Here is a 72,089-nt window from a genome sequence, read left to right on the forward strand (position 1 = left end):
GTTCTATCAAAGGTAATAGGTTTTTAGGCCGTAACCAAGCCTTGAATAGGCTTAGGCAAACCTTAACTATACCTCTCTATCTTCTTCCCCTCTTGGGTAATGATCCTGGGACACAAGGTGGCTAGGTCATTGAAGTAATTTGTATAAGTGGAAAATATCAGCTTCCTGCATCATCAAATTCCACAACTCCTGCTCCAGTTTCTACATCTCCTCATGTGGACAATATTCTCTAATCATGAGTTGCTTCAAATCATCCCAATACATGATGTTATCTACGTTTACGCCCATGGTCTTGGTGTAACTGTTCCACCAGCTCAAGGTTGCATCTGCCAGGGTGCAGACAGCGAATTTGACTTTACAGTCCTCTAGGCAGAAACTTATTTCAAAGACCAATTCCATATTCTCTATCAACCTAGTTAGCCCAACAACTCACTCATTTCCATAGAAGGGCTTTGGCTTACAGTTCATAAAATCCTTATATGAACATACTATAGTGGGAACTCGATTGTCCCCTTGCAAACTCTCGCCTCCATTGCCTCTTGATCCTACATTCCTATGGGTTTCTAGACTTGCTATGGCATCAACTACACGTTGGGCGATCAGTGCCTCAATTGCGGCTGAGCTCATTGGCTCTGGATTCCTTTCAGGCATTCCTGGGTTACGTCGAGTGCGAGGCATGATTCTAAATTTAAGGTACGAGTTAGTTGTTATTTTATCTTGCTAAGTTAGAAGGGTTAACTTATTTAAAGCAATCAAAACAAACAAATAATACATAAACATTTAGATTATAAAAATTTTCATAGATTTTCATAAACTTTTTACATTAGTTTATCATAACCAAAAGAGTGTATACTAGTGTGGTTTAAACATGAATAGGATATATTCTACACAAAAGAAGTAGCGGATTCCTATATCGGCTATGCTGTTATTCCTTTCCTCAAACCTAAAAATATCATAGTTCCTAGCTACCCAAGGCAAGAACTATCTACCACAACCTAATGTAAACTAACAACCAAATCATTATCTGGGCTAACTGTTGCTGGAGGCAGCCAATCATTGCCTCCAGAGTGGCTGCTCCTATTTTTGACACCAATAATCTTAACTCCGCCTCTCTCACGCGTTGATCGAGAACTCTCAATCTCGATCTGGTGATGTTGCACTAGAGAATGGGTCTCCTTTAGGTGATCATAAGCATGGAGGATTATTATCTTATCAAAATCCCTCCTCTCCTCTAAACATCTGATGGCGTCGGTCAACATCCTAACCTCCCTCCGCAACGAGTCACGATCCTCCTCTAACTGATGTATGTGATCCTCATGTCATGCTACACGTGGAACTAACATTTAAATCATTCGATCTTTGGGATCCTAAGGAATAGGGTCGCGTCTCAGAGCCTGAGATGACTCTCCAATCTCGCAGTGGACAATGTTGTCCTTCTGGATCCACTCGTCCACTGGGGGCGTCCATTTATGGGTAGGGCAAGTATTCTTGGATGGATTTGGGGATGATGTGGGTGAGGCTACTCTTTTTTGGGATGGAATATGAATGGATTTTATAGGGGTGTAGATCAATCGAGGTCCTGAGGCGTACACACTGGAAGGCTGGTCTGAGGTTGGAGACTTCGATGATGGCTTTGACTAAAGAGTGTCCTCCTCTTAAGTCTCAGGATATCCATCACCGTGGGATGACGAGTCGGGATATGGTAAGCTGTCACCTGGATCTCCTCCTGCCTGCTCTTCGTGCGGATCCTCCTCCAGTGGATCCTCGTCCTCATATAGATCCTTGTCCTCATAGGGCTCCTCATCCTCAATAAACTCCATATCAGTGGGGGTAGGTGGCCTCGATATCCACAAATCGCACTCTGCCTTCACCCCCATTGGGGAGTGTGGTACCACCTGATCTACCTCTGGGGAAGGATGAGAAAACCATTCCCAGATATCCTCTATGAGCTCTTGATGATCACGCCTGCTCCGACCGCCCTGCATAAGACATCCAAAAGGGTTAGATGTTTATGAGAGATAAGAGTAAAATCGTAATACATATAAGTAAATAACTATAGGTATATAGTAGATAGAACCGAATCTACTGCGATTTTCTAAGGGTGGTCGGTTAAGCGCTGCCTAGATCATCATCCTTGAACTATGAACGGAACTCTCCGAGTAGTAATTCAGACTCAATTTTAAAAACACTACGACGTAAATTGTTAACTTCTCTCGGTGTATCACCTTATACGGCCTAGTCTCCGGGGAGTCGATTAGTGCTACTGATCCGATCATCTTCTAGTTGCAGACTTCATTTTAATTTCCTAACTAGGCGTACTAAATATTGATCCATAAATCCTTAAGCGTTTTAGATTGTCAACTACAGCATCCAGGTTTGAGTGTGTGTCGGTCAGACCATAATAAAACTTAGTTGCACATTCTAGGTCTATTTGTGGGTTAGCCGCAGTACTAACTAAACATAGTATTCGTTTTTGACCTAAAATCTTAAGTTGTGATTTGAATGGATAAGAATTTGGATACGAGGGTGTATTTATAAGAGTTTACATAACTTTTTATTTGGTTAATGTTTTATTGGGGTATTTTATTTAACCTATCTTTGTGTACTTTTAAACTACAAGGATCGGTCAGTTAGGAAAAGTCGAAGGGCAGGACCATTTTGGCATATAGTTGTTCTGAAATCCAGCAACCCTATCGACAAGTTTTTCCAGTCTAGATACCTCACCAAGATTAATACTTTTATTAGGTTTTACTAATTCATACTTTTTATGCACTAGGCTATAGTGTATTTCCAAAGGAATTACTAGTTCGCTATAAACTGAGGCTCTGATACCAATTTGTCACACCCTGCCCAGCCGTTGACAGAAACACTGGGCAGTGCGACGTAGGGATAGTTGGATCTCGTCAACTGGTATAATCAAACACAAAAGTATATATTTTTAAATATTTATTTATTATTGATTTTGAAGGATTACATTATTTTAGGGACAGACACAACTTTGAATCATGAAAAGTGAACCTTTAGCAATCACAAGCAATCAAGTTCCAATGTCAGCTGAGTCCGAGATGAATTGAATTTACGAGATGAAGATCATTCCGAGATCAAGCTATTCCAAGATCAAAAGTCTGTTTAAGCATTTAATGCATTTTGTCTTATTATTGATGTAACATTTCATAGGACTTACTTTTGTGTATCTTTTAGATATCAGTTTGTAAAACACTGATTATTATCCAGTCCTAGGAATGTATCTTGGTTTGTACTATGTTCCTCCTTGCACTATAAAAGGAGTGATTGTTTCGTCATTTAATAGACAAGTGAACAACTCAAGTTTTACTCCAAAGATAACAATTATTCTCTTTGTATCAATTTCACTTTTCCTTCAAGTCAAAGTTCTTTCATAACATTATTCTTGTTCTTAAATATCTTTGCATTGATTATACTCTAAGTCATCTTCATTTATTACTTGAACTCTTTGTTGAATATCTTATTCATGTCCTAATTGGTTTACCAGATTCGACTGGAGCTTTCCATTAAGAGAAAACGTTGATCTTAAAGATTAACTAAAGGTTTGAGTTTTCAAACCTTGTCCTTGCACATTTATTGTTGCACTCACAATTGGTATAAGAACTTGAGTGGTTGTCCTTTGAATCCATAAGAACATATTATAGTTGATTTGAAATTACCTTGGTATTTCAATCATTTCTGTGTTCAGAATAAAAGTTCTTCTATATACCACTTCTGCTCTAATATCTTATCTTCAATGGCTGGTCCTAATTCTCAACAAATGTATTCAATGCAAATAGCAAATAGCATGGGTTGCCCTTCTCGTGCCCACTTCTAATTGTTGAATAGTATGATCACTGGAAAGTCATAATGGAAAGGTTCTTACTTGGTAAGGAAAAAGGTGAAGAAATATGGAGATCCGTGAAAGAAGGTCCACATGTTCCGGTCAGACAAACCGTAAGAGATACTGTTGTTACTCTCATGGGTCAAGATGAACAGTGTCCAACACCTCTCACTGCTGATGACATGGAGAAACTGCATGCAGATCAAATTGCATTTTCCGAGATGTTGTTCGGTGTTCCTCCTTCTCTCTTTGAACACATTAAGTTGTGCAAATATGCTAAAGATATTTGGGACACTCTCTAAAACCTGTTCGAGGGATCAGAAAACATGAAGGATAAGCGTCTAACCTTAGTTGTCAACAAGTTCGATACCTTCACCACTACTCCCGGTGAATCAGTTGCCTCGGCCTCAAACAGGTACCGAATCATCGTCAACAACATGAAAGCTCATGGGATTGTCCGAACTCCACTAGAATACAATCTCAAGTTCATTAATAGTCTTGGTAAAGGATGGGGAAACGTGAAATCATGTCTTCAGAGTAATGGATCTATGAAGAAGCTGAAGCTTTACCAGCTGTTTGACGAGCTTCAAGGTCATGAATTAAATGTTGCACAAATCTTAAGAGAACTCCCACGAGGTCCTGTTGCTCTTGTTAATTCTATCTGTTCAACCATTTCCACCAACTTTATAGAGCACTTGCTAATTCCAACTATCAGTTTGATGAAGATCTCGACCCTGAAGCAATGGACTCTGAACTTCGCTTTCAACAAGAGTTTGCTTTGCTTACCATGAAATACAAGCGACCATGGAACCCCACTCACAAACCATATCACAACCGTTTCCAAGCTCCCTATTAAAGTAATCCTCAACCATTTCCTAAACCCTCCGAAAACCCACCTACATACAAGCTCAACATCCCGACACCAAATCATCCCCCAGAATCCCGCGAGATTCCAAAATCAGACAAACCGAAGGTAGTGTGTCACAAGTGTGGTCATGGAAATAACTTTGCCATAGACTGTATGGATGAAGCCATACAAAAACCAAAGATCAAGGACTCTGCATACTATGCTCGTCGAGCCCAAAAAATGGATGCAAGTGAGAAAGCGCTTGTCATCACTGTGTCAAGAGATGTGGAGGGGTATTGGTCATCTGGTGATGAAGATAATGTGAGTTCTGGTAGAAACATGTGTCTGATGGCTAGACAAACAATCAAATGAAATGAAGGCTATTGGTCATCTGGATCAGAAGGAGATGATGAAGATGCTGAACCAAACTTCTACTACATGGCGACCAACTATCCACCAGGTCGAAGCATCGTTCAACACGTAAAATCTATGATTACTGATAATGATTTTGATTTATCTCTTTGTGAACCATATCTAACCTAGATCCAATCAGATATGAACATCATCTATAAAGCCTATGAGTCTTCCATAGAAGCCAGTGAGAAGATGGAAAGTAAATTGAGTCATCTTAAATTACGTTTCGAGGATAGGAAGCTTAAGATTGAGTCTTTAGAACGAGAACTTGTAATATCACAAGATGAATGTATCATTCTTAAAGACAAATGTGAAATCACTTATTCTGAAAGGAATGTTTTAATTTTTGATAACAAACGTCTGAATGCCAAAATTGATGCTTTACATCATGCCATAGATATTCTTGAAGCCACTGAACGGATGACACATAATTTCCATCATCCTTGGTCCAAAGCACCTGGTCTCGGAAGCGAGTTTCCGAAACCTATTGCTCATCCCTTGAAGGAGTTACATAATCTAACTTTTATGGGAGACATTTCGAACCACAAACATTCAGATACCCCTGTCTCACCATTGTCACCCCTTCCTGAGACCTCAGACCGGTTTTCATCTCTGATTCCTAAGTTTCAACCAATAGTTGTTAAGTGTCCTGATTCCACGCCTCTTCCGCCTCTAATACACCTGGACCTGAATTAGACCTCGGAATCATTCCCTAGCATCACCCATACTGGAGTTCAAATTCCAAATTTCGGTCCTCCTAACAGTTATGTAATTGAGGAATTAATTCCAGAGACAACTGGACCTGACGCTGATAGATCAAATTTTGTTTTGGCATCTTTAGATAATGACGTTGAAGTAGAAACCTTAAGTGATAATTCATCTGTCTTGTATATTTCAGACTCGCAAGTAACCTCAAAAACGACCTTAGTACCAATCAAACTCAAGTTTAACAACTCATTGCCTGCCCAAACTTCCAAGTCATCATCTGACTCCAGGAAGAAACCCTCATTAAATAGGAAAGATATCGTCGATCCTAAGACAGAAGCCAAAATGCCCTCAAAAAGGAAATTAGGTCAAGACATTACTCTAGGTTCATTGAGAATTCCAAAAAGAAAACGTATCTCAGACTGTTAGCCCATCCACTAGGAACCACAACACATTTGCGCCTGTTAAGATTCTTAAAAGGCCATCAAATCCTAGTTTTGTAACTCAAAACAAGGTTGTTAGTCCTCTTCCGAGAAAGACTACTGTTGATACTTGTCCCACCAGAAATAACTCTCCTCGAACTGTTTCCTCTATTTTCATTGCTAAATCTGATGGTACGATTTTTAAACCACAACAGCTTTCAAACCAAATGTACCATCAAAAGTAGGGATGAGATTTAGAACCGGAAAACCGAACCAGAACCGGAATCGAACCGGAACCGGAACCGTTAGAACTGAAATATATAAAATCGGTTCTGGTTCTGGGTTTAAAAATTGGCTTTATTCGGGTTCCGGGTAATCCGGGTTTGGGTCCATCGGGTCCGGGTAAACCAGGTCTAAAAACCGGAACCAGTGTTAGGAACCGGAACCACTTTTAGGGCCGGAACCGGTTTTTGTTAAACGTTTAAAAGATGCATATCTCATTCGTTTCAACTTCGATTGACATGCGGTTTTTTCCAACATGTAGTTTAGAGTTTGTACATGATTTTAGACTATAAATTTGCTATTTTTAGTTTAATATTCATTGACTTATAGTCCCCCAAAGTCGAGATATCAAAGCTGGAAGTTTTTAGTTTTTCGGTTTTTTTGTATTCGGTGAAAGTTTTAAAACATGCATATCTAATTCGTTTGAAGTCGGATTGACATGTGGTTTTCTTCAACTTGTAGACAGTTTGTACATGATTTTAGACTATAATTTTGTCATTTTTAGTTTAATATTCAATGATTTACAGTCCCCCGAAATCGAGATATCAAAACTGAAAATTTTCAACTTTTCAGCTATTTGTTTTTGTACTTTGTATTATGTGAAAATGTTAACACATGCATATCTCATTCGTTTAAAATCGGATTGACATGCGGTTTTTTCCAGAGTGTAGTTTAGAGTTTCTACATGATTTTAGACTATAATTTTGTTAATTTTGGTTTCATATTCAATGAGTTACAGTCTCCCAAAGTCGGGATATCAATATGAAAATTTTCATAGTTCAACCCACTAAGTAGTAAGTAATTACCAAAAAATTCCGGTTTTTTCGGGTTTTCCGGTTCTAAACCCACTTTATCCGGTTCCAACCTACCTACTTTGATGTTTCCAGTTTTTCCGGTTCTAGAGCCACTTTACCCGGAACCGGTTCCTATATACCGGTCTGGTTTCCGGTTCTACAAAATCCCGTTAACCGGTTCTGGGTTTTCCGGTTCCGGGTCCATCCGGTCCGGGCTTGGACCCACTTTCATCCCTAATCAAAAGTATTAAACAAAGAACGAGTTGCTAAGAACATTGTTACTAAAAAAATTCAAATAATTCAAACAAATAATTTGAGTGGAAAGTTAAAAGTGTTGAAAAAGAAACTTCAATCTCAAGTGACATTGTGATTCCCACAACTTCTAAAACAGTTGGTCTGATAAAAGTTGTTCCTAAACAACCTGTTGTTGAATATGATTTTCGGATTAATGAAAAGACTATGTCTTTCTGCTTCTTTCCCAAAGTATCTCGGAAGCAACCCTCTGAGGCATCGGTTGCTCAAAAGTCACAACCTAAGTCCAAAGCCCATGCCAAAGTCCCAAAACCTAACTCGGAGCCTAAAAACTTCAAACTTCACTAATTTTGCAGGCACTCTGCGCTTCAGAACAAGATACAATATGGTATATTGATATTGCTTGTTCCATGCACATGACGGGGTAGAAAGACTTTATGCGTGATCTCAAACTCTCACCAAATGCTGGCTATGTGACGTATGGCAACAACTCCAACTCTCAGATCTGAGGTTATGGCATCCTCACCAATGGCAATTTCTCTGTCTCAAATGTGGTGTACGTAGCTGACCTGAAGCACAATTTGATTACTGTGGCTCAACTTACTGACTCTAACCGAAGAGTTAAGTTCTGCAAAAAGCACAACTATGTCATCACAGAAGATCGGAAAGAATGTCTCATCAAATCGAATCACAACAAAAATATGTATCCTCTAGAAATTAACATGATCATTGGCAAGCCTCAACTCTGTCTACTCTCAAAAGTCGTTCCTGACATCAGTTGGTTACAACATAGGAGGCTTGCTCATCTAAACTTCCCATATATGATCTTGTTTCCGGTGAAATGGTCAGAGGTCTGCCTCTCCTCAAGTTCGAAAATGATCATTTGTGTACTGCGTGTGAGTGTGGAAAACAATCCAAGAAAGTTAATCTTGCTATTCTTGAAAAATCAATTTTGGAACCATTAGAACTTCTACATATTGATCTTTGTGGACCCTCCTCTGTAGAAAGCATGCACCACAAGAAGTACATTCTTGTGATTGTAGATGACTTTACAAGGTTCACTTGGGTCTTTTTCCTCAGGATGAAATCTGAGACGGCCTCAGAACTTGTCAACTTTATCAAAGGAATTGAAATTATCGTCAAACTACCTGTGCGACGAATCCGAAGTGATAATGGCTCGGAATTCACCAATGTCACCATTGAAAAATTCCTCTCCGACAAAGGCATGAACCATAAGTTTTCAGCTCCCTACACTCCTTAACATAACGGTGTGGTTGAACGAAGAAACAGAACCCTCGTTGAAGCTGCTCGATCGATGCTTAACTTTGCAAATCTTCCACTTTATCTCTGGGCTGAAGCTGTGTCCACTGCCTGCTTTACTCAGAATCGAAGCATCATCAATCAACGCCTCAACAAGACACAGTATGAAGCCATGAATGGTTGTAAGCCGAGTATCTCATTCCTACATGCCTTTGGCTGTCGGTATTTTATAAAAAACAACCGTGATCAACTTATGAAATTCCAGCCTAAAGCCGATGAAGCAATTTTCCTAGGATACTCAGCAAAATCAAAAGCTTACCGAGTTCTAAATCGACGGACTCATGTTCTTGAATAAAGCTTTGATGTCACATTCGATGACAACTATGTTCGTAATTCTAGCCCAACCCATGTCTCAACCCACATCATGGAGTCGGATGCTCCGTCGCCAGGTTGATTCGAAATCTCGATCAAGACATTCCTCATCAATTGTAGCTCCAATCTCACAAAATGTTTCTGGTCCGTCTCCCACTTTTCCTCCATTTGATTCCGAACCAATTCAACCTTCTGAGGTTGAGGGGAGGGGGGAATGGTATTCGCTCTCTTGAATCAAATGTTGAAGGATTCCAAGATGCAGCGGATCAATTTGCTGAATTTGATCCTATTCCGAACAACAACGAAGACGATGCTAACTATTTTGACTTTCAGAACGATGAAAATGTAGACCTCTCCGGTTCAAAAGTTCAGGGGGAGCATTATCCTCAAATTCAAAATGTTCAGGGGGAGCAACATAACCCCATTGTTGATATCGGATAATCTGTTGCACAAGAGCTTCCGAGATTACATATCTGGACCAAGGATCATCCTCCAAATCAGGTCATCGAAAATCTCAGCGCTGGCATTCAAACCCGTTCTGCTACAAACATTTAAAACAAATGTCATTTCTCGGCATTTATCTCAATGGTTGAACCAAAATCCATCAAGGAAGCATTAGAACATGCTCACTGGATTACAGCCATGCAAGAAGAGTTGGTAGAATTCAATAGAAATGAAGTATGGAATCTCGTCCCTCCTCCTCAGGATCACCCTATCGTTGGTACGATATGGGTTTTTCAAAACAAACTAGACGATGATGGCGTTATCATCCTAAACAAAGCAAGATTGGTGGCCAAAGGATTCGCTCAGATTGAAGGACTCGATTATGACGAGACCTTTGCTCTTGTTTCTCGTCTTGAAGCCATCAGAATCTTCCTTGCTTATGCAGCTCATAAAGGATTTAAAGTTACCAAATGGACGTTAAGAGAGCTTTTCCTTAATGGTGAAATTGATACTGATGTGTATCTCCAACAGCCTCGTAGTTTTGTCAATCTTTCTTATCGGAACTATTGCTACAAACTCCAAAAAGCTGTTTACGGCCTCAAGCAAGCTCCTCGTGCATGGTACGAGACTCTCACAGACTTTCTCAAGCGTTCCGGTTTCCAAAGAGGAATTCTCGATCCTACCCTCTTCCGAAGATCAAATGGAAAACATCTCATGTTGGTTCAAATTTACGTTGACGATATCATTCTTGGATCCACGGATTCATCAATGGTTGTTGATTTTACCAAGTTAATGGTTAGTCGATTCCAAATGAGCATGAATCGTGAACTAAGTTTCTTCCTCGGTCTCCAAGTAAACCAAACCAACAGAGGAATATTTATTCACCAAGAAAAATACATTTCCGAGCTTCTTAAGAAATATTCGATGGACACTTGTGCCTCTGCAAAGGTTCATATGGGTTTCGGACACAAGATCTTCTCGGACCCATCAGGTGTTGTTGTCGATGAAAAGAAGTATAGGGGAATGATTGGATCGCTACTCTACCTAACAACAATTCGTCCTGACATCATGTTCTCCACATGTTTGTTTTCCAGATTTTAAGTCAATCCAAAGATGTCTCATCTTTTGGTTGTTAAGCAAATATTCCGATACCTCAAAGGTACAAAGAGTCTCGGAATCTGGTATCCAACACATGAGAGTTTCCTCCTTCAAGCATACTCTGATTCGAATTATGGTGGTCTTCAATTGGACCGAAAAGAACCTCTGGTGGCTGTCAATATTTGGGTGGAAGATTGGTTAGCTGGTCATATAAGAAACATAACTGCATTGCTCTTTCAACAACCGAAGTGGAATATATTGTTGCTGCTAGTTGCACTTCTCAAATTCTTTGGATGAAATCTCAGCTTCTGGACTATGGTTATCGATTTCAACAGATTCCAATCTACTGTGATTCTCAAAGTGCCATTGCGATTTCTCATAATCCAATTCAGCACTCTATGACGAAGCACATTGATATTCGGTACCATTTTATCAAAGATCATGTTTTAAAAGGAAACATCGAACTTATTTTTGTTCCATATGATGATGAAATTGCTGATGTCTTTACTAAGGCATTAGACGAAACCAAATTTAATGGTTTTCTGAACAAAATGGGTATGATGTTGCCTGATCCTCAATTCTTCCAAGAGGCTTGTACTCTCTGATGGAAACATTGGAAAGTAAATTAATTCCGGAGTCAATTTTTTTATCTCGGAATCATTTCCTCTCAGAATATATAGGATCATTTTACGTGTCTTTTTGTCTAACCTCTTCTTCTAGTTTAAGTTGTACATCTCACTCAATATTTTGAAGTTCATATGACCAATATAGTTACATTGGTACTTTGCTCTAATCTCGCCTCGGAATCTATCTCAAAAAGATGTTATGAAGTTCACCTCGGAATTCAAGTTCGAAATGGTAATGAGCCTTCACCTCTTACCCCTGTCCGAGCTCTGACTCTTTTCGTCTCGGAATCTCAAAATCTGTTTATAAAATATGTCCTCTAAGATCTTCTTGCATTTTACCTCTGATACTCAGTATGAGTCTGTGCAATCTCGAACTCTGTATCATGTACAAGTGTTTTCATTTTCACCTTGGAAGTATCTTATAATAATCCATGTCGGATCATCCTTGTTTTGAGATCCCCGTTTCAAAAGAAGTTCAAAATGTTTTTTTCATTAATTTTTGTTTCCGAAACGTTTTCTTAAATGAATTAACGTTTTTTTAATGATTATCCTTTAATCCTAAATTATCGCGCTTGTTGCACACGTCTCGATAAAGTGCACATCCTTTCAACTGAAACGACGGTTTTCCATTTCGCACGTATTGTCATCGCACCTTGATCGTGTTTAGCTTTATTCCTTTTGACATTTTGTGTTTGATTACTGCCATGAGTAGCTAATTTAGTAGACCAAAAACTTTATCTGAGATTTATATATATATATATATATATATATATATATATATATATATATATATATATATATTAAGTGCTCAAGTTTTAAATTTATAAAACTGAATTTATCGCAACCAGACTAACACACACACTAGGCAGTGAACCTAATTGTGTAATAGTGTAGTTGTGGCAAGAACGAATGTCGAACACAAGGGGAACAGTGGTGAATTAATTTGAAGTTTATGATTATAGGTTATACAAAACACACTAAAGCAATAAAGAAATGTTTTATTAAATACTTTGAATACCACTTAACATAAAATATCGAAAAACTGACTACAAGACAAATTTCTTTAGGTACTTTGGTTTAGATAAATTACATCTCAAATTAATGGCTAACTACTGATATAATGGATATTTATTCATTATTCACCGATTCCTAATATGACTAGTGTCATGGTCACGACTACTAATCCTTTGATTTCAACACAACTATTAATTCATTGATCAAGTGAACAAACAATCATGCAAATCAGTATTTAGTTCGTATTAAACAAGATTTGATATTATTTAACTCTAATGGTAATAGGAGTTAAATCATGCATAGAATGGTCATCTACTCATGCACACACATTAAAGTTCATTACTTTATTTTCTAACCCTATATTTTGATCAAAACTCTAGTCATAATCACCAATGGTCGTTGGACAACTATGATTCAAATTAACACAGCTAGATGGTCATCTAAACTCTATAAATTCAGCAATAGGAAACAAAACAAAAATATTTAACACATATGAATCTTCAATCAAACATGACAAAATAAATTAAATAAGAATAAATAATCCAAATAGCAATTAAACCAAACTATAATTACACATTTTCTCAACCCCACCCGATTTTCCAAACTATAAAAGGATTTCAAAACCCACCAGTTTCCTTTTTACGCTCTCATACAAGAAATTCACAACTTATTACAGTTAATTCATAGTTTAATACACAAAATTGACAGCTTAATACAATAATTCACAGTTTGATACACGCAAATTATATATTCGCAGCCATATTCTCAACTTAAAATTTATATTTATACATTCATATCTAGAGGCATTTCTATGTATTAAAATGTGAATAAAATTCACAGCTTAATACATAAAATTCACAGTTTAATACACTACATTCACATCTCATTTACATGTATAAAATTTAGACGTGGATAAAAAAATCAGAACTCACAGTTTAATAAAACATTTCAGACACTAATTTCAAAACTTAATTCAATATTTCAAACACTAAAATTCACAAGATAATGCATAAAAAAATTCATAATTCATAGTATAATACACACTTCAGACACAAATTCACAGCTTAATACAAAAATTTTAACATTTATTCATAACTTAAAAACTTATAGATCTTGTTGAGGCATTTTATCAAACACCTTTTGTGCTTATTGTTTTCAGATCTAATGTGATTTACAGATCTTATATTTTCATGTTCCTTAGAGTCTTTGGATATTCCAGATCTGAGCTTATCACCGTATAAATCATCGTCAGAGCAGAGCTGAAGCAAAGTGAAGGCGGTGTTTGGAGGAGAAAACGACGGTTGTGGTGGAGCATAAGTGAAAGGAGGAGGAGGAGGTGGTGGTGGAACAGATCTGATAATATTTGTTTACTCTAGTAGTAGAAGGCAGCAGCGAGGGGAGGTGACGGTGGTGTAGCCGTCGTCGATGGTGATGGTGACGGTATACTATCTGAAGAAATCGCACAAAAAACAACATATCTGATCAAATTAGAGTGACGTCGGAAAATTATAGATCTGGAAATGTTGGTTGCAGATCTGAAGGCGATGGTTCTAGATCTGAATGTGATGGTTACAGATCTGAAGGCGGTGGTTCTAGATCTGAAGAAATCACACCAAAAAACAACATATATGATCAAATTATAGTGACATCGGAGAATGAATCGTAGATCTGGAAGTGTTGGTTGCAGATCTGAAGACGGTGCTTCTAGATCTGAAGCAGTGGTTCCAGATCTGAAGGTGTCGTTTCTAGATTTAAAAATGCCAGTACCAGATCTGAAAGTTGTTGTCTGCCACCGACAATATTCTACTGATGGTACCGGCGGGGGCAGTGGCGGCCGGAGGTGGTAGGAGGCAAGAGAGAGAGTGAGAGAGTTAGAGAGAGATAACCAGAGATGAAAGTGTTCAAGTTTGAATAATTGGTGATAATAATGAAATTGATCTTTAGTTTGTAGTATTTAGTAATGTAAATAATTGAATTGACACAAATATCCTTAATGAAAAGGTTCTTAGATGGTTCTTATCTTTTAGAAGTTCTCATTTAATCTTTTACATATATATATATATATATATATATATATATATATATATATATATATATATATATATATATATATATATATATATATATATATATATATATATATATATATATATAGGTAAAAGATCAAATTAGAACAAAAAAATGTTAAGAACCCTTAAGAACCATTTTTTAGCTGATAATTAATAATATTTTTTTTTCAAATACATGGTTATAAATATTTAAAACAAAACATTTTCGTGCATAAAAATACAAAAAAATGGTATGATTGTAAATATCAATAAACCAAAGCCTAGTTTCACAAACAATTAGATCTTACAAACTATATCTAACAAAGAGATCTGATTCAATGTCTCGTAATTCTCAAAAACATTAACCTCTCCCTTCCCCCTCGTTCCACCACTGGCAGCCTCCAACCGATTGTCGTTCTTGCCGCCGTTGATATCCGCCTCACCACCGACTTGCCGGAAACCTAATCGTCATCGCTGCCGTCGTCCAGATATTTTATTTCAGTTCTACATCCACCAGATCCACTTCTAGCGTCGTCCTCCTATATCTCGAGATCTGTGATTTATGCTTCCTCCGGCGATTTCCATCATCTACCTTCAAGAAGATACAAACCTAACACCGCCACCAACGTTGTCGTACACGTCGTCTCCTCCCAACACCGCTTCCCGGCCATTGTCGCTACCGTCGCCGACCACTAGAACGCTGCTCTACTACCAGCTTAGACCGTTGTCTCTAGTGAGCTAAAAACATTAGTGAAAGCGAGAAGCAGATCCACTCTAATCGTTTCAGATTTCGACTGCTAAACATATTCCGGTGAACATCTCCAACACAAAAGCAAGTTGAGATCTCATGTTACATCGGTGAACTAGCATATGTAGAAACAAATCTGATTGAGAGTGTAGATAGAGCGAGAAGAAGGTCCAGAGAATTACGTTGATCGAAGTTCATCTGGTGGTGTTTTTGATGGACTAATGAAGTTCTGGTTGTGAATTTCACATCCACAAAATTCCGGTAAGAGCTTCTCCAGTGATGTTATAGTGATGTTCAAACAATGGAAATGTACGTCTAAGTTAATGCTAATGCTATAAGTACCTCCATTCTTTTCCAATTCCACTCATCTTGATCTGACTTTTTTGTTTTTTGTTGTTTTTTCCCTATTTTGTTTTTTGTTGTTTTTAATTTATTATTATTATTATTATTATTATTATTATTATTATTATTATTATTATAAATTTCGATAAACGTATAAAATTCGGACAACATTTTAATATTTGGATGAAACTTTAAAATTCGGACGACATTACAAAATTTGGACGGCATAATAAAATTCGAACGACTATATAAAACGGAATAAAAACAAAGTTTGTCTTTATTTATCACGGATATATTAATTGGTTCGGAATTACATTTGTGTGGTGCGTTATGCAGATTGAAAGCAAACTTTACTTTTGTTCCATTTTATATAGTCATTCGAATTTTATAATATCGTCCGAATTTATAATGTTTTCCGAATTTTAAAATGTTATCCGAATTTTATATGGTTATCAAAATATATTATAATAATAATAATAATAATAATAATAAGATTAAAATATAAAATAAGAAAAACAACAAAAAAAAAAGAAAAAAGAGAAAAAAAAAATAATGTCAAATCAAAAATAAAAAATTGATTTAGATTAATGTTAACCGGTACTTAATCATATTTTTTGCTTGGATAACATTTTTTTTATTTGTTTGGATCGAGATTGTCTAAGAGTATTCATATTGCTTCCGCACATATTGCTTCTTTACATTTATTAAGTCTGACATATTATTTTATATTTATTAATCTGACATATTAGATGTAGTAGGGAAGTTGATAGAGATTGTTATTATGTTCACAGACTAGAAATTATGTACAAATCAAATAACTTTAAATTTTAATATAATAATATGAGATCGATTAACGATCAGATATTACAAACTTTAATACAATAATTAATACCATATTATATATTATATATATATATATATATATATATATATATATATATATATATATTAAAACTCATGTGAAGTTTTAACAGAAAACTTTCCATGTTTCTAAAGTTTCAATAAACTTTTTTTTTTAAATCTATATTTTTATTTTTTCTTAATTTGCCACTAAAGTTTAAATCTATATTTTTTTCTTAATTTCCATGTTTTTAATTTTAAATCTATATTTTTATTTTTTTTTTAATTTGCCACTAAAGTTTCAACAAACTTTTTTTTTTAGAATTTTGCCCTTTTATTTTTACTTCTTCATTTTTTGTCACTAAACATTCATTTTTACTTCTTTAAAACCCTTTTTCTTTATTTTTTTATAATTTTACCATTTTTCCACTAAAGTTTCAACCAACTTTTTCTTTTTATAATTTTGCCCCTTTATTTTTACTTCTTCATATTTTTGCCACTAAACATTCACTTTTACTTTTTTAAAACTTTTTTTTCTTTATTATTTTATAATTTTACCACTTTATTTTTACTTTTTTATAATTTTGCCACTAAAGTTTCAACCAACTTTTCCTCTTTATAGTTTTGGTACTTTATTTTTACTAATTTTGCCACTAAAGTTTCAACAAACTTTTCCTCTTTATAATTTTGACACTTTATTTTTACTTCTTTATGTTTTTGCCACTAAACTTTCACCCGTGCAACGCACGGGCCTTTTCCTAGTTAATATAAACGAACAACGATGAAATATTATATATTCTTTTAAATAAAACAAGCTTTAATATAATAATTAATTCTATATTAATATATATGGTAGATGAATTTTTAATGTAAAATTGATTACACAGATACTATATATCTTTAAAATTTGGTAGGCAAAATGTTCAATGAAATGTAGATTAGTATAAGTTTTTAAACTGTGAATGAGTTTCTGAACTGTTGTATTAAATTGTGAATGAGTGTTTAAACTGCTATATTAAATTGTGAATGAATGTCTGAAATATTGTATTAAACTGTGAATTTTATGTATTAAACTGTGAATTAACTGTATTAAACTATGATTTTTGTATATTAAACTGTGAATTGATTGTATTTGTAACGACCCGATTCTCAGGTATTGTTTAAATAAGAATTTAATTGGTTTCAAGGCCTACTCGACGAGTTGGTTGCCCTACTCGTTGAGTAGCAACGGGCTTGGTACGCGTGTTTAGTGACCTACTCACCGAGTCCATGAAGGGACTCGACGAGTAGGAGCGGGCAGAGGAAACCCTAAATCTCGGGTTTTGCACCCTATTTAAGGAAACATAAGCCTCCTTTGGCCTCTTTGCAGTCCTTTGAGAGCTCAGAAAACCCTAATTCGTGTGGTATTTCATTCTTGTGTGTGTAAAGCTTTGGAGAGGAGATCTTCTGAGAAGAGAAGCTTGGGGAACAAAAGGCTAGGAGCAAGGAGCTGTGGGAAATCAGAAATCTACCTCAGATAGCATCATTTGGAGGTATCAAGTCGTCACCTTTTCTCCTTTTTCTTTCTAGACCTCTTTTGGTTGAGATCTAGGGTTTTTATGGTTTGGTTGAGATGGTAGTGTGGGATATGAGTTAGATCTGAAGTTGTAACTTCAGATCTGTAACCTTCTTGGGTTCTAGAGTCATAAAGCTCCGAATTTGGTCATATATGAAGCCTCTATGAGTATGAAACCCCCATTGTGAGCTTGGATTTGACATTAAGAGCCTTTGTAGCTATGCATGCACGTAAAGTTTGCAACTTTACGTGAAAAGCATGCCTTAGAAGCTAATGAGTCTGTATGGCAAAAAGGACTGAAGGGACTCGGCGAGTCGCATGGTCGACTCGGCGAGTCATATGAAGATAGGCATGAACTCGGCGAGTTGGAAGAACAACTCGGCGAGTCCAATGAAGATTACCGTAGACTCGACGAGTGGATGAACAACTCGGCGAGTCGGATGAGGTTGCCCCAAATTATGTATGCGCGGGTAACTGTCGAGTTGCAAGAAGGAAGCTCGACGAGTGGCCTTAGGGTCTCGATCGTAAGCTAAAGGAACACGACGAGTCACTCAGGTGACTCGGCGAGTGGGCTAGTACTTCAAGGAACTCGGCGAGTAGCCGGGGGTACTCGGCGAGTCAATGTCAACATGGACTGTTGACCTTGACTGATGACTTTGACTTTGACCAGGGTTTGTGTAGTTGGCTTATGGGTATGATCATACTATGGTAATAGGTGGTGGAGTTTGTGGCATTGATCCGAGGGTTGAAGTTTACCTACCGAGTCGACATCTGCAAGGTGAGTTATCCTCACTATATCGATAGGGTCTAAGGCACCAAGGTCGGTCCTTTTAGTTGTTATCGTTATGGTATGCTACATGTGGATATGATCTGTTAGATCAGAATCAGGATAGACAGTATGTTATGCTCTTATGATCCGTAGGGATTGATATGTTAGTGACCTGCTAGGTCAGTGCTCTAGTTATGAGAGATTGCTATGTTTGGTGCTCAGTGAGATAGATATGTTTGATGGTTGTATATGCCAATATATGTTAGTTATGCGCAAATGGTTATTTGCTATTTTCTTGGGTTGAGGCGGTCCTGCTTTATGCTGAAGGCCAACACACCCTATGAGCGGTCCGAGAAGACTGTAGGCCCACGTGGCGGTCCAGTCATGCCGAAGGCTCCGTATAGATTCAGTTGGACTGTAGGCCCTGTAGGGCGGTCCAGTCAGGCCGATGGCCCAGTATGCATGTTGATTGATTGGTTATTACGGATATGGTATTATCAGTGTGGTATTGGTATTTTGGGGGTAGCTCACTAAGCCCTCGGGCTTACAGTTTTCAGTTTATTGTTTCAGGTACTTCAGGAGTTCATGGTAAGGCGAAGGCGTGACCGTACCGCTCCTCATCCTTATGATCTGGCTTTTGGGACACTCTGATTGAATAATGAATTGAAAACATTTTTGTAAACAATACTATTGGGTTTTATTTATGCTTGAAAAGTTTAAATTTGGCGTAAAATTTTGGTATCAGAGCCTTGGTTTGAGTGAATTGGGGGAAACACACGTGTGAACCTAGTCTCAAATCAAGGAAATTTTCGGAATAAAATTTTAAAATGGTTTTCAAAATAAAGGATGGAGGGTGCAGAGGGTACGATCAGCCGGAGCCTGTAAGTAAACCCCAAAATACCATACAGTTATAGATATTATGATATGTTAGAACAGCATGCTAGTGCTAGGCTAGGGATCTTCAGGAATCACATGATAGACTTGCCTGATTATATGATGCCTACTAGCCTAGGGTTTCTTGTATATGGAATTGACATCATTACTGTAATCGATAGTGTAGGCATCACGGCTGTGCGTAATCAAGATCTTATAGCCTGAGAATGTTTGATCCAGTCTTCGGATATGTTTGGGTATTCGAAAGTCTATTGGGTCCAGTGTTATGTGCGACTAGCCTGCACTAGCACTGCAGTGGTTGATGAAAGTTTCATGGATGTGTGGGTTGTGAGGAGCTGTGAGATCAGTTGTGGGATAAGCGATGTTTCCCTAGGAGTAAGGGTTGAGTGCATGTTATGTTGATGATAGTGTTAGGGTGTTGTGGTGATACTTGAGACAAATATGGGTAGGTGTGGAAGGTAGTATGGGCCCGTACTACTGAAAGCACAGGACCCATACGCGTAGCAAGGAAGTCACAACCCCTAGGGTTTGTGGGTTTCGGCCTCCCGATATTATGTTATTTATCTGATGACTTGAGTATATATATATATATATATATATATATATATATATATATATATATATATTCAGTATGGTGGTGACGAGACGTGTTGCTACTGGATTCGGGACAGGATCAGGATCAGGATCGGGATCGGGAGATGGAGGTTCGGAAGTGCCGATAGCACCTGAGCCCGTGGTACAGATAGGGACAGAGGAGTTGGATGCCAGGATCCGGGAGATTATGCACGACGAGATTGCTGCAGCATTACGAGCGCAGCTGCCAGAGATGTTTGGGTCGATTAAGACCGCGATGGTTGAGTACTTTGATGAGCGATATGCAGCTCTAGCAGAGACAGCTGCCGCTGCAGCCACTTCGACTGTAACTGCAGCAGGGGTTGGAGGAGGAGCCAGCAGGGCTTTCCAGTACCGGGACTTCGATAACACGAAGCCCCCGACGTTTGATGGTATACAGGATGCGATCAGGGCTATGAGGTGGTTATCTGACGTGGAGGGATGTTTCTTCACGTGTTCATGTCCTGCTGACCAGAAGGTCAGGTGTGCCCTGAACCTGCTGAGGCTTGGGACAAAGGACTGGTGGAGATTGACGACAGGGTCGTACACGGATGATCAGCGAGCTGCTGTTACTTGGGAGCAGTTCCGGGATATGTTCCGCACCCGCTACGTTCCACGTGTTGAGCGGGAGCGGCTTGCTCAGGAGTTTTTGACATTGAGACAGGATGGGGAGTCAGTGATGGAGATCACTCGTATGTTCACGGAGAGGGCTATGTTCTGCCCGGAGTTTGCTTCAGAGCAGTCTCAGATGACTCGTTATCTGAGTATGCTCAAGACTGATATTCGACAGTTTGTTGCTACGCAATGTTGTGAGACTCTTTTGGATCTTCAGGAAGCCGCGAGTTGGAGATAGAGCTGCAGTTGAAGGAGCAGCGTCAGGTTCCGACACAGTCTCAGCCGGTACCTAAGCGGTCCAAGACCGCTGATACTCGGACCGGGGGTCAGCAGAGCCGCACTTGTGGAAAGTGTGGCAGGGGTCATTCTGGGATTTGTCGAGCAGGAGGTGGTTGGCACAAATGTGGCAAGGAGGGGCACTATGCCAGAGACTGTCTCCAGTCCACCCCTCCAGCATATATGAGGATTTGTTATCATTGTCATCAGGTTGGTCACGTGAAGACCAACTGCCCGCAGCTCGCCGCCAAGCCGGCGCAGGGATCCGCACCGGCTACTCTGAGGATTGGGGATGAGAGGCCAGTCAAGGCGGAGCCTCCAAAGGCTCAGGGACGCGCCTTCCAGCTCATGGCCGAGGAGGCCAAGGCAACACCGGATGTGGTTGCTGGTATGTTTCTATTTTCTGTTTCAGTCATTTTATCTATGTTGTGCTTATCGTTGGTACCTGTGTTTAGGTACGTTTTTAGTAAACTCTTTGCTTGTATTGGTTTTATTTGACTCGGGGGCGAGTCAGTTGTTTGTATCTCAGACTTTCAGTAGAGAGTTCAGTGTGTCGGTAGATGAGCTTGAGTGTCCGTTGGGAGTTTCGATCGCCAACGAGCACGAGATTTCTGCTTCTTCGGTTTACCGGGGATGCGAGCTGGAGATTTTTGGGGTATCATTCTCGATAGATTTGATTCCTATTCCCGTGGGGGAAGTATGTGTGATCGTAGGGATGGATTGGCTCAGCCGGTTTGGCACCATGATCGACTGTGAGGGACAGCGAGTAGTAGTTCGAACCCCAAGTGGGGGAGAACTGGTGGTATATGGTGAGGGCACCAGAGTAGGATCAGGGTTTTGTTCGGCCAACATGGCTCAACAGCATATTCAGCACAGATGTGCAGGCTATTTAGCGTGTGTGGTGGACACGCGGGTCAGGGATCAGACTTCAGTTCCAGAGGTCCCGGTGGTTAGAGAGTTTGCCGACGTGTTTCCAGAGGAGTTACTTGGAGTGCCCCCGGAGAGGTAGGTGGAGTTCAGGATTGATCTGGTGCCGGGTGCGGCCCCTATCGCTAAGGCGTCGTACCGACTGGCACCTCCAGAGATGCAGGAGTTGTCATCTCAGTTGCAGGAGCTGCTGGGTAAGCAGTTTATTCGTCCGAGTAGTTCCCCATGGGGAGCATCGATCCTCTTCGTCAGGAAGAAGGACGGTTCGCACAGGATGTGCATCGACTACAGGGAGTTGAACAAGCTGACGGTGAAGAACCGTTATCCACTCCCAAGGATAGATGATATTTTCGATCAGCTGCAGGGTGCATCTTGGTTTTCCAAGATCGACTTGAGATCTGGGTATCACCAGGTCAGGGTGAGGGAGGAAGACGTGGAGAAGGCCGCGTTTCGGACTCGTTATGGTTATTACGAGTTCGTGGTGATGCCGTTCGGGCTCACCAACGCGCCAGCAGTATTCATGGATTTGATCAATCGATTCTGCAGACCGATGCTCGATCGCTCGGTCATTGTGTTCATAGATGATATCTTGGTGTATTCCAAGACCCGAGAGCAGCACGAGGAGCGCCTCAGGGAGCTGCTGGAGGTTCTGCGACGAGAACGGCTGTATGCCAAGTTCTCGAAGTGTGGGTTTTGGTTAAGAGAGGTCCAGTTCCTCGGACATCTCGTTAACCAGGAGGGGATTTTGGTCGACCCGGCCAAAGTCGAGGCGGTTATGCAGTGGGAGATTCCGAAATCTCCCTCAGACATTAGGAGTTTCTTGGGATTAGCAGGGTACTACCGGATATTTATTCGAGATTTTTCCAAGGTTGCAGTACCCCTCACTCGTCTAACGAGGAAGGGGGTGGATTTCCGGTGGGGCCCTGAGCAGCAGAGGGCGTTTGAGACCCTCCGACAATGTTTATGTGAGGCACCAGTGTTGACGCTCCCCGAGGGAGTCGAGGATTTCGTAGTATTTTGTGATGCGTCCATCACAGGTCTGGAGGCGGTCCTCATGCAGAGAGGACGAGTGATAGCCTATGCATCGCGGCAGCTGAAGCCGCATGAGACAAGATACCCCACGCACGATCTTGAGTTGGGAGCGGTGGTATTCGCTCTCAAGATTTGGAGGCATTACCTGTACGTGGTCCGATGTACTATATACACGGATCACAAGAATTTGAGGCACATCATGGATCAGCCGAACCTGAATATGAGGCAGCGCAGGTGGCTGGATGTAGTCAAGGACTATGATTGTGAGATCCATTACCATCCTGGTAAAGTGAATGTGGTTGCGGACGCTTTGAGCCGCAAGTCAGCTGGGTCTTCTACCCCGGCAAGGTGTATGAGGATAGCGGTGGATTCCCCGCTTGTGAACTTGATTAAGGATGCTCAGGTCGAGGGCATGAGACCAGAGAACTGGAAGGTGGAACGGATTAAGGGCGAGAACGCCCGGTTTGTTCAGGATAGCCGCGAATCATTGACCCGACGCGGTCGGGTTTGGGTTCCGAATGTCCGGAGGGGTCCGGCAGACAGTGATGGAGGAGGCTCATAAGTCTCACTTTTCTATACACCCGCGTGCCACTAAGATGTACCGGGATTTGAGGTTGAGCTACTGGTGGCCGTGCATGAAGCGAGAAATCGCTTGGTACGTCGAGAGGTGCTTGACTTGTAGGATGGTTAAGGCCGAGCATCAGAGACCGCATGGTAAACTGCAGCCCCTGGAGATTCCCATGTGGAAATGGGAACATATCACGATGGACTTTATTACCAAGTTGCCGAGAATGGCGAAGGGGCTTGATGCTATATGGGTCATCGTGGATCGATTGACCAAGAGTGCCCATTTCTTGGCCATACGGGAGAGTTCGTCGGCCGAGAGATTGGCCGATATGTACGTCAGCGAGATTGTCTCTCGCCATGGGGTTCCAGTCTCCATTGTCTCCGATCGGGATGTCAGGTTTACTTCCCGTTTTTGGCAGAAGTTCCACGAGGAACTGGGTACGCGGCTGCACTTTAGTACAACATTCCATCCGCAAACCGACGGTCAGAGCGAGCGGACCATTCAAACCCTCGAGGATATGTTGAGGGCGTGTTTTATTCATTTTGGTGGGAGTTGGGATTCTCACCCACCGCTGACAGAGTTCGCCTACAACAACAGCTATAATTCCAGTATTGGCGCCGCACCTTTTGAGCTGTTGTATGGTCGGAGATGTAGAACCCCGGTCTGTTGGGGTGAAGTGGGACACAGAGTGATGGGTCGGACGGAGGTAGTCTTGCAGACTACCGAAAAGATCCAGCAGATCAGACAGCGGCTGCAAACCGCTCAGAGTCGGCAAAAGAGTTACACTGATAGACGCCGATCGGATTTAGAGTTTCAGGTTGGTGACATGGTACTTCTGAAGGTCTCGCCCTGGAAGGGTGTGATCCGCTTCAGGAAGAGGGGAAAATTGGGTCCCCGTTATATTGGGCCGTTCAGGATTATTTCCAGGGTTGGCAGAGTGGCTTATAGGCTAGAGCTACCTGAGGAGCTCAGCCGAATTCATAGCATGTTCCATGTTTCGTAGTTGCGAAAGTGTATTACGGATCAGGAGGCAGTAGTATCGCTGGATGATATACAGGTCAATGAGCGCCTGAATTACGTGGAGAGGCCTGTAGCCATGTTGGAAAGGAAGAAGAAGATTTTGCGGAATAAAGAAATACCCTTGGTAAAAGTGCAGTGGGAGCATCGGAGAGGATCCGAGTGGACGTGGGAGCCGGAGACGGAAATGCGGGAGCATTACCCGGCGTTTTTTATTCGAGTAGACTTCGAGGGCGAAGTCTAGTTCAAGTGGGGGAGAATTGTAACGCCCCGATTCTTAGGTATTGTTTAAATAAGAATTTAATTGGTTTCAAGGCCTACTCGACGAGTTGGTTGCCCTACTCGTCGAGTAGCAACGGGCTTCGTACGCGTGTTTAGTGACCTACTCGCCGAGTCCATGAAGGGACTCGACGAGTAGGAGCTGGCAGAGGAAACCCTAAATCCCGGGGTTTTGCACCCTATTTAAGGAAACATAAGCCTCCTTTGGCCTCTTTGCAGTCCTTGAGAGCTCAGAAAACCCTAATTCGTGTGGTATTTCATTCTTGTGTGTGTAAAGCTTTGGAGAGGAAATCTTTTGAGAAGAGAAGCTTGGGGAACAAAAGGCTAGGAGCAAGGAGGTGTGGGATATCAGAAATCTACCTCAGATAGCATCATTTGGGGGTACCAAGTCGACACCTTTTCTCCTTTTTCTTTCTAGACCTCTTTTGGTTGAGATCTAGGGTTTTTATGGTTTGGTTGAGATGGTAGTGTGGGATATGAGTTAGATCCGAAGTTGTAACTTCAGATCTGTAACCTTCTTGGGTTCTAGAGTCATAAAGCTTCGAATTTGGTCATGTATGAAGCCTCTATGAGTATGAAACCCCCATTGTGAGCTTGGATTTGACATTAAGAGCCTTTTTAGCTATGCATGCACGTAAAGTTTGCAACTTTACGTGAAAAGCATGCCTTAGAAGCTTGGATCTGTAGTTTGGAGCCGCTGCATGGCTCAAATGAGTCTGTATGGCAAAAAGGACTGAAGGGACTCGGCGAGTCGCATGGTCGACTCGGCGAGTCATATGAAGATAGGCATGAACTCGGCGAGTTGGAAGAACAACTCAACGAGTCCAATGAAGATTTCCGTAGACTCGACGAGTGGATGAACAACTCGGCGAGTCGGATGAGGTTGCCCCAAATTATGTATGCGCGGGTAACTGTCGAGTTGCAAGAAGGAAGCTCGACGAGTGGCCTTAGGGTCTCGATCGTAAGCCAAAGGAACACGACGAGTCACTCAGGTGACTCGGCGAGTGGGCTAGTACTTCAAGGAACTCGGCGAGTAGCCGGGGGTACTCAGCGAGTCAAGGTCAACATGGACTGTTGACCTTGACTGATGACTTTGACTTTGACCAGGGTTTGTGTAGTTGGCTTATGGGTATGATCATACTATGGTAATAGGTGATGGAGTTTGTGACAGTGATCCGAGGGTTGAAGTTTACCTACCGAGTCGACATCTGCAAGGTGAGTTATCCTCACTATATCGATAGGGTCTAAGGCACCAAGGCCGACCCTTTTTGTTGTTATCGTTATGGTATGCTACATGTGGATATGATCTGTTAGATCAGAATCAGGATAGACAATATGTTATGCTCTTATGATCCGTAGGGATTGATATGTTAGTGACCTGCTAGGTCAGTGCTCTAGTTATGAGAGTTTGCTATGTTTGGTGCTCAGTAAGATAGATATGTTTGATGGTTGTATATGCCAGTATATGTTAGTTATGCGCACATGGTTATTTGCTTGTTGCTTGGGTTGAGGCGGTCCTGCTTTGTGCTGAAGGCCAACACACCCTATGAGCGGTCCGGGAAGAATGTAGGACCACGTGGCGGTCCAGTCATGCCGAAGGCTCCGTATAGATTCAGTTGGACTGTAGGCCCTGTAGGGCGGTCCAGTCAGGTCGATGGCCCAGTATGCATGTTGATTGATTGGTTATTACGGATATGATATTATCAGTGTGGTATTGATATTTTTGGGGTAGCTCACTAAGCCCTCGGGCTTACAGTTTTCAGTTTATTGTTTCAGGTACTTCAGGAGTTCATGGCAAGGCGAAGGCGTGACCGTACCGCTCCTCATCCTTATGATCTGGCTTTTGGGACACTCTGATTGAATAATAAATTGAAAACATTTTTGTAAACAATACTATTGGGTTTTATTTATGCTTGAAAAGTTTAAATTTGGCGTAAAATTTTGGATGCTACAGTATTGTGAATTGACTATATTCATTTGTAATTTTTTTAGGAACTTTATGTCTGTTTCTGAAATATCAGATGAAAGAAGCAATATACTCATGATTTTTCTTAAATTTTGAATAAAGTATTTAAAATTTAAACTATGAATATTGTGTAAATAAACTTTGAAAGAAATGTTGGCCTCCGGATCTGAAGGTATAAATGTAAGTTTTAAGTTGTGAATATGACTGTGAATATATAATTTTTGTGTATTAAACAAGTGAAATTTATTATATTAAGTTGTGAATTTTGTATTTTAAACTGTGAATTGATTGTATTAAGTTGTGAATTGAATTTATTAAGCTGTGAACTTTTTTTTACAAATTTTGTGTTAAAATATGAATGATTTATTGTTAATGTTTGTATTAATTTTTTTGAATATATTTATATTTTGTGTTGTATAAAAATATAAGAATGTATTAGTTTTTACAATTATTTTTTTTAAACTTTGAATTAGTGAATTAATTGGCTTATTAAATTGTGAACATAATGTTTAAACTGTGAATCCATGATTTTATATACATAGCTAATTTCGAAGGAATGCTGATTGCGTAGGTGACACAAGTGGTACGTGGCGGCATATGGTAGTTGGTGGTGGTATAGTTTAAGTTTGATTTCTTTAAATATGTAAATTAGTGTATAATAGATTGTATTATGTTGAGAATTTTATATATTAAATGAAATTTGGACTATATTAAATTGTATATTTTATATTGATTTTGTGTTAAAATATCAATGAATATATGCATAAAAATATTAAACTATGTATTAATTTAATATGTTATTAAAATTTGAATATATCTTATAAACGATATATTTTTTTAATGAAAATCTATAATTTAGAAGAGATAAAATTTGAACTATCAAGGCATATTTCTATTTTTTTTTATTAATTTTTGTACATTTTTCTGCAAAAATAAAATGGTATTTATTAAAAAATATTACCAAAAAAATGAAAATCATAACGTTTGTTCTATTAAACTGTGAATACAACCAAAAATATTCTACTAAATTCAGTATTAGTCCCGGGGAGGGTCGACAGTGGTCTGGCAGCGGTCCGACGGTGGCCCAACGACAAATGACAATTAATTATAAACTATGGAATAAAAAACTTGCTTAATATAATATTAATGTTTGATTTGTCCAAAATATATTAATGGAACACGAACGGATAAACGAACAGAGTTTTCTTGTTCATGTTCGTTCATTTAACAAATTATCTTGTTCATGTTCGTTCGTTTATGTTCGTGAACATGCTAAACGAACGAACATAAACGAACAAAGATAAACAAACACAATTGAACATATATGAACATAAATGAACAATAATATAGTAATGTAATAAAAAAACAATTGAAAATATATGAACATAAAAAAACTTAAACGAACGAACATAAACGAACGTAAACGAACAACATAAACGAACGTTCACGAACGTAAATGAACGAACGAGACCATTGTTCATGTTCGTTCGTTTATCTAAACGAACGAGAATTTGTGTTTATGTTCGTTCATTTATTAAATAAACGAACATAAACGAACTTCCCGCCGAACAGTTCACGAACGGTTCGTCGAACGTTCAGTTCATATATATATATATATATATATATATATATATATATATATATATATATATATATATATATATATATATATATATATATATATATATTATTTATTAATTTTGGTAAATGTAAACAAGAGATAATGGTGGGGGGCGTTCTTGGAGTTGGAGTCACATGTCTTCTAGAAATGGCGGGGTTACACGGTGTACAATACTACCAATACCATTTAGTCCTATAAGTATTGGTATCTGATACATCCACATACCAACTGATCCACGAGGGCTCATACTTTAAAACTTTTGCCGAAAGAGATGGAGGAAATACAGCACATGACTGTTAGTGCTAATGGACTCAACATTCACATAGCTGAAAAGGGTCAAGGTCCATTGGTGTTGCTCCTCCATGGCTTCCCTGAGCTCTGGTATTCCTGGCGCCACCAGATTGTGTATTTGGCTGATCATGGTTACCGAGCCGTGGCACCAGACCTCCGTGGGTATGGTGGCACGACAGGTGCACCGGTCAATGACCACACCAAATTCACCTTCCACCATCTCGCGGGGGATATTATTGGTCTTCTTGATGCAATAACAAGTGAAGGTGAGAAGGTGTTTGTTGTGGGTCATGACTGGGGAGCGATCATTGCGTGGTACTTGTGCATGTTTAGGCCTGATAGAGTCAAAGCTCTGGTCACCCTCAGCTTGCCATTTGTTCCATGGAACCCGAACGGAGACCTCGTCCAGCTCTCAAGACATGTATACGGAGAGGACCATTACATGGTCAGATTTCAGGTAGATATCTTATTTTTGACAGTTACTATTATTACATATATATATATATATATATATATATATATATATATATATATATATATATATATATATATATATATATATATATATATATATATAAAAGTTGGCAAAAAATAAGTCTTTGATTGTGTTCGGCTTTATTAATTTTTCCAATCAGTAATCTTTTTTTTTTTTTTTTTTTTTTTTTTCAATAGGAACCAGGAGAAATTGAAGCTGAGGTGGCTAAAATGGGTATTCCAGCTTTTCTGAAAACGTTTTTTACACATCGAGACGCTGAACCATATTACATATCCAAAGGCAACGGATTTCGACATTCACCTGGTGATGCCCCGGTCACCTTGCCACATTGGTTGTCAGAGGAAGATGTTGAATACTTTGCTAGACATCTAGTAAAGACTGGCATCACTGGTCCTGTTAACTATTATCGAGCTCTTCATTTGTAAGTCCCATTTACTGCCAATATAACTCTCAATTTGCGCGCACTGCAATCTACAATTCTACATAGACAAAACCAATACATATATATGAAATCTAGTTGATTTTATATGATTCTTTAGTTTTATTTTTGAGTTGCCTTTTATATATATATATATATATATATATATATATATATATATATATATGACATTGTAGGAATTGGGAACTCACTGCGGCATGGCATGGTGCTAAAGTGACTGTGCCATCAAAATACATCGTTGGGGACCTAGACTTGATGTATAAAATGTTTGCCAAGGACTACATACATGGTGATGGGTTTAAAAGAGATGTTCCCCTTTTGGAAGAAATTGTTATAATGAAAGGTGTGGCCCACTTTATCAACCAAGAGAAGCCGCATGAGATCAGCAAGCACATAATTGAGTTTCTTAGTAAATTTTGATTTCATTTTTTTTCTTTTCAATGCTCGAGGCTAAGATATGTATATTGTATCTAAAGGGAAAATAGGCAGCTTCTATGAATCTCATTTAAATAATAATGTGTTGTAATAAGAGCACATATATGGTGCAAATGGAAACTCTGTGTGTTGTAATAATGTGTTGGATGCTACTCGCCTTTTCCCTTTTCCAATTCTTCATGAAGGCCGCAACCCGGATATACTCGGAGGTTGTTTTGTTTCATAATTAAAAATAACCAAGACCGATAATTATAGAAAATGATTAGCAATGGCATAGTTATGTTATTTTAAAAAATTGTTCAAGACTTGGAAGTTCATTTCAACATGACGATTAGGCAAAGAGAAGTTTTTGAGTGTCAATGGCACTACATGCTTAAGATTTTCTTATAACTATCTTTATTGACAGTCTTTGCCAACATATGTCACCAGTGGAGTATCATGCTATCCTCAAATATCGCCTTATGATTCCTTTATGCACGGTTGATGAAACGTGCTTTGTTTGTCGCAAGACATGTTTGGACTCTTTTGGGGAACATGTAGTTCATTGTAGAGAGCTCCAGGATTTTAAGTACCGACACGATCTAGTTATGGATTTAATACATATTATCGTTCCTTGTAGACAGCTCCCAGATCGTATCTCTTTCTTGGCAGAAACCCGGGTTATGGAAGAACTAATATATATTAAGTTCATAGTTCCTAAGATTTATTACATATTATCGTTCCTTCCAACAGTTATGGAAGAACTAATAAACACAAGATTGATTACTCGAAAAACGAATGAACATGAAATTGGTGTTGCAAAAATCGCAGATGGAAAGAGAGGAGAGTAGAAGGCTTTATTTTCAGAGGTGTGTAACAAATAGGACCTGAGAGGTCCTATTTATACTAATATATGAACATAAATCCCCCAAACACTGAACCTGATAATGACGCCTGGCCTTTCACGGGCTGTCATCTGGCAATTCGATTTCAAATTCGGTGATGTTATCTGATATAGCATATGTTTCAAACATAAAGTTTTATGAGACTTCTAGAATATTTTGTGTTCTGATCAATGAACTCAATGATGGTTGACACGCTGACCGGGTCGGCCCCATGGATTCAACTCGAGCTTGCTAAAGATAAAAGTTTCTTCTCTCCTAAAAAATGATGTAGTTTGCGAAGTGCAAAGTGCATGTAAATGACATTATTTTGCAAACTCATGTCCTTCATTAATGTCTTTGAAAGCGTAACACACTACAAGATTAAAGACCTACGGGGACGACAAAAGTCGTCGCCATAGGGTGCAAAGTCGTCGCTATAGATCCTGGAGATGACATGTCGTCACCATAGGCCTTGTCGCTATAGGTGTGTCGCTTTAGATCCAATTGTCGTCGCCATAGCCTTCGTCGCCATAGCCAACCCTAAAGCGACGACTTGTTGTCGCCGTAGGTAAACCTATTGCGACGACTTCTTGTCGCTATATATATCCCAATAGAGACGATAAGTCGTCCCTATAGGTTCTGCACAAATTTTATAGATTCTAGCCATGCCCTTGTGATTTGTTTAATTTCCGAGGATTTTTATTTACAATAAAAGGTTTATATACAATAAAACAAAAAAACAGTAAATTAATATATAAAGCATTTCAAATATATACAATCCAAAGCTTTAAAATATATTACACGATCGATTTACTAAAAACACACAACATAATTTGAAATTTTGTAGTTGTTCATACAAAAAAAACTACAGTTGATAATCGAAACAATATCTAATGAAATGTTTAGTGGAATTAACCATTCCATTCTTTTCCAATATGAAGTTTGTAACTTTACGGGTTCCATGATTAGCACCTACAAATTTAAAGATAATACATATGATCAGGTATCATTTCAATACATTTCAAGTTTAAAAAATATATATATCAACACAAAGCCAATACCAACAAGATCTTCATTGCAATATTTATGTACCAATGATAATGATAACCTGATGAGTCTTTCATCATACATTCCTTCAACCATTCCATTTCATCATACAAAACAATCAATGTTCATTCTAATGGAATTAACCATTCCATTCTTTCCACGATTGCATTATACCAAACACTACCTATCAGTGTTGTTATGTTTCTTTCACAAAATAACTAAACTACAAGTTCAATAAAAAAAACTAGTTCTAACACAATGATTCCTCCATTATTATTTAGTTGATGAGCAGATAACAAAATCCAACCAAAATAGCATTTGTAGAAACAACAATACCAATGATAAAAAGGTGAGCTATGAACCAGATTTATGCTTTGTGCTCGATGTATGAAACAGAAAGTCCAGAAGTTCCCAGAACTGTCACCTGCAATTACAGAATAGCATAGTTTCAAAAGAGTGTAAGTATGCATAGTAGCCTTTAAAGGCTATAGTGAGAATCATTACTTTTTGTTATATTGTTTCAAGAAAGATAATTTGTGTTTATAAGGGGACAATATAGGAAACAAGATAGATTCCTCTTGTGCAAGTTTCTTACAGTGACCACACCTGTCGAAAATTGCAGGACACATACAATTCCAAACCTATTGATACAGTTTAAAGCTGAAAAAAGTTAACAACAAATATTAGTAAGTAAGTAAATACATTAAAAGGAATGCCACATGCGCCAGAAAAACTCATTTCTGACATTATTTATTATCATAATTTGAAAATTCATAATGTGAAAAACAAGATCTTAACATGCAATATGATTTGTATGCACATGAAACAAGTGATGAGAGCAAGGTAATAACATTTAATCAGGTTCAATGACATATAAATCTTATGTTCTAACCAATGGGTTGAATGACAATCCAAACCCAAAATATCCCCCCTTATCTAATACGGGGATACTAATAACCGTATTTTATCTCCCTATATTCTATTTCACTTTTTGTAGTAGTGGATGGAGGAATTGCAAAGTGATAGAACTTTTCTTGAGGTGGGTCTACAAAAAGCAGTAACCCTAAATTATCTAACACAACACAAAATCAATAACCCAATAACAAAATTAGTGAGACATACCTAGAGAAAATGGGAGTTGATGAACAGAGAGAGGAAGCTGGAATTAGAGAAATTGATATTGTTGATCGATGGAATCAGGAATCAGAATCAACACACGGAACTCGAATTCTCCTCCCGAAGACAGCAGGCCGCGGGTTACAGGCGGTGAAGGCGGTGGTCGTTGTGGAGGTCGGCGGCGTCAATGGAACCGACATAATCGTTATGGCGGTGGTCGGCGTCAAGTATGGATTGTTCGATCGATCGATCGATCGAGAGAGAGAGAGAGAAGGGTGAATGGAATGCGATTGTGAATGAGGGACGAGACCTATTTTCAAAATTAAAAAAAATATACTTAATTATTTTTGGAACCGGGGAAATTTCCCGCTAAACATTTGAGACCTGCCAAGTCGTATATAAACCTCAAGGTCAAAAAAAAATTTGGTCAACCCTATTGGAACGACAAGTCGTCCCCATAGCTCCACCTATAGCGACAACCACCGTCGTCCCTTTAGGCTTTGTCGCTATAGATATTTAATCTTGCAGTGACAAGAGAAAATGCTTATAAACATACTTTTAGTTTTTCCTCCCACCAATATGAGATATTAGAAAATTGCCAACTTGCTATAATTTCATAAAATTTCTACCAATCCCCGTCTAGTTGGAATGTTTCCTTTCACTTAAATAGATGACATCACATGGGTGTCATGGAGATTAACCCTAAGTATAACATGAATAAAGAAGAAGAGCCTGATTTCATGGTATTTTTATATGTTTAAACTATTGTTGAAAAAAATCGTGACTAGGTCTCGATTAATCTCCGATTTGTCCCTAGGCGTTACCTAATTGAGTTGAAGGCGCCTAATGATTAATCCGTGCCTACAAAATGAGTGAAGCAGTAGTAAACGATGAAATTTTAACACTTTGAAGACGTTCTATCTTAATTAAAACTATTTGAGGAATGATTACTGTTGTATCAATCATATTAACCTATTTTTTATGATATTAGTGGTATGTACGAACTTTATTATAATATTAGTCATATATAATTTTTCTAAAAATAAAAGAATTAGGAATTTAGGGTCCTCGCTACATCCTTCGATTAATTTCCGCCTAGCAGATTAATCCCTTAACCTCAGTCCGCTGACTAGTTAATGTCTAACATTTTTTACAACCTTGGTTTAAACCAAGAACCTTGTACGTGGCCTCCCTGGTATATCCCCATCTTTGTGTTCTTACTGACTCTGATTATGGTCATGTGTTCTAAACACTTTTTAGGACACTCTAGAAGATACACCACTATATTTCACTTGAGACAGCACCACGTCTAGACCATATAGGCAAAGTTTTACAACATCTTCGTTGCTTAGATGTCTCCAAAAGCTTGTTCAGAGTTTTAACTCAATTTTGTTCTCAACAACAACATATTGCCCTACCTCACATGGATCTCTGATTATTGATAGTATCTTCGACCGTTAGTGACTTCGTTATTATCCTTTAAACTTGAGAATTAGGAGAACCAATGTGAAGTCGGGTTTTCGTTAGTGAACGATTCTATTGTGTTTTTAGACTCATGAATCTCATAATATTTGTAACAAAATCTCTCGCCAAAGGTTTTGTAGGTGGATCTGCCAAGTTCCTACTTCTCTTAACATATAAAACTTTGATGCTACCAATTTCAGTAAGTTGTCTCACAAAATTATGTTGTAGAGCAACGTGTCTTGTCTTCTTATTATACATTATATTATGTACATTGGAATGCATGGCATTGGAATATCCCATATACGGATATCCAAGAGTAGATATGTAATCCATTCTGCCTCTTTCTCTGATGTTGCTTAGGCAATGAGCTTAACATGAATCGTTAAGTGAGCTATATATGTATTTTTCTTCTTGTCCATGAAAAACACTGCCAATTAGAGTTAAATCGTTAAGTGAGCTATAATATTCTAGTATCCTAAGAGATAATAAACATGTGAACTCCATAGTGCTTGTCCTTTTCAAGTATCCTAGTACTCATCCTACTACCGTCTCGTGCTTTGTTCTTGGCTTGATAGCATACTAACTCAGTTTGCATACAACGAATGCAACGTCTAGTTAAGTAAAATATATGGCATACATAATGCTACCAATCGTACTCGCATATTCTAGTTCAATGATCGCTTGACCAAAGTTCACATTAACTTTCACACATAAGTCAAAATGAGTGTTAAATTACTGAATATTCAAATGTTGAAGATATGTAAGAACTTTCTCTATATAATGATATTGTCACATAGAAATCTGATTACATGTCCTTTTCACCTTGATATCAAGAATATTATTTACTTCTCCTAGATCATTCATTTTAAAGTTCAAGGATGTGTATTTATTCATCTCAATAATATCATGCAAGAGTACCAATGATCAACATATCATCAAGATAAATATATATAATGATTGGTTCTTCGCATGTGTACTTGGAATAAATGCACGTGTCATCACCTTATATCATTCAAATATCCAAAATAATCTCATTTGTTAGATAGAAAACGAATTTTTTGATATCTTAAAGGAACACTAATATCAGGCCTTTTGAGTCATGCTTACAATTAATTTTAGTTGAAACCATATACATATGTTGATTATGTGGGTTGTAAGCTTAACAAAGAAATAGAACTATATTTGAATTTTCATACCTAAAATAGAATATGTTGCAACGAGTTGTTGTCGATAAGTGTTAGGGTTGAAGTTACAACTTCAAGATAATGGAATTGAATTTGGAAAATTTCATATGTTTTGTAATTCACAAATGCAATAGTCATTTCTCATTATCCAATTCAACACTCAAGAACAAAGCATGTTGATTTAAGATATCATTTTTATCAAAAAACCATGTTCTCAAAAGTGACAATGAACTTTTCATTATACCAACCGTTGAAGAGATTTTCGATATCTTCACTAAAGCATTTGATGATACCAATTTTAATTTTTCTTAATGTTGTTAGGAATGATCGATGGAAATACTTTTCTTGGTTTTTTAAGATTATTATGTTAATAGTTTTAGTTAGTACTAAAATTTTTTTTTTTTTTTTTTTTAGTTTTACTTATTGCCGTTTCACTAAGTCTAATATTGAGATAACTCAACAATCACCCAATTGCTCAAATATTAATCTTTAATGATAACCAGTCACTCTTTAACAATTAATGATCAGTCGTTCATGACATTAGGGAAGTATTTGAAACTTATTCAACGAATGTTCTATGAGAATAAAATTTAAACTGTGTCCCAAATGAAATTAATGATTGGTTACTTAATAACCATAATTGATTTTTTTCACAATATTTAAAAAAAAATCTATTTGTAGTGAATAATTTGTTAAAAAAACAAATTAAATTTGGGTGAACGATGGTGGATTTACAATCCAATGCCTTGATCTACTTATTATCTAGTATTACTTAGTATTATCTAATATTTTTATATTTTCCATTAAAATAAAAAAAGAGCATATTTTTTTTTTTATTTTCTTTCTTATTTCTGAAAACAAAGTAATAAAAAAAAAATTATGAGCATATTATTAATCTTATTTTCTTTCTTATCCGTTTGTAGATTGAGCTTCGATAACATCTAAGTATAGAGGGAAATTATGAGCATTACGTTCATGCATAACCTCAATACCAAGGTTAGCATGCTTAATGATCTCAAACCAAGTATTAATTACATGGCCTTGACTATCAGAAAAGCTTCTTTGACCTATTGAGTAGATCAAGAAAACAACAATCGTAGCTACAATAAGACCTGAATATGCAACAACAATCCAAGTTTGCATGCCCCGACGGATACTAAGCTCCCATTGACCCATGTAGCAAGCTACACCAAGTACGAAGTGTAGAAAAATTAGTTCATAAGGACCACCACAATACAACCATTCATCAACGAATGTTGCTTCCCATATTGGGTAAAAATGCAAACCTATAGCTGTAGAAGTAGGAATAATGACACCTGAAATAATATCGTTTCCATAAAGTAGATATCGAGAAACAGGTTCACCAATGTCATCAATGTTGTAAAACTTGCCGAGTTGGCCGATTACTCCTCCGAGTACTCGCTACTCGGCCCCTTGCCGAGGCGAGTTACAGAATCCCGAGTACTCCCCGATCGACCCCTAACTGAACTGAGCAGTGTTGTAAAACTCGGTCAACTAGGTGATTAATATGTATAATATACTTAATGATTTATTATTTAACATACAAACATGTGATTATTACTACATATATATCTTAAATTTTCAGTAATTATTCACAAAGTGAGACCATTATGTGTTTTTTTAGTTTTTATGTATTCACATGTATCTTATTTTGTTATATATTTCAATCAACTTATGATTTTAACTTATGATTTTGACATATATAATTTCTCTAAAAATATTTCTACATGAATTACCAAATCCGAGTACTCCCCGAGTACTACTGAGTACTCCCGAGTACTCGCTACTCGGTAGTCGGTCGAGCAGGTATCGAGTAACGAGTTCTACAACCTTGAATATCATAAATATCCACTGGAGGAGCAGCAATGAAGGCAATAATAAATATTGAAGTTGTGTTCAATAAGGTTGGGATCATCAAAACACCAAACTATCCAATGTAAAGACTATGAAAATGGGTTGCCCGGGATTCAAACCCGAAACTAGTCGGATGGAGTAGATAATTTCCTTGTTAAAGGGATAAATGCCATTTTCAGAATCTTTTAGGGTAGTTTTAATTATCATTTAGCATCATATTTTGTACATTTGCATGTCATTTGTTAAATAATGACCAACTCATATATTTTGTCAGAATTCCCTTACTGCTAGCAGTTTTGTGTCATTTTCAGATAGTGCGAATGGAGCAGTACTTTGCGAACAGCTGAATGACTATTTGGAGCCTAAATGAAGCTAGAATTGAAGAAGGATGCTAATGAATAACAAGAAGTGATTAAACTGAAGACTCGCGTCCAAAAAGAGCCGGATACTCAGATCTGCGATTGCATTTTCAGGTTCTACGATCGTATAAATACAACGAAGTTTGGTAGGGTTGAAATAAGTCATCTGGAAGCCATATGAAGAAAAAAAGTGATTTATGTGATCACAATTTTCCCTTCTGCGATCGCATTTTTATCTCGCAACCCCATAAACTTCAGAAATAGCTTCGTACTTCATTCAAACGTAATCCTGGAAGAAATTCAAAAAACTGCGATCGCATATTGTCTTTATGCGATCGTATTTTTGTCCCGAAGTTTTAAAAACATTGAAAATAGCATCGTACTTCATTTAAGGACATTTCTGGAATTTATCCCGATTTCTGTGATCGCAATTCCCTTTTCTGCGATCACATTTTCCGATTTCTTTCTCCGGAAGCTTCTGTCTCGCATATAAATAAGACCCTCATTATCAGATTCAAATGTGAGATGGTTCCAAACGACAAAAGACACTTCTGAAGGTAATTTTTGATACCTTTCAGTGATTTCTAAAGATCTGAAGGATGTGAATCATCACATTCACATAGTTTAGAAGATTATTCAGTTAATGTTTCTTTTTACTAGTTTAGATTCGTTTTTAGTCATGTTTGACTAAAACCCCAGTTTTCAGTTCTGCGTAGACTAGTACTTTTCAAGGGATTAGTTTTTAGATATGATTTTTGATTTGTGTTTCTATATAGATTTTTCAGTTTTGAGCTTAATGAATGTTTGATTTTGATGTTAGTCTGGCCACCTAGCTAGGGTTTTGTCATTCTAGTTAATCAGTTAATAGAATGTAATGCCCGGATCTTGACGTATATCGTTCATAATCAAATTGTCATTTTGGGGATTACCACGTCGTGGTGGAGGCACCACCACAACGTGGCGAGGTGAAAATGGGTCGTGTCTTCATTCAAGTCACCACAACGTGGTAGTATTGGCCACGGTGTGGTGGCGGATGGCATGCAAACCCTATTTTCCAGGTTTGGTCCCTATTTAAAGGATTGATGAGGCTAGGGTTTGCTCATCCTCAGCCTCCAACAGCCCTTCAAACCCTATAGAAACCCTAATCACTTTTCCTCCATTATTGAGCTAGTTTTGTTGTTCCTTGAAGCTAAAGAAGGAAGAAGGAAGCAAAGATCAAGCAAGCAATTCTTTATTCTTCACCCTAGCACTCTTCTGGACCTTTGTAAGTTTCCAAGACTCGATTTTTATCATGCTAGGTTGCTAGATCTTGCGTTTGGTCACATTAACTTCTTGTTCTTGTTTGTTGAGATGATGAGATCTCATAAAGTTTGCAACTTTATGAATCCCTGGGACATTTGCTGTATTTTTTGCCATGGATCTGGAGTTTGGTTGGGTTTTTTATCCATGCATGAGATTAGGTCATAAAACCCTCATTTTGACCTAATATGGGTTAAGGATGTAACAACCCAAAAACCAGGATAAAAATTTTCATTTTAAAAACAAGAGTTACAACCATCACATTGTTCCAAAAACCATCGCGTAACAAATATGTCAAGTCATCAGAGTACAATATCAAAAAAGCGGAAAGCAGTGAGGAGTGAATGCTACGTCATCAAGCCGAGCCCTTTCCCTTAGTACCGAAAGTACCTAAAATCACAAATACAAGCTGTAAGCAAAATCTTAGTGAGTTTCCCCAAAGTACAACATAACAAACATAAATAAGATAGTGCAATGGGCCAAACCATAGTCTTATAAGCAATTTCCTATCGTGGGCCAAATGCCGGTCTTAGAGACAGTTCCCAGAGCTAGATCTTTGTCTTTCATACAATTGCAGGGGCCATATCCTGTTCTTTCATGCGTTTTTAAACTGTGTCCCAAATGAAATTAATGATTGGTTACTTAATAACCATAATTGATTTTTTTCACAATATTTCTTAAAAAAAATCTGTTTGTAGTGAATAATTTGTTAAAGAAAAAGAAATTAAATTTGAGTGAACAGTGGAAGGTGAACCCTCGCATGGTGGATTTACAATCCAATGCCTTGATCCACTTGGCTACATCTGTCAATCTACTATTATCTAGTATTACCTAGTATTATCTAGTATTTCTATATTTTTCCATTAAAATAAAAAAGAGCATATTAATTTTCTTATTTTCTTTCTTATTTCTGAAATCAAAGTAATAAATAATTAAAAAATTGTGTTTATCTATTTTAGATTGAAATTAAATTGGAAATCAAACTTCATAAAACATTGGGAAGAAGATATATAAACCTCTTAATTAATACAAAGAGAAAACGTGCTAATTGAGCCAAACAAAAGACCTTGTTATTTTTAAAGAAACTATGTAAGGCAAATACTATTAAATAAAAAAAGAGCAATAACTTCCCTATTATTTTATCAAGAGGGCGTTATTGATCGTTTTTTAGTTCAAAAAGTCCTATACAATTACAATAAGACCAAAGTCTTATCTATTTGTATATTGAGCTTCGATAGCATCTAAGTATAGAGGGAAATTTTGAGCATTACGTTCATGCATAACCTCCATACCAAGGTTAGCATGCTTAATGATCTCAACCCAAGTATTAATTACATGGCCTTGACTATTAACTACCGATTGGTTGAACTCGAAACCAATTAGGTTGAAAGCCATAGTGCTGATACCAAAAGTAGTGAACTCGATACCTACTATAGGCCAAACAGCTAGGAAGAAATGTATAGAACAAGAGTTGTTGAAACCAACATATTAGAAGATCAATCGGCTAAAATAACCATGTGCGGCTACGATATTATAAGTTTCTTCTTCTTAACTGAATTTGTAACCTTCATTAGCATATTCATTTTCTATAATTTCCCTAATCAAACTAGAGGTTACCAAAGAACCATGCATAACACTAAATAGGGAGCCGTCAAATACACCAGCTACGCCTAGAAAGTGAAATGGGTGCATAAGGATGGTGTGCTCAACTTGAAATACAATCATGAAGTTTAAAGTACCAGAAATTTCTAGAGATGTACTATCAGAAAAGCTTCCTTGATCTATTGAGCAGATCAAGAAAACAACAATCGTAGCTGCAATAAGACCTGAATATGCAACAACAATCCAAGTTTGCATGCCTCGACGGAAACTAAGCTCCCACTGACCCATGTAGCAAGCTACACCAAGTAAGAAGTGTAGAAAAATTAGGTCATAAGGACCACCACTATATAACCATTCATCAACGAATGTTGCCTCCCATATTGGGTAAAAATGCATTTTATCAGAATTAGGAATAATGGCACCTGAAATAATATCGTTTCCATAAAGTAGATATCGAGAAACAGGTTCACCAATATCATTAATATCCACTGGAGTAGCAGCAATGAAGGCAATAATAAATATAGAAGTTGTGGTCAATATGGTAGGGATCATCAAAACACCAAACTATCCAATGTAAAGACCGTTTTTGGTGTTGTTTAACTAGTTACAGAAGCGACCCATAGGCTATCGCTTTCACATCTCTCTAAAATTGCAGTCATGGTAAATTTTTGCTGTATAAGGGAATATGAAATGCACGAATTTTCAACTTGAAAGTTAAAGGCTTGTTATTGAAAAGTATAACATGACTTATATGCCCGTGTCAACTAATATCTATCTTGATCGTGTTCAATTTTTATGTAAATCAAAAGTGGTTTGCAAAAATCAAAAAAGGATTTCTACACACTATACATATAATAGATTTTCATTGTGAAAATGGGTTGCCCGTGATTTAAACCCGAAACTAGTCGGATGGAGTAGATAATTTCCTTGTTAAAGAGATAAGTGCCATTTTATGCATCTTTTAGGTAGTTTTTATTATAATTTAGTATCATATGTTGTACATTTGCATTTCATTTGTTTAAATAATGATCAGCTCATGTATTTTATCAGAATTCTCGTACTGCTAGCATTTTTATATCTTTTTCAGATAGTTCGAGTGGAGCAGTACTTTGCGAACAGCTGAATGCCCATTTGCAGCCGAAATGAAGCTAGAAATGAAGAAGGATGCTAAGGAATAACAAGAAGTGATTAAACTGAAGACTCGCGTCCAAAACAAGCCGAAAACTCAGATCTGCGATTGCATTTTCAGTTTCTACGATCGTATAAATCCAACGAAGTTTGGTAGGGTTGAGATAAGTCATCTGGAAGCCATATGAAGAAAAAAAGTGATTTATGTGATCACAATTCCCCCTTCTGCGATCGCATTGTTATCCCGCAACTCCAGAAACTTCAGAAATAGCTTCGTACTTCATTCAAACGTAATCCTGGAAGAAATTCAAAAAACTACGATCCCATATTGTCTTTTGTCACACCCCAAAACCGGAATGGCGGAAACGTTCTGGGGTGGAGGACGTCATGTGTAGCATCACAACCAATGAATAATAGCAATCATAGCAACTCAACCATTACAGTGAATAAAAATGTTTACATCAGTTTGAAACTTTGTCTGAAACTTTGTTTGAATTACATCCAATAGCTATGTATAGTAAAAACATAAAACTCTTATTGCTCCAGTTCCTCAAAAATCTAGCAAGTACCTGTCTACGGATTTCCTGAGAATACAAGCAGTTTGAAAGAGTATCTGCATAAAGCTGGTGAGTTCATAAGCGGTGGTTTGTAGTGAAAATCGTTGATGAGTTCGGAAAATATTTGTATAGTTCCAAGAAAATCTGATATTTTCTTTAGTGAGAAAGTAGTGTTTTCAATTCTGTATAAAACCATGAATGTTTGTCACTGAAAACTATAGTGATATGCGAAATTATTACTTCATGTGACTAGCTAATGCTAATCATGATGTAATATTATTTCGTGCGTGAAACCAATGTACGCTCGTTTCTGTTTGAAAACCCTGAAAGTTCTCCAGTTGTAGTGTGTATTAGTTCTATTTAATGTAAATAAAACTGTTGAATAGTGTCAAGTTGTAAACTAAAGGTGATTTATACATAATTTGAGTCGTATAACCATGCTTGATATGACTAGAGACCTTTCCAACGTTCTTCAGGCGTTGAGTTAAATGACATTTGTCACCCTAGGCATGCCTGCCCAACTGTAGCTAGCAGTTCGGGTGTGGGATTGTCAGTCCCGAATAGATCTATTCACAAATCTCACGTTCTCCCTCCAGGAGACTCTGGTTATACTATGATAGGATTTATCCATGTACACCTAAGGGTACAGTAGTGAAGTAGCGCCTCACAGTATCGTACAATCTAGTTTACATGTAGTGTCATAGCGTTTTATCGTAGTGAAAATCCGTATGTATACCGTATGTAGTGAATGTTACAGTTATGAATACCATGATAATGCAGTGATGTAAACTGTAAACCATTTCTGTATTAGTGCATACGTTTAGTAGTGAAAGTTTCCGTACTTGATATGTTTTTAGAAAATCCCAAACTATACCGATTATAGTTTGCATGTATAGTGTAGTGAATATATTGTTATGGAAAACTATGCAATTTTAGTGAAAACGTCCCTTATGCTTAGCACAGTACAAAAGGGTTAATGTATGAGAATTGGATGAGTTTTATACTTGTTAAAAGCTCTTTGTATTAACAAAAGCATTTATGGTGTAGGTTGTATTCCCCCCTGAAAACGTTTGAAAACCAGAAAATGTAGGGGTATGAACTCACTGTTTGACGTAGGACCCGAGTGTGAGGTCGGTGTGGATGCTGAGTGTCAACTGATGTTTCGTATGCAAGTGGATCCTATTATCATATGGCAACACATATATGTATTAGATGAGGGCATAACATCATCTGTTATGGGAGGAAACCACTTAGGGATTAGGAATCACGTGAAACTAAGTGTTAGGATCACACGTGATTGAAGATAGGGAGTTTGCGACCGTAATCGAGAGTGTACGGTCAGGGGTTTGCGGTCCAATGGGGTTTACGGCCCATGGCTTACGGTCCAAGTTTGCGGCCCAATTGTTTACGGTCCATGGGTTTACGGCCGTAAACACTTGGTGAAAGGTAGGATTTCTGGTGCTTCAAAGTCCTTTCTAGCCTCTTGGGAGTGTTCCGAGTCTTTTGTATGGCAAAAGGGGTGTTAAAGATCGATCCTTGATCCTTTACTAGAGTTTATGAACAAGGCGGGATGTACGGCTGTAAACTCTTCATGTTCATGTCTTTTGGGTCGATTTTTAGGTGGAAATCCAAAGTTTCAAGCAGACATCAAGCATAGATAGTAGTTACTTACTATAAGAGGGCTTGAAATGCGATTTTTAGCCACCAAGAACTAGTGTGTGTTCTTGGTGTTCTTGGTGTGAGAGAAAATCTAGAAAAAGATGAACTTTATGAGATGAAACATGGATTCATCACCAGAAAAGGGATTTAAACACCATAGAAATGAAGAATCACTTACATTCTTGGGGATTCTTGAGCTAAAATCGATGGTTGAAGAGAGAGAGTAGAGAGAGAAAGTCCTTTGAGTGCTTAGAGTTCGAATTGAAGGCCACTCATCCCTTATATAGGGGGGTGAGTTTGTGGCCAAGAGTGAGCTGGCACCGACCGTAAACGAGTTTACGGTCTCGAGTTTACGATCACGAGTTTACGGCAGTAAACTCCCAGCCGTGAACTCGTTCTGGCCGTGAACTTGAGGCTGACGAGTGAAGTTTCGAGTTTTCGCATGATTTCCGGTTAATTCCCCTTTGTATAAAAATACACATTATTGATTTAAAAGAGTAAGGTCTTTCCCAAACCAAGAATGTTGACATAATTTAATAAAACCCCAAATTTTATTAACGGAAATCGGGTATAGATAACAGAAAAAGTTTCGGATTGTCACATCATCCCCCCGTTAGAGGGAATTTCGTCCCGAAATTCGAACATAGAGTACAAATCATGAATTTGGAAAGAGGTGAGGGTACTTCTGTTTCATCTGATCTTCGCGCTCCCAAGTGAATTCAGGACCTCGCTTGGCATTCCAGCGAACCTTCACTATCGGGATGCGACTTTGTTTCGTACGCTTGACTTCCCGGTCCATTATTTCAACATGTTCTTCCACAAAGTGAAGACTCTCGTCTAATTCGATCTCGTCGAGAGGGATCACAAGTGTCTCGTCGGATAGACACTTCTTTAGGTTCGACACGTGGAAGACAGAATGAACGTTGCTGAGTTCTCGCGGTAACTGGAGTTTGTAAGCTACAGGACCGATCCTAGCAAGGATCTCGAATGGTCCAACGTACCTTGGGTTTAGCTTTCCACGTTTTTCGAAACGTATCATGCCTTTCCAGGGTGAGACCTTCAGGAGGACGCGGTCACCAACCTGGAATTCCAAGGGTTTTCGTCTCTTATCGGCGTAGCTCTTTTGTCTATCCCGAGAGGCTTTCAGCCGCTCTCGGATTTGAACAATCTTCTCTGTTGTCTCTCGGATGATTTCAGGTCCAGTGAGAGTACTATCGGGGACTTGACCCCTGGCTAGCTGCGTGTCACCCACCTCAGCCCAGCACAAAGGGGATCTGCACTTACGGCCATAGAGGGCTTCAAACGGCGCAACCTTGATGATGGTATGGTAGCTGTTGTTGTAGGAAAATTCAACCAAAGGAGGATGAGTGTCCCATGATGCGCCAAAGTCGATGACGCAGGCTCTCAACATGTCTTCCAATGTCTGAATTGTTCTCTCACTCTGTCCATCAGTCTGCGGATGATAAGCCGTGCTCATATCCAACTTAGTTCCAAGAGCCTTCTGTAGTGACTGCCAGAACCTCGATGTAAACCTGCTTTCTCGATCGGAGATAATGGATGCAGGTACACCATGAAGGCGAACTATCTCTCGAATGTAGATCTGCGTGAGTCTCTCCATTTTGAAGCTTTCTTTGATTGGCAGGAAGTGAGCGGATTTTGTCAACCGACCGACAATTACCCAGATGACATCGTGCCCACTCGCAGATCTAGGTAACTTAGTGATAAAATCCATGGTTATCATTTCCCACTTCCACTTAGGTATTTCTGGCTATTGTAGTAAACCTGAGGGTTTCTGATACTCCACCTTCACCTTGGCGCAAGTCAAACACTTGCTCACGAAGGTTGCAATTTCTGCCTTCATGTTTGGCCACCAGTAGAGCTGTTTGAGATCCAGGTACATCTTATCCGAACCTGGATGAACAGAGTATTTCGTATTGTGAGCTTCATGCATGACAACCTCTCTGTACCCGCCGTACTTTGGGGTCCAGATCCGGTTCATGAAATAGTACAGTCTGTCTCCCTTGACCTCTAAGTTCTTGTCCATTCCCTGCAATGCTTCGTCCGCCACCTTTTCTGGTTTCAAAGCTTCCAGCTGAGCCTCTCTGATTTGCGCGGATAGATGGGAATGAACGGTCATTGACAACGCCTTCACCTTTCACCCTGAATACTCCTTTCGGCTGAGGGCATCTGCTACCACGTTGGCCTTGCCGGGATGGTAGCGAATTTCGCACTCGTAGTCACTGAGTAGCTCCACCCATCGTCGATGTCTCATGTTTAACTCCTTCTGATCAAATATGTGCTGCAGGCTCTTATGGTCGGTGAAGATAGTGCACTTGGTTCCATAGAGATAGTGTCTCCAGATCTTTAATGCAAAGACCACTGCTCCCAACTCTAAATCGTGAGTTGTGTAATTGACCTCATGTGTTTTCAACTGCCTCGAGGCATAAGCGATAACCTTTCCTCGTTGCATGAGCACACAGCCTAAGCCCTGATTGGATGCATCACAGTAGACAACGAAATCTTCCGTCCCTTCGGGCAGGGACAAGATAGGTGCGCTGCACAGGGACTGCTTCAATGCTTGAAATGCAGTGTCTTGCTTGACTCCCCAACTAAAGGTTACACCTTTCTGCATCAGGGTAGTTAGAGGCTTAGCGATTCTGGAGAAGTTCTGGATGAACCTGCGATAATAGCCCGCGAGACCCAAGAATTGCCGGATTTCTGTGGGTGTCTTTGGTGTAGACCAATTTTCAATCCCTTTAATCTTGGAAGGGTCCACATGTATTCCTCCCTTGCTAATCACATGGCCAAGGAAATTAACATTCCTGATCCAGAACTCACACTTCGAAAATTTAGCGTATAGCTTTTCTGCCCTTAATGTTTCCAACACTTGCCTCAAGTGCTGTTTATGATTCTCCTCACTCCAAGAATAGACAAGTATATCGTCGATGAACACGATTACAAACTTGTCTAGGAAAGGATGGCACACCCGATTCATCAGGTCCATGAATACTGCCGGTGCGTTGGTTAGACCAAAGGGCATTACTACAAACTCGTAGTGTCCATAGCTAGTTCGGAATTCTGTTTTGGGCACATCATTCTCATGAACTCGCAACTGATGGTACCCTGATCTTAGGTCTATCTTTGAGAAATAACTGGCTCCCTGAAGTTGGTCGAAGAGATCGTCGATTCTGGGTAAGGGATGTCGGTTCTTGATGGTAAGCTTATTCAGCTCTCGGTAGTCGTTGCACATCCGAAAAGATCCGTCTTTCTTCTTCACGAATAAGATCGGAGCTCCCCAGGGTGAGGAACTCGGCCTTATGAAGCCTTTGCTGATCAGCTCATTGAGCTGGCTGGATAATTCCTGCATTTCCGCTGGCGCTAAACGGTAAGGAGATTTAGCAACAGGAGTAGCTCCGGGGATTAAGTCGATACGAAACTCGACTTGGCGCTCGGGAGGGATTCCTGGGAGATCTTCGGGGAAAACATCAGGAAAGTTACAGACTTCGGGGATGCTCTCGAGGTCTCTAACTTTTGGCGTCTCGTCGACAACATAAGCTAGGAATGCATGGCACTCCTTCCACATATACTTCTGAGCTTTGATGCACGAAATGATACGGAGATTCGAACTGAGCTTATCACCATAAATCATAAGGGTTTCGCCAGAGGGAAGATTGAGACGGATAGCCTTCTCGAAGCAAAGAATATCAGCACGATTGAAACTCAACTAATCCATGCCGATAATGACATCGAAGCTCTTGATGAACACAGGCATAAGATCGATGGGAAAAGAATAATTGTCTAGGGTTAGAGTACATCCAATGAATATGTCGTTAGTGATCTCCTTCTTTCCGTTAGCCATCTCGACGGTAAATGTTTCGGTTAAAGGCTGGGATTTACATTTGATTAGGTGTTTGAATGCATGACTAACAAAACTCCTTTCCGCACCAGAATCGAATAGAATGCATGCATGAGAGTTATCAAGGAGGAACGTACCCGTAACAACGGTAGGATCAACAACTGCTTCCTCCTGGCCCATCACCAGAACTCTTCCTGTATTGCCACCAGTTGTTGCCTTGGGGCAGTTTCTCCTGAAGTGCCCAGCCTCTCCACATCCATAACAAGTTTGACCAGCGCCCGCTCCCAGAGCCTGGTTGGTTGGTTGAGCCGGTGTCTTGTAGTATCGGGCTATGTGTCCTTTCTTTCCACAGCTGTTGCAACTCAACTCACGGCAGGGTCCGTGGTGATGGAAGTTACACTTGTTGCACAGGGGTAGTTTTCCAGCATAACCACCGGTAGGGGATTGAGTGGTAGGAACAGTAGCTGGAGCAGCAGCAGGAGCAGTAACGGCATGAACTGCCACTGTTTGTTGTTTCTTGGAGGGATCCTGCAAAGACTGACCCTTCCGTTTGTTACCAAACTTCTTCTTCTTACCACCGCTTTCCTTTTGTGGATCGGAGACAGCTGTCACCTCATCCTGATCGATTCCATGATCGATCAGAGTCTGTGCCAGATCCTTGGCGCTTTCAAAAGCAATCGGTCTAGCAGCCAAGACATTCCCTTTTGTTGGTTGTGACAGTCCCCAGATGTACCTTTCAATTTTCTTGCTTTCCGGGGTGACCATTCCCGGACAGAGGAGAGCCAGATAACAGAATCTAGCAGTGTAGGCAGCTATGTCGGAACCCTTCATCTGCAAGTTCTAGAGTTCGTGCTCCAACTTTTGCACTTCGCCCCTCGGGCAGTACTCCGCGAGCATGAGCTCCTTCAGTCTTTCCCAACCCATGGCATTAGCCACTGGCAGGGTTAGGGTTTTGACTCGACCATTCCACCAGGTCAAGGCACTGTCGGTGAAGGTGCAGGCAGCGAACTTCACCTTGTTTGCTTCAGAACAGACGCAAATTTCAAAGATGGATTCGATCTTCTCGAACCATCGAGTCAGGGCGATGACACCTCCATTTCCGTCGAAGGACTTGGGCTTCGTAGTCATGAAGTCCTTGTAGGAACATTCTTTTTGATGTCCCTGACTTCCATCTTGTCTCTGAGGGTCGGTTCCACCTCCATCCCCACCAGCATTCACTTGTGCCATTACTGCAGTCACGGCGGCTGTAACTGCTGCCTGAAACATGACAGGGTCGAACTGAGGGGGTGGTGGTGGTGGCGGAGTGTCATCGTTTCTTCTGACGGGTCTTGGTCGGGGAGGCATCTCGTTCTAGAAATCAATCAGGAAGAAGAGGATGATAAGTCCTCGAGATATATAAAACAAGATATATCTCATCCTGATAATAAAAGTATACTACCGAGCGATAAGCACATAAAGCTTACTAACACAAGTAAGTTATCGCTTAAGGAAGAAGAGGTAGCAACACTTAGAGTGAATCTGTATACTGAGTTTGGCTCTAGCGAAAATACTCCTATAGTATTTTATGTGAGATGATGTTTGGTAAGTTTTAGGCCTGCTGTAACACCACAGTCACTCCCAAGCACATGTTGGTCATGTCTCGACTGAATATAGTTGATCAGGCTATATTCACCCTAGACATGATTACATAACTGCCAAGGTTTAACCGCAGCGTTCCAGCATCCAAATACTTTTGTTCTGTTCTACTAGCGACACGAATTTGTTATGTATGCATGCTCGTATACTTTTTATAAAAATACTTTATATTTTGAAAGTATACTTTTAGCGTAGAGCACTTAGGCCCCTTAGTGTTTATAGTTGTATACCACGTAAGGTTCGATATACTAGTTCGCTATAAACAAGGGCTCTGATACCAATCTGTCACACCCCAAAACCGGAATGGCGGAAACGTTCTGGGGTGGAGGACGTCATGTGTAGCATTACAACCAATGAATAATAGCAATCATAGCAACTCAACCATTACAGTGAATAAAAATGTTTACATCAGTTTGAAACTTTGTCTGAAACTTTGTTTGAATTACATCCAATAGCTATGTATAGTAAAAACATAAAACTCTTATTGCTCCAGTTCCTCAAAAATTCAGCAAGTACCTGTCTACTGATTTCCTGAGAATACAAGCAGTTTGAAAGAGTATCAGCATAAAGCTGGTGAGTTCATAAGTGGTGGTTTGTAGTGAAAATCGTTGATGAGTTCGGAAAATATTTGTATAGTTCCAAGAAAATCCGATATTTTCTTTAGTGAGAAAGTAGTGTTTTTAATTCTGTATAAAACCATGAATGTTTGTCACTGAAAACTGTAGTGATATGCGGAATTATTACTTCATGTGACTAGCTAATGCTAATCATGATGTAATAGTATTTCGTGCGTGAAACCAATGTACGCTCGTTTCTGTTTGAAAACCCTAAAAGTTCTCCAGTTGTAGTGTGTATTAGTTCTATTTAATGTAAATAAAACTGTTGAAGAGTGTCAAGTTGTAAACTAAAGGTGATTTATACATAATGTGAGTCGTATAACCATGCTTGATATGACTAGAGACCTTTCCAACGTTCTTCAGGCGTTGAGTTAAATGACATTTGTCACCCTAGGCATGCCTGCCCAACTGTAGCTAGCAGTTCGGGTGTGGGATTGTCAGTCCCGAATAGATCTATTCACAAATCCCACGTTCTCCCTCCAGGAGACTCTGGTTATACTATGATAGGATTTATCCCTGTACACCTAAGGGTACAGTAGTGAAGTAGCGCCTCACATTATCGTACAATCTAGTTTACATGTAGTGTCATAGCGTTTTATCGTAGTGAAAATCCGTATGTATACCGTATGTAGTGAATGTTACAGTTATGAATACCATGATAATGCAGTGATGTAAACTGTAAACCATTTCTGTATTAGTGCATACGTTTAGTAGTGAAAGTTTCCGTACTTGATATGTTTTTAGAAAATCCCAAACTATACCGATTATAGTTTGCATGTATAGTGTAGTGAATATAGTGTTATGGACAACTATGAAATTTTAGTGAAAACGTCCCTTATGCTCAGCACAGTACAAAAGGGTTAATGTATGAGAATTGCATGAGTTTTATACTTGTTAAAAGCTCTTTGTATTAACAAAAGCATTTATGGTGTAGCTTGTATTCCACCCTAAAAACGTTTGAAAACCAGAAAATGTAGGGGTATGAACTCACTGTTTGACGTAGGACCCGAGTGTGAGGTCGGTGTGGATGCTGAGTGTCAACTGATGTTTCGTATGCAAGTGGATCCTATTATCATATGGCAACACATATATGTATTAGATGAGGGCATAACATCATCTGTTATGGGAGGAAACCACTTAGGGATTAGGAATCACGTGAAACTAAGTGTTAGGATCACACGTGATTGAAGATAGGGAGTTTGCGGCCGTAATCGAGAGTGTACGGTCAGGGGTTTGTGGTCCAATGGGGTTTATGGCCCATGGCTTACGGTCCAAGTTTGCGGCCCAAGTGTTTACGGTCCATGGGTTTACGGCCCAGGGTTTACGGCCGTAAACACTTGGTGAAAGGTAGGATTTCTGGTGCTTCAAAGTCCTTTCTAGCCTCTTGGGATTGTTCCGAGTCTTTTGTATGGCAAAAGGGGTGTTAAAGGTCGATCCCTGATCCTTTACTAGAGTTTACGGCCAAGGCGGGATGTAAGGCCGTAAACTCTTCATGTTCATGTCTTTTGGGTCGATTGTTAGGTGGAAATCCAAAGTTTCAAGTAGATATCAAGCATAGATAGTAGTTACTTACTATAAGAGGTCTTGAAATGCGATTTTTAGCCACCAAGAACTAGTGTGTGTTCTTGGTGTTCTTGGTGTGAGAGAAAATCTAGAAAAAGATGAACTTTATGTGATGAAACATGGATTCATCACCAGAAAAGGGATTTAAACACCCTAGAAATGAAGAATCACTTACATTCTTGGGGATTCTTGAGCTAAAATCGATGGTTGAAGAGAGAAAGTAGAGAGAGAAATACCTTTAAGTGCTTAGAGTTCGAATTGAAGGCCACTCATCCCTTATATATGGGGGTGAGTTTGCGGCCAAGAGTGAGCTGGCACCGACCGTAAACGAGTTTACGGTCACGAGTTTACGGCCGTGAACTCGTTCTGGCCGTGAACTTGAGGCTGACGAGTGAAGTTTCGAGTTTTTGCGTGATTTCCGGTTAAGTCCCCTTTGTATAAAAATACACATTATTGATTTAAAAGAGTAAGGTCTTTCCCAAACCAAGAATGTTGACAAAATTTAATAAAACCCCAAATTTTATTAACGGAAATCGGGTATAGATAACGGAAAAAGTTTCGGATTGTCACATCTTTATGCGATTGTATTTTTGTCCCGAAGTTATAAGAACATTGAAAATAGCATCGTACTTCATTTAAGGGAGTTTCTGGAATTTATCCCGATTTCTGCGATTGCAATTCACTTTTCTACGATCGCATTTTTCGATTTCTTTCTCCGGAAGCTTCTGTCTTGCATATAAATAAGACCCTCATTATCAGATTTGAAGGTGAGACGGTTCCAGACGACAAAAGACACTTCTGAAGGTGATTTCTTATACCTTTCAGTGATTTCTAAAGATGTGAAGGATGTGAATTATCAAATTCACATAGTTTGGAAGATTATTCAGTTAATGTTTCTTTTTAATAGTTTAGATTTGTTTTAAGTCATGTCTGGCTAAAACCCTAGTTTTTAGTTCTGCATAGACTAGTACTTTTCAAGTGATTAGTTTTCAGATATGGTTTTTGATTTGTGTTTCTATCTAGATTGTTCAGTTTTGAGCTTAATGTATGTTTGATTTTGATGTTAGTCTGGTCACCTAGCTAGGGTTTTGTCATTCTAGTTAATCAGTTAATAGAATGTAATGCCCGGATCCTAACTTATATCGTTGATAATCAAATTGTCATTTTAGGGATTACCATGGTGTGGTGGAGGCACCACGACGACGTGGTGAGGCGAAATGGGTCGCATGTTCATTCAAGTCACCACGGTGTGGTGGCGGTTGGCATGCAAACCATATTTTCTGGGTTTGCTCCCTATTTAAAGGATTGAGGAGGCTAGGGTTTTCTCATCCTCAGCCTCCATCAGTCCTACAAACCCTAAAGAAAACCCTAATCACTTTTCCTCCATTATTGAGCTAGTTTTGGTGTTCCTTGAAGCTAATAAGGAAGAAGGAAGCAAAGACCAAGCAAGCAAGTCTCTATTCTTCACCCTAGCACTCTTCTGGACCTTTGTAAGTGTCCAAGACTCGATTTTTATCATGCTAGGTTGTTAGATCTTGTGTTTGGTCACATTAACTTCTTGTTCTTGTTTGTTGAGATGATGAGGTCTCATAAAGTTTGCAACTTTATGAATCCCTGGGACATTTGGAGTATTTTGTGCTATGGATCTGGAGTTTGGTTGGGTTTTTGATCCATGCATGAGATTAGGTCATAAAACCCTCATTTTGATGTAATATGGGTTCAAGATGTAACAACCCAAAAACCAGGATAAAAATTTTCCTTTTAAAAACAAGAGTTACAACCATCACATTGTTCCAAAAACCATCACATAACAAATATGTCAAGTCATCAGAGTACAATATCAAAAATACGGAAGATAGTGAGGAGTGAATGCTGCGCCATCAAGCCAGGCCCTTTCCATTAGTACCGGAAGTACCTAAAATTAGAAATACAAACTGTAAGAAAATGGTTAGTGAGTTTCCCCAAAGTACCACATACCAAACATAAATAAGATAGAGCAATGGGCCAAACCATACTCTTATAAGCAATTTCCTGCCGAGTGCTAAATCCCGATCTTACAAACAGTTGACAGGGCCAGATCTTGGTCTTTCATACAATTGCATGGGCCAGATCCTATTCTTTCAAGCAGTTGCCAGGAGCCAAATCCCGGTCTTTCATACATATACCTTGGTGCCTTCGACCCATTGATATAGTGAGAAATCTCACCTCACTGGCAGACGGAAAGCGAAAATGACACGTTGCTTTGAAACTCACACTACCGGTCACCTTTACAATCAAAACCACCAAAACTCAGACTACCAATCAAAATACTTAAAATGCTCCTAGGTCAAACCCTAGTCAAAACCAGGTCAAAGTCAACAGGGTTGACTCAGTCAGTATGCGGGGCGTACTTCTCGTGTACGCGGGGGTACCTCGCAGTTGACCGGAAGACGGGGTGCTGGCATCGTACGCTCAACATACCCTTTGGTACGCCCTGCGTACGAGGCTGCTTGCCAACTTCTTAACGAAGAGCTTAATACCTTAAGCACCCATGTCCAAACTTCATATATAGGTCACATAAGATGTCCTAAGCCATAAAGTTTCCAACTTTATGGTCTAGCACGGCTTCTAAGTCCTTAAAACAAAAAATCCTTAGCCTCTTAACACATTAAGACCATCTAGCACTTGCATGGGGAGAAACTAGTGACCAAGAACCCAACTTTAGGACTTATCAACTCTAAAAACCTTTGAAAGGACAACTCAAATGCCTTGGAGTACTTCCTACTTACAAAGGAAAACTTTGGGACCAAAAAGGAAACAACTTGAGCAAAACTAGATCCAAGAGATTCAATCATCAAGTTTGAAACTTTTTACCTCCACAAGGTAGACAAAGGGGACTAAATGCTAGATCATAAGCCTTGAGTGCCACACCACCACTTCAATGTTCTTCCTTCTACTCCAATAGCTCCAAACATGCACAAAAAAGGACCAAACAAGCTTCACAAGGACAAATAGACTTAGGGTTTTCGAGATAAGGAGAGAGGTTGAAGGTAAAAAGGTGCTTGAGGCCATAAGTGAGCTTAAATAGGGTCCAAACCCTAAAATTTAGGGTTTGCACTCTGACTGCGTATGCTCAACATTCTAATGCTCTCCGAAGTACGCCTTGCATACAAGGGTGTACGCCCCGCGTACTCCAAAGGTCTTCAAAATTACGGAGCTGCCATCAAGGACTAAACTTGAAAAATAAACATAACTCAAGGGTTAAAACGGATACATGAAATCTAGGTGTTACACAAGAGATCCATTGGACATGCATGTCTATGAAGCACCAACTTTTTAGTTAGTTTTGGTGCTAGAATCACTTTTGGAAATGATAGACTTTGGACCTTGAGGAATAATTGCTTAATGGTTAAGTTCTTGCCTTATTAAGCCTTTTGGGACATAAGGACTTGGGTTTTAGACCTTTTGGGTGGTCCCAATGGATAAAATTAGAAGCTTCATCCTTCTAGATCATATTTTAGACCAAATTTGAGATTTGGAGCTCTTGGAATCGAAGAAAACAACTTAATGCATTAAGCTATTGGAACCTCAGCAACCATGGTGTGATCCTCGGTCACCACGGTGTGGCAACTGGGATTCTTCCTGACTGTTTGGTCGTATGCAAACCACGATGTGGCCAAGGAAGACCATGATGTGGCGGTCGACTGGACTCAACATCGGCTCTTGACTTTGACCGTTAACCGTGAGGGTTGAGTTTTGACTTATAGACTTTTGTTCAGCTAATGATAGGTAGATTAAGGTCTTGCCTTATGTGATTATCTAGGAGGCGTTAGCACCTGTTGATGGATTTTGAGAGTGTGTTGACTTTTGAGCTACTTTACAAGGTGAGTTTCCTCCACTATACTCGTGGGTCGAAGGCACCAATGTCGGCCCACTGAATTACGTTTAGAAATTGAGAGTTGTTTTTGTGACAACTTCATGCTATGGTTGTATGTGCTTGCTGTCCCTGTGACTCTTGTTGTTATGATTGTATGCTAGTTGTAGGGCTGAAATAGACCAAATACCGGTTGAAAGAGACTGAAATGGGTGAAATGTACCCTATATCGGTTGAAATAGACTGAAGGGGGTGAAATATACCCAATACTAGTTGAAAGAACCAAAAGGGGGTGAAATAGACCAAGTTATGTTTTGACTATTATTCATGTATGGTATAGGGTATTTTAGGGGAGCTCACAAAGCTTTTTCCTTACAGTTTTTAGTTTATGTTTCAGGTACTTCCACCTCGTAAGTGAAGGACCCAACTTGATCGCACTGCATCCACCCATGTTTTCCGCATTATGCGATTTAGGGATTTATATTATGATATTATTTCACTATGATACACTTTCAGTTGTTTTGACATGATTATTGGATGTTTGGAAATGAATTAAAAATGAAATTTTTGTCTGAAATTTTTGGGATGTTACAAGTTGATATCAGAGCCTTGGTTTTAGGGATTCATGTATACCCTCAGGTGTGTCTGAACTCAAACTGAGGATTTGGTAGATTTTCATAAAAAGAAATATTTTATTATGAAATTTCTAATAAAAGAAGGGTGTGTGATGTGTATAATAGCCGATCTCAAGTAAGTCTTCCCAAAATACCCATACATGTTAAATTTTTTATGCTATGATATGAAAATCGCACACTAGACTAGGGCTAAGGATCTGCTCAGGATTGCATGATAGAATGCTAGGAGAGATGCCTTTATGTGCCTATTGTATGAGCTTATAGATTGGCATGCTAGTATGAGGTCAATTATCTGATAGGATGGCCTATTTAGGTTATGTTCTGACTCAAATTACTTTATACTCGAATGTTGTATGCTTTGTGCTTTTGGGAATTTTCATTATTACCATTTGATTAATGGATAAACATGCTTAGTTACATATTATTGAGACTAGATAATTTTAGAAGGTTAGGTTTAACTCTATTACACAACTCTTGTTTGAGTCCAAGCGTTGTAATATGGGACCTTTCATTCGAAAAATTATCTAGTACCAATGGTATGTAACTGTATTCATATGGTAGTAGATGGTATTAGAAGGAGTTCCTTTTACAACTGATAGCAGAGAGTGGTGAGGAAAGGAACCCTAGGGAGTTCCACGAATTTGTCTTGGTGCATAGGGCGATCTATGAGATTAGATGATTAATAAATAGAAAGGAAGTGACTTGGAGGATTCGTGACAATCCTTGGTGATGGTATAGATAGGTGTAGAATGTAGTATTGGGAGCGTACTACTGAAACCACAAGATCTATACCCAAAACAAGGAAGTTCGTGATGAATTCAAGAAACTTCGAGAGTGTGAACCTCTTGGTGTGTGTACTAATTGTTTATGTGCTATGTTTTAGCATGGTGATGACATGTGGCGGGGCAGGAGGTTTTGGATCTGGGTCTGGTTCGGGAACGGGAACCAAAATAATTGACGAGGGATTACATGAGTTCATTGCGTCTGAGATTACTATAGGCATCATTTATGCGACCCTGGTGATGTTTGGGTCGATCAAGGAGGGTATCATCGAGTTGATGGAGGATCGTCTTCGGATCTTTAGGTCTGATCTGCCCGCTAGTCAGCACGGAGCCCCCACTCTTTCCTTCAAGAATTATAGGGGATGTGGGGTGATGGAATTCTTTGGGGTGAAGGACCCCATCACATCCAGACGGTAGATATTGGATATTGAGTGTGCTTAGATGACTAGCTTCTGCCCCGAGGGGTCAAAAGTGAGGTGCGTTGCAGGATATCTGAGGGAGCGAGCCCGAGATTGGTGGGAGGTGGTTGGCTTTACTTTGGGAGCCCTAGCCATTGAGGCTATGACCTGGTTGGATTTTGTGACCCGGTTCCGAGCAGAGTTTGCATTAGCTGTTGAGGTACAACAGTTGGCAAGGGAGTTTTTTAGATATACAACAGACGAATGAGACTGTGGCGGAGATCACTGCCATGTTCTGGGAGAGAGCTTTATTGGTACCCCAGTATGCTGAAGATGAGGAGATGCGGAAGACTCGGTAGCATGACATGTTGAGATCAGATATTCGGGAGTTTGTTAATTTTTCTGCCTCCTCGACACTGGATGACATGATATCCAGGGAACAGGAACAGGAAATTGATATGGAGCACATAAGGAAGAGAAAGGCAGAGCGTGGGCAAGTGACTGGGGTTTCGGTGAAGTAACCCAAGGGATTTGATTCTAGATCAAGGGGCCAGCAGGGACGGGGCCGCTGTGGCAAGTGCGGCAACGCACATGAGGGAGTCTACAGGGTGGGCGGTTCGGGCTGCTACAAGTGTGGCAAGACAGGGCACTTGGGCAGGGATTGTATTGTCACTACCACCACCTAGGTATCTGATCTGATTTGCTTTCATTGCAATTAGAGGGTCCATAAGAAGGCTAACTGCCCGAGTTTAGCAACAGTGGGACCAGTAGCAGCACCTCCTCCGACGTATCTAAGGATCACTGATGGCCGCCAGGGCAATTCGGAGGTGCCAACCGAGGAGTCTCATGCAACACCCGATGTGGTCACATATATTGATCTTTTCCTTACCTTCTTATTTATTTCATTTATCATGCTGATATGTCTGTATTGCTATTTAAGGTCGTTCCTTATGAACGGTATTCCTGCGTTGGTTTTATTCGATTTCAGAGCTACCCGATCTTTTGTATCTCTTGCGCTAAGCAAGAGATTTGACGATATTCCCAGAGATTTGGATTATCCACTAGAGGTTGAGATTGCTGATGACCGTTCAGTGCGAGTGTCGAGGGTTCACCGGGGATGCACTTTGGAGTTATTCAGTGAGCAGTACCCGATTGATTTGGTTTCAATTCCTCTGCGTGAGAGCAAGGTCATTGTGGGGATGTATTGATTGAGCCCCAATGGGGAGATGATTGGTTTTGGGCTTCAGTTGGTATGTGTTCGAGCCCCAAGTGGGGGAGCGTTAGTGATCCACGGTGAAGGTGCTCAACATGTACCGATTCTCTATTCGGCAACTAGGGCCATGCGTTATCTTCAACATGGATGTTCTGGGTTTGTGCCCTATGTGATGGATACCTAGGTGAAGGGCGAGATGACTGTGGATGATGTACCGATTATTCAGGAATAGCCGGATGTGTTCCTGGAGGATTTTCCGGGAGTGCCTCTGGAAAGGCAAGTGGAGTTTCAGATTGAATTGGTTCCAGGTGTGGCTCTGATAGCCAAAGCACCTTTTTCGGCTAGCACCTCCGACGATGCAAGAGTTATCTACACAACTGGAGGAGCTGTTAGACAAGGGATTTATTCGGCCGAGTAGTTCACCATGAGGAGCGCGGATCTTATTTGTGAAGAAAAAGGATGGGACGCATCAGATGTGTATTGAATACCACAAGCTGAATAAGTTAACGGTAAAGAACCGTTACCCGCTCCTGAGGATTGACGATTTATTTGATCAGCTTCAGGGCCCATCTTAGTTTTTCAAGATTGATCTGTGTTCTGAATATCATCAGATGAGAGTAAGAGAGGAGAATATGCAGAAGAAAGCCTTACGGACCCGTTATAGTCATTACAAGTTCGTGGTGATGCCCTTCGGGCTCACCAATGCTACAACTACATTCATGGATCTCATGAACCGCGTATGCATGCCTATGTTAGATCGGTTAGTGATTTGTGTTTATTGATGATATCCTTGTCTATTCCAAGAATCAGGAGAAACATGAGGAGTATCTGAGAGAGGTATTGGAGACTCTAAGGTGGGAGAGGTTGTATGCGAAGTTCTCCAAGTGTGAGTTTTTGTTGTGCGAAGTGCAGTTTTTGGGACACCTTGTTAACCAGGACGGTATTCTGGTCCATCCGGCCAAGGTTGAGGCAATGATGAGGTAGGAGGTTCTGAGGTCTCCATCCGAGATTCAAAGTTTCCTTGGATTGGCAGGTTACTATCAGAGATTCATTCGTGATTTCTCTAGGATAGTTGTTCCTCTGAATAGATTGACGAAGAAAACCATTATTTTTCATTGAGGGCCTGAGCATCAAACAAATTTTGAGACTCTGAGGTAGAGATTGTGTGAGGCGTCGGATTCTAACCCTGCCGGAGGGTGTTGAGGACTTTGTGGTATATTGTGATGCGTCAATCACTGGGTTGGGTTGCAGTTTTGATGCAGTGGGGTCATGTTTCTCTTACGCTTTGAGGCAGCTAGAGCCTCACGAGGAGAATTATCCTACGCATGATTTTGAGTTGGGGGCTGTGGTTTTTGCCCTTAAGATTTGGCAACATTACCTCTATGGGGTTCATTGTACTGTTTACACGGACCACAAGAGCCTGAGGTATCTGATGGATCAGCTGAATCTGAACACGAGGCAGCGTAGATGGTTGGATCTTGTGAATGATTATGAATGTGTGATCCTTTATCACCCAGGGAAGGCCAACGTAGTGGCTGATGCTCTCAGCCGAAAGGCGGTTTCTGTCTCGATCAGGGATGTATGTTTGAGGACAAGCATGGTTATCCCACTGTTAGAGCATATTCGAGAGGCTCAGGTTGAGGCTATGAAGTAAGAACATCGGAAGAGTGAGCACATAGTGGGTCAGGTGGCTTCCTTTGATTATGATAGCCTAGGATTATTGACCCTTCATCGAAGGGTGTAGGTTCCATATTGGGACAGAGCGCGTCAGATCTTGATGGATGAGGCACGTAAGTCGATGTTCTCTATTCATCCCGAAGCGACAAAGATGTATAGAGATCTCCAGATTGACTATTGGTGGCCATGCATGAAGCGAGACGTGGCCTGGTATGTTGAGATGTGCTTGGCTTGCAGGAAAGTCAAGGCCGAGCATCAGCGACCACACAGAAAAATGGATCTGTTGGTTATTCTAGTTTGGAAATGGGAAGAGGTTACGATGGACTTTATCACAAATTACCATGGACGACGCGCGAAATGGATTCGCTACAGGTCATCGTGGATCAACTGACCAAGAACGTGCACTCTATTCCGATTCAGGAATATATCTATGCGGAGAAGTTGGCAGACAATTACATATGGGAGGTTGTGGCACGACATGGGGTGCCAGTTTTACTCGTTTCATATAGGGATGTTCGGTTTACTTCTAGGTTCTGGAAAAGATTTCATGAGAAATTGGGTACTCGTCTGTATTTTAGCCCAACTTTTCACCTACAGAATGATGGTCAGAGTGAGCGGACTATCCGGACATTGGAGGATATGTTGCAAGCTTATGTATTGGATTTTGGCGGAAGTTGGGATACATTTCTTCCTTTGGCGGAGTTTTCATACAACAATAGTTACCATGCCAACATTGATCGACCTCTTTTTGAGATTCTCTATGGGAGGAAGTGTAGGAACCTGGTATGTTGGTGTGAGGTCGGTCAACGAGTCATGGGTAGTACGGAGGTGGTACTTCGGATGACTGAGTTGATTCTGCAGGTACATGGAAGACTTCAGACAACATAGGGCCGACAAAAGAGCTACACAGATAGACACCAATCATACTTGGAGTTCTAGGTTGGGGACATGGTGCTCTTGAAGGTGTCACCTTAGAAAGGTGTCATCCAATTCAGGAAGCAGGCAAGCTGGGCCCCATGTATATTGGTCCTTTCAGTGTGTTAGCTCGGGTGGGCAGGGTTGCATACCGTTTGGATCTTCTAGTGGAACTTAATCAGATTCATAGCACTTTTCATGTATCTCAGTTGTGGAAGTGTTTGGTTGATGATTCCACAGTGGTTCCATTGGAGGATATTCAGGTGGATGATCACCTGAATTATATAGAGAGACTGGTGGCGATCCTTGACAGGAGGACGAAGACTATGCAAAGTAAGGTTGTAGATCTTGTGAAGGTGCAATGGCAGCACCGTAGGCATTCAAAATGCACGTGGAAGCCGGAGGACGAGATGAGAGAGCATTACTCCGAGCTATTTGAAGTGACGGACTTCGAGAATAAAGTCTAATTCAAGTGGGGGAGAGTTGTAACACCCAGATCTTGAGCTACATCGTTCATAATAAAATTGTCATTTTGGGGATTACCATGGCGTGGTGGAGGCACCACCACGACGTGGCGATGCGAAAATGGGTCGCGTGTTTATTCAAGTCACCATGGTGTGGCAGTATTGGCCACGACGTGGTGGCGTCTAGCATGCAAACCCTATTTTCCAGGTTTACTCCCTATTTAAAGGAATCATGAGGCTAGGGTTTGCTCATCCTCAGCCTCCATCAGCCCCTCAAACCCTAAAGAAAACCCTAATAACTTTTCCTCCATTATTAAGCTAGTTTTGGTATTCCTTGAAGCTAAATAAGGAAGAATAAAGCAAAGATCAAGCAAGCAAGTCACCATTCTTCACCCTAGCACTCTTCTAGAGCTTTGTAAGTGTCCAAGACTCGATATTTATCATGCCAGATTGCTAGATCTTGAGTTTGGTCCCATTAACTTCTTATTCTTGTTTTTTGAGATAATAAGATCTCATAAAGTTTGCAACTTTATGAATCACTTGGACATTTGAAGTATTTTGTGCAATGGATCTTGAGTTTGGTTGGGATTTTGATCCATGCATGAGATTAGGTCATAAAACCCTCATTTTGACCTAATATGGGTTCAAGACATGCATTGGACCTGCATGTCTATAAATCACCAATTTTTTAGTTATTTTTCGTGCTAGAATCACTTCTAGAAAGGATGAACTTTGGACCTTGTGGAATAAGTGCTCATTGGTTAAGTTCTTGCCTTATTAAGAATTTTGGGACATAGAGACTTGGGTTTTGGGCCTTTTGGGTGGTCCCAACGGATAAAGTTAGAAGCTTTATCCTTCTAGAGCATCTTTTGGACCAGATCTGAGCTTTGGAGCTCTTGGAATCGAAGAAAACAGCTTAATGCATTAAGTTGTTGGAACCTCGACAACCACGATGTGGTCTTCGGTTACCACGATATGGGGACTGGGATTCTTCCTATCTGTTTGTCGTACGCAGACCACGACGTGGCGGTCGGCTGGAGTCAACATCGGTTGTTGACTTTGACTGTTGACCGTGAGGGTTGAGTTTTGACTTATAGACTTTTGTTCAACTAATGATAGGTAGATTAAGGTCTTGCCACTACAAGAAACGCACAAATGCATGTCAAGGAAGGCCCTGTCATAACGAAAGACGACACACAAATACGCATCGTCTATTTACGACATGCATTTACGACGCGCTCTTACGACACGCAAAGCGTGTCAAGGAAGGCCCTGTCATAAAGAAGACGACACGCATTTACGTGTCGTAACCTTACGACACACATTTACGACTCGCATTGCATATCATTAAAGCCCCTTTCATAAAGAAAGATGACACACATTTTTTCATGTCATAAAGTTAAATGTTTTAAAAAATATATATTTTAATAGATTTAGTAATTTTCAAATTAAATAGCACATTAAAAATCTCATAATAAAAAATAAAATACCATAAATAACAAAGATAATTCATTTCACTAATATGTCAAATACAAATAATTATTCCAATAGTGAGTAAATGTAATAAAAAAATGAACTCAAGAGAAGCATAATTTATATACAGTTGCATTATCTAGCTTACTATGTGCCAACAACTCTCTCTGTGTTTGCTTTTTCTTGAGTCTCATTTCCTCCAAAGCTTCTAGCCATGCCAAAGTATGTTATCTTAGGGTTTATGTCCAAATCAAGTAAAACATTGCTCGCTTAAATTCATCTAGTCCTTGGCGTGAATTCTTAGATAGACGCTTAACTACAATCTCCAATCCTTCTAGCAGACCCTAGAGATCATTATTGGCCATGTAGCAGGATCAACCTCAGTCTTAGATAGTGCTTTGTTTACCGTTGTCTAAGGAATTACCTGAGTTGCTGAAATAATAATCTGAACAATTTGATCAAATAAGCTTGTTTTTTCTTCTTCAAAATATTTCCAATGGAGAAGACATTTGTATAGGGTAAATGCTGAAACAGGTTTGCCTTGACCTGCTATTTATACCAACATCTAGATGACTCTGCTGTCAAAAGACCAAACTGCCCTTCACAGATTTAGTGACTTTTTACTAAACAGAACTCTAAGGAACTTGAAGAAAAGAAGCAGAAAAGAGAAAACAATCAGCTGATTACTTTGGTTCATCCTCTTTAGAATCTCTAGAAATCACCACACCACAAGGCACTCCCTTGTGGAATGAACCAGATCCGTTTTTTCCAAAAGTACCCCCAACTTCACCTTCAAACAGTCCTTTTAAAACATATTCCCCACGGCCATCAGTGAAATTTGAAACCATAGACCCTTCAAAATCCAAATCTGAAGCTTTACACACTTACTGGGAGAGGTTCAAGAAGCTGGTGCTACGTTGCCCACAACATGGGATCATCTATTACCAATTTTGTAACTGCTTCTATGAAGGTCTGACACCATTGGAGAGGCGCCTTACAAATGCTTCCAGTGGCGGTTCCTTAGGAGATATGACACTAATAGAAATCTGAGAACCGATCAAGAAGCTAGAAATAGAGTCAAAGCATTTTGGTAATGAAGACGAGTGGTATCCAGATCAGCAAAGGTGTGTCAAGGAAATCAGCAATGCTCATCTGGAGTCTCAAATATCTAAATTGACAAAGGTTGTTCTGCTCCTGACAAAAGAAAAAGCAGCTACAAAGAAACATCCAACATATATGTATCCGATCTTACAAGATGATGTTGCTCTAGTCAAAGCAGTAGGAGGAGACCAGCAAAAAAAGATTTATAATCAACCTCCAAACTATTACCATAATAATAAATTTTAGCCAAGACAACAATTTCAGCAACCGCTGGGTTTTCAGAAGAATCTGAATCAACATAATTATCAGCAACAAAATTTTCAGAACCAGAATTCGCATCAGCAACCCAATAGTTCCATTGTGGCCTTAGAAGATATGTTGAATAGTCTTGCAATGAGTACTCAAGCATTCCAGAACGAAACCAGAGCTAGTATCAAGAATCTGGAACAACAGGTGTCTCAACTTTCCACTTCCGTGGGTCATCTGGAATCTCAAGGAAAGTTACCGGGGCACACTAAAAACACTCCAAAGCACAATGTGAGTGTTATTTCCTTGAGAAGTGAGAAAGGTTATGGAGGACCAAGAATATCGGAACCAGAAAAAGAAACTGAAGAATATGAAGAAGTTCTGGTTGAAGAAGAATCAGAAAAAGAAAAAGAAGAATATGAAGATGTTTAGGTTGAAGAAGAAGCTAAAGAAGATAAAAGAACAAAAACTCCACAACCAGTGATGCAGAATCTGAAGGAGTACAAGTCCCTACCACCTTTCCTATCAACATTGAGAAATAAAAAGCGCGAAAGAGATGATGAAGACATCATGGAAATTTTTCGTAAGGTTGAGGTAAATGTTCCACTTTTAGATGTTATTCAACACATCCCTCTTTATGCCAAGTTTCTAAAAGATTTATTTGTTTCTAATAAAAGAATTAAAATTAATGAAACAATCAAAACTGGTGAAAATATTATTTCAATTTTGAAAAAAGGTTTGCCCCCAAAGTGCAAGCATCCGAGAATATTCTCGATTCCTTGTAAATAGTGGAACCATACTTTTTCAAATTCCATGCTTGATTTAGGTGCATCGGTCAATGTCTTTCCCTTTTCTGTTTTTAAAAAATTAAAAAGGATAACTTTACAAATGACCGGGACACTCATTTAGTTGGCAGATCACTCGACAATACACCCAAAAGGTGTATTGGAGGATGTTCTCGTCGAAGTGGGTGAACTTATTTTTCCCGCTGATTTTTATATTTTATACATGGGTGATTTAGATGTATCAGATAAAAACTCAACTATTTTGGGAAGACCTTTTCTGAAAATTGCTAAAAAGAAAATTGATGTTTTTGCTGGTATGCTTTCTATGGAATTTGATGGGGATGTAGTGCAATTTAAAATGAATGATGATAATATTTCTGTTAATTTTCTGGGTACTAGCAGTCCTTTATATGAGGGTGTTGTGAATTTGCTAATGTTTATGTGCGAGATCTATTTTCTAGACAAGATATCAGATGATGATACATTAATGGATCTGAACAGAAATAAGCTTTGGGAGGTGAAGGAAGATATAGTTTCTGTTGAAGCGGATGACATTAAGTTGACTGAAGGAGGTGATCTTGGGGAAGAAGAGGAGGAGAAAGTGGTAATTTTAGCTGAGAAGGTACTAGAAAAGAAGCTCAATTCTGCAAAGGAAACATTAGAGAACAATCTGAAGCGAAGAAAAACTAAAGAAAAAGAGAAGTTTTATGGAAATAAGAAGATCATAAAACGAAAGAAGTTCAAAAATCAGAAAAACTTATCTGATAACTATATGGAGTCTTTTCAGTTTTCTGCACAAGTTCCAGATCCACCAATCTTGCCATACCTGAATGGATTTGGAGTGACAAGGAAGAGAGTTGAGCTTCAGAGAAGTCCCAACCATGCCAGTTAGTAAATCTAGTTGGGCAAAGTCAAGCCAATGACTTTAAAAATGTGCAGCTTTCCGGGAGGCAACCCGATGAGTAGTTTTTAGTTTTTTATGCTTTCAATAAAGAGATGTCCACAGTTCCAAGAAAGCTTGGGGAAATCAGAGGATTGACAGAGTTGTTGAAATTCAGATTTTTCGCCATGTCTTCGTCAAAATCAAATTTCTGCAAACTTGTCAGGTACATTCTTTCCTAATTGCACACTTTTGCTTTTATATGTCTTATCAAGCAGTTCATTCATCTCAGAGCATTGAGGACAATGAATCATTTTAAGCTTGAGGAGGGGATTAGTGTAAAAACTTGCATTTTTTTGCTAAAAATTTTGAAATTTTCAGTTTTTAGAGTTTTTCGGTTATAATTTTTAAAATTTTTAAAATTTATTTTCTACATTGCATTTGCATATATACCTAGAAAAAATCGAAAATCCAAAAAAATATATTTTTTGCTTTTATTTTATTTATGCGTTCATAAATAAAAATACCCAAAAAAAGATTTTTATTCTTATTTTCTATATTTCGAAAAAAAAACACACAAGATGAGGACATTCTTGCATTCGATAGCTCTATATAAGTGGCAAATGAAAGTCCGAAACGATCGGATCGATAATGGTAAGTTCAATTATAGTTTCCATAACTAGAAGTCGCAAAACACCGTGATCTGAGACATTGACTGTAAAAAAATAAAATAAATGGTGTATTGAAACACTATGTTGGCGGTAATGACAGTTCAAAATGATTTTCTTATTAATGTTTAAAAAGAACCTTGATCGACAAGTCTGAACCCACAAAACATGGTCCTATTAGTTGACACGTGTTATCCTCGCAGTAATTGAGAACCTTATATAAGATCCACACAGTCAAATGAAGGAAGGGTATAACTATCATATCTGATACCCAAGTTAAGTTCTAGCACTTAATCGAAGAAATATCAAGAAATTCAAAAAGTTGATTGAAGAACTCAAGCTAGAGACAAGAAATATATTCATGTTCAATCATATCAAAAGTCATCTCAAAGACAAATCTAGCGCAAGAAGAACTGTGTGATATGATATTTTTTGTTTTGTTCCAAGTGAAAGCATAGAGCTTTGGGCTCCTACATGGGTTGGCCCACTTCTGCTTCGGCGAAAGCTGATTTGGCTACACGAGTTCTTAAGGATGTGTTGATTCTGGTTCTTAATTATCTAGTCTTACAGACATGAAATTCTAAAATGTGTTATTTTCACTTGCAAAGCTAATTAAGGTATAAAGTTTAAATAAATGTTTCATTTGGCTTATTGGTTCACATAGTCGAGCTTCTTCATGACTTTGGAAATCTGTGAGAGATGGATGGTATCGTAATAATCGTTTAGGTAGTGATTCCGTTGAGCTTTCCTCGGTGTAAGTCTAATCATGTTACAAAAGAGAGTGAAATATTTTTAGTTCACGTTTTTAGTTTCTTTTATTTTATTATTTTTAGGTCATCTACATCTTTCCATTTGTTCATAATGTTTAAACATTTTTCTTACTTGAGGGCAAGTAAGGTTCAAACTTGGGGAGATTTGAGTGATGTCATTTAATGCATCTTTTATGGTAGTTTTTATTATCATTTAGCATCATATTTTTTGCATTTTCATGTCATTTGTTTAAATAATGATCAGCTCATGTATTTTATCAAAATTCCCGTATTGCTAGCATTTTTGAGTCATTTTCAAATAGTTCGAGTGGAGCAGTACTTTGGGAGCAGCTGGATGCATATTTGGATCCTAAATGGAGCTGGAATTGAAGACAAATGTTAAGGAATAATAGGAAGTGCTTAAACTGAAGAATCGCGTCCGAAATAAGCCGGAAACTCAGATTTGCGATCGCATTTTCAGTTTCTACGATCGCATAAATGCAATGAAGTTTGGTAGGTTCTAAATAAGTCATCTGGAAGCCATCTAAAGAAAAAAAAGTGATTTTTGTGATCGCAAATCCCCCTTCTGTGATCACATTTTTATCCCGCAACTTCAGAAACTTCAAAAATCACTTCGTACTTCATTCAGATGTAATCCTGGAAAAAATTCAAAAAATCGTGATCACATATTGTCTTTCTGCAATCGCATTTTTGTCACAAAGCTCTTAAAACATTGAAAATAGCATCGTACTTCATTTACGGGTATTTCTGGAATTTATCTTGATTTCTGCGATCACAATTCCTTTTTCTCTGATCGCATTTTTCGATTTCTTTCTACGAAAGCTTCTGTCTCGCATATAAATTAGACCCTCATTATCAGATTCAAAGGTGAGACAATTCTAGACGACAAAAGACACATCTGAAGGCGAATTCTGATACCTTTCAGCGATTTCTGAAGATATGAAGGCTATAAATCATCACATTCACTTAGTTTAGAAGATTACACGGTTAATGTTTCTTTTTACTAGTTTAACTTCATTTGTAGTCATGTCTGGCTAAAACCCCAGTTTTTAGTTCTGCATAGACTAATACTTTTCATGTGATTAGTTTTCAGATCTGGTTTTTGATTTTTGTTTCTGTCTAGATTTTTCCGTTTTGAGCTTAATGAATGTTTGATTTTAATTCTTCTTAGTCTGATCACCTAGCTAGGGTTTTTCCATTCCAGTTAATCAGTTAATAGAATCCGTAATTGTTCTTGTAAACTGGTAATAAGTAACAAGTATCAGATTGGTTCCGTAATGGGATTTAACTCTGATATAAACTGTATAAATCATATATTTACGCTTCCAAGCTCGTGAGAAGTATTGGGTATTGTAGGGAATTTTACACAGATCATAAAGTTTCTTTTCTGATTTAATTAAGAGCTTGTTTAATTGAACAGTAAAAAGTTAGGGTTAATTCAAAGAGCTTGTTTTGGTTAACTAATTTAGGTAAAAGATATTATACTAGAGATTATTATTTTTTCTTGGTACCAGCTTGGATAGAACTCATTCTGAATAACCATATCTGAGCTGATTGCATGATTAGGAAATCGCAGCAGAACTGAAATTGTTTCTATTATTGATTTTCGTTTAATTTATTTTCACTTGAGTTTTTAATTTTTAGTTTAAATGAAAATCCCCCTTTTTATAATTTACGTTATGATTAGAATGTGTCTGATGCAAAAATGCATTGAACGTTAGGTTATGTTCGTGAGGATTCGACCCTACTTCCCCGTGCTATATTTTTAGTGTAACCAACAGTGAAATTTTATTTGTTTAAATCGGGCGTGACGTACAATTTAACATAAAGTTAAATAAGTAAAAATCCCTCCCATCATCTTAGGATCAGGTCCCGATCAGCATATTGAACTATCCATGTGACTGAGATCCCTCATAACCAGGCACAACGACACAATCATCAGGGGCACACTCTAACCACTAAGCTAATAGCCTATAATGTGAGCTCTCCCCACTGGGGAACACTATGCCAAAAGCGATAGAAATCCTATTCTTTATTATCCTTTTTTCGCCCCCATGTCGCCATACACGGGGCATGGTGACGTAAAAAGGGGGATCCTATCAACTTGTTTCGACCTGAGATTATAAGCTCATGAGCTTGGTCTTAATTCACTTCCGAGAAACGAAAGAATACTTCCATCTCCAAGTTTAAATCCGATGTAGCTCCCTTCTTTTTTAGTGTGAAGCAGTGTTAAACCAAAATAACCAGCAAGCATTAGCTCAACCTAAAAAGGTGGTGATCCAGTCGCACCATCCAGTACGACTACCTTGTTACGACTTCACTCCAGTTACTAGCCCTGTCTTCGGCATCCCCCTCCTTGTGGTTAAGGTAATGAATTCGGGCATGAGTAGCTCCCATAGTGTGATGGGTAGTATGTATAAGGCCTAAGATCGGACTCGCCGCATATGGGTGACTAGCGATTCCGACTTCATGCAGGCGAGTTACAACCTAAAATCTGAACTTGTAACGTCCCCAGTTTTAATCCAAAATTTTCATTTTATTTATTCAAAACATATCAGAGTATAATTACATTATGCGGAAACATGTTGTGAATGCATGTGCGTACAATCACATCTTTCCCTTCTCACGAACCAATGAAGTGTCTGAAAAACATTTATAACAATTGGGTAAGCGCAAATAACAAGCAATTCTCTACCTTACATACTAAAATATATTTCTAACAGTTCTTATATCAACAGATATGACCGATATGCATATTTTGGGAACCGCTTTACTTTCTGAGCTTTAGTTGACTGTACGAATCACATTCTTTTCTTTTATATAAAGTTCTTTAAAAAAGATTTAGATTTCATAACCACAGTTTGAGTCTAGAATCACAAGACTGTTCCTCAAGTTCGCTCAAACCATGACTCTAATACTAACTTGTAACGTCCCCATTTTTAACCCAAAATTTTCATTTTATTTATTCAAACTATATTAGAGTATACTTACATCATGGGGAAACATGTTGCGAACGCGTGTGTGTACAGTTGGACCTTGCCCTTCTCACGAACCAATGAAGTGCCTGAAAAACATTTATAACAACTTGGTAAGCGCTAGGCTTAGTGAGTTCCCCAAATTATCATATACCACAATACATATACATTCGTACATATAATGGCTCATGATCTACCAGTAATACGTGTACTTATGGCCTACGTGCCATTTTGATAATATGGGTCTATGTGTACTTCCGACATATGCATCATTTTGTAACACGGGTCTATGTGTACTTACACTCTACACACAATTTCATTAACACGGTTCTATGTGTATTTACGACCTACACGCCATTTCATTAACACGGTTCTATGTGTAATTACGGCCTACATGCCATTCCGTTAACATGCGGGCCTATAGGCTCCTAAACTATTTAATTGTTTCACCATAATCCCCTAACTAAGACCCTATTTGTTTACCTATTATTACCTCTTAATAAGTGGTAGGTCTGAATTTATTCAGTTCACGGTGTTTGTTTATAACTTAATTTGGCATCTGAATCTTAAAATCATCACTTATTCGGTCAGACATGTGACCATATCTATAAAAGAAAAAAAAATGTGTTCCCTTTTTGCCCTATCCCTGTTGTTCCTTTCTCTTCTTCTTGAATCCACCGAATACTAGCCTCCATCCCTCTTTTTCCTCCATCTTTGACGTCACATAGCACCGACGCCCATCACATAAATCTGGCCACCATCAATTGAGCATGGGAGAAACCTGACAGCTATCTGATCTTTGGTGTACGATTGAAATAGAAACACAAACACAGAAGGATGTCGAAGGGGAGTAGAGATCACTTTAGGTATGTACCGTTCTTCAATTTTCCTTTTCTCTCTCTCTCTCTCTCTCTCTCTCTCTCTCTCTCTCTCTCGCCCAAATACGTTGAATCACCGATTTCTGGTTAAAATCAGACTATTATTTGTGCTGATTTTGCTGGATCGCTGAAATTATTTGATTGAGCTATGTTATGATGTTAGTGAATCTGTGCTGATTTTGCTGATTTTTTTCTGAGTTGAATTATGTTCTGATGCAAAATTTCTAAATTTATCCTCCACATCTGATGAAATGATTTGTTGATTTTGCTGAAAAGTTCATGAAGTTTGAATTGGATGATCTACTGGTTGGATTCAGTACAGTATTGAATGGTGGATGTCTTTACTCTCTATTTTTTTCTTTTCGAGTAACATACCTATGTTTGACTCCATTTCAGAATTAATTT

The 72,089-nt window shown here is 39.0% G+C and overlaps 1 protein-coding gene across 1 annotated transcript; it reads left to right on the plus strand.

The window, feature by feature from the left end:
* Window positions 1–28,633: 28,633 nt before the first annotated feature.
* On the plus strand, window positions 28,634–30,320 carry LOC145165631 (epoxide hydrolase 2-like). The gene is made up of 3 exons (XM_079084399.1): window positions 28,634–29,234; window positions 29,450–29,694; window positions 29,889–30,320. The coding sequence occupies exons 1-3, from the start codon at window positions 28,758–28,760 to the stop codon at window positions 30,130–30,132; spliced, it is 966 nt and encodes a 321-aa protein (XP_078940525.1). The 5' UTR covers window positions 28,634–28,757; the 3' UTR covers window positions 30,133–30,320.
* Window positions 30,321–72,089: the final 41,769 nt, after the last annotated feature.

Source organism: Lactuca virosa, chromosome 1, assembly GCF_052849685.1.
Source record: "Lactuca virosa cultivar CGN04683 chromosome 1, Lactuca_virosa_CGN04683_v6, whole genome shotgun sequence".
NCBI classification, from domain to species: domain Eukaryota; kingdom Viridiplantae; phylum Streptophyta; class Magnoliopsida; order Asterales; family Asteraceae; genus Lactuca; species Lactuca virosa.

Coding starts and splice junctions, on each gene's coding strand:
- LOC145165631 (XM_079084399.1), top strand. CDS start 28,758: ATGGAGGAAATACAGCACATGACTGTTAGTGCTAATGGACTCAACATT. Junction 29,235..29,449: donor ATTACATGGTCAGATTTCAG/GTAGATATCTTA, acceptor TTTTTTCAATAG/GAACCAGGAGAAATTGAAGC. Junction 29,695..29,888: donor TATTATCGAGCTCTTCATTT/GTAAGTCCCATT, acceptor ATGACATTGTAG/GAATTGGGAACTCACTGCGG.